Here is a 61913-nt window from a genome sequence, read left to right as displayed (position 1 = left end):
AGAGAGAGGATCTGAAGCGGGCTCTGTGCTGTTAGCCCAGAGCCAGACGTGGGACTCGAACTCACGAACTGTGAGATCATGACCTGAACTGAAGTCCGGCGCTTAACTGAACCACCCAGGCTCCCCCCCAAAATAAAATTTCTTTAAGAAAAGTGAAATAAGGGCGCCTGGGTGGTTCAGTCGGTGAAGCATCCGACTTCAGCTCACGTCGTGATCTCGCGGTCCGTGAGTTCGAGCCCCGCGTCGGGCTCTGGGCTGACGGCTCACAGCCTGGAGCCTGCTTCGGATTCTGCGTCTCCGTCTCTCTCTGACCCTCCCCCGTTCATGCTCTGTCTCTCTCTGTCTCAAAAATAAACATTAAAAAAATTAAAAAAAATAAAAGTGGAATTAAGAAAGCAGTTCCTCAGTCACACACGTATCAAGTGCTCAGTAACCACGCGTAGCTTCTAGTGACCATATTGGACAGCGCCAATATGGAGCATTCCTTTCATGGCAGAAAGCTGGACTGGCAGAGCGGGCTGTGCATAGCGACTATAGGGAACATGGTAGACATTCCATAGGCAGTTGCATTGTAGTAGGAGCTTTTACGTGGGACAAAATGATATTTGCCTTCAGAGACTTTAAGGTTTAGTTACAAATAAATGGAACAGGACAAAATGAGAACAAAGACTGTGTGAGGAACACTAAAGAGTGCCTCAGAGCACTTAGATTTTATTCCCATCATTTGCCACCAATGAATTGGGCGGCCCTCAGTGCCTTCCTGCCGGGCCTCGGTGCTGCAATGTGCAAATGAGAGAGTTAGCATGGTCTCTAAGCCCCCCTCTGACGCTAAAATGTCACCCTCAGGCAAGATCCCAGTGGCTTGCAAGGTTTCGGTCCCCCTGCAAAAGGACCACGATGTAGCTGAGGCTGGTACCTGTTAGCTTACCTCATTCGAGTTTTCCAGGGATGTGAAAACTGCCCCTCTCAACTGCATTTGCACCCTTATTCTTACAATATTTTACTTGGGCTTTCCAAATGGTTTTCTACGGATTTTATTCTATTGTTCCTACTGTTCTCTCCAGTGTTAATAGGCATTCCATACGGGGAAAGAGGGAGGAAGGTTTCTATGCAAATAATTCTTGAAACTTAGCCTGCTCCACCCCACCCCCACATCCACGAGCGACTTCTAAGGCTCTTTAGTTTATTAAAGGATCTGACAGGAAAAGAACCTGCTTTTCCTTCCTTGTATTTCTTATATATGTATTTTTTTTTTTTTTGGCCTCAGCTTTTCCCAAACTAATTTAACCAGAAGACACCTGTCCCCCACAACACTATGAAGAGCTTCTGAAACTACTGCTTGCAACTCTGAGAAACTGTGAAGTATCTGAGCTTTTACCCTACTTGGGAGTAACGAGGTAGCCTGCTGCAGTTTCATAGATGCTGGCAGAAGGTGCAAGACAACTGGGTCAGAGACAAAAGACGAAGGCTTCCCTGAGATGCAGAAACTTGAGAGACCCATGAACAGTTGCTTCCCACAGCAGCCCTGTTCATGTCATAGCACATGTGGAAAGTGACCGTGTGACCGGGCACCACACAGCCACCCGGAGGGCTCAGGGGATTAAGTTAGAGCATATGGGTTGGGCACTCAGCTCTTGACCACTTCACAGGTTGTGCCTTGGTTTCCCCGGCTGCAAATTATGGGCTATGGGCAGCCTGATCGTGAAGATTCCTTCCGGCTCTGGCTTACTGTGACTCGTCCTTGACAGTAGCATTTGGGGAGACGTGGCAGTTCTACAACAGGGCAGTACTCCTAAGCATGCCACATTATACCATTAGAAACCCAAATTACTGCAGTGCCTGGGTGGCCCAGTCGGTTCAGCATCTAATTTAGGCTTATGTCATGATCTCACGGTTGGTGAGTTTGAGCCCCGCGTGGGGCTCTCTGCTGTCAGCACAGAGCTTGCTTCAGATCCTCTGTCTCTCCCTCTCTCTGCCCCTCCCCCCTTCAAAAAGAAAGAAACATTAAAAAAAAAAAAAAGGAACCCAAATTACTCACAAGAACTCAGAGGGACAAAATCCCTAAGATTATGCCTGAGCGATCCCTGGATTACATAACACTAATTCAAGATTGGGGACACAAAAAGCCATGTGAAGTGTCCATTTTGAAGATTATCAGATGGAGACTTAAAATTCTGCACTGGCTTTCCTTTTTCATTCTATAATCTCAAGGGAGCTAAATTTGATGCTAGTCAACCCAGACCTAATTAGGGAGGAAAATCTGTTGCATGGGCATGAATACAAGAACTGCTTCATGAGATGGTACATAGCACTGCTCAGAATGTGGCCACTGTTCTTGTGGAAAATTGAGAATTGACACTATTTTTTAAATACCACCACAGACAGACACGAAAAGATGCTCAACCTCGGGCAATCAGGGGAATGCAAATGAATCAATAACGAGGTATCCTTTTACGCTCGTCAGATTGGCAAAATTAATAAATATTCATAAGAATATGCAGAAATAGAAACTCGGTCATTGCTGGCGGAGATGTAAGTGGGTTACAACCACACTGGAGTGCAATTTGACCACACTTTGTACAGTTAAATATCCGCATAGTCTGTGATGTGGAAATTCCACTTTGAGGTATCTGTCCCGCCATCCACGTGTAAAAGGAGAAGGAGACATGTACAAAGACGTTCATTGTTACGGTGAAAGCAACGTAAACGACGTCTCACTAGGGAAATGGAAACACGGGGCGGTTCATTCCTATAACGTAGTATACATTGTACACTATGCATGGAGTATACTCGTATATAGTATACTAGTATATAGTACTTACCGATGGTCAGGATAAATCACCTGAGCCAACATAGTCTTTCTCCTGTTCTGCTGCTTTGCCTAGCGGCATGAAGTGGCAGCCCCACCTTCTAGTTCAGTGGAACCACCATTGCGTTCCCTGGAAGAAATAGCCCTCGCTTAGATAACGAGTTTCTAAAAGAGCTGAAACCAGAATTGTGGGAATGAGAAGCAAAGCGCAAAATTTTTGCAAGTGGGTCGTTAGGTACGTCTCACCACCACCCCTTAGCTCTTAGCCCCCCGCGTCTGCTTACGGGTGAAACCACACTGTATGTTGCTTACTGGCCCTAGTTCAGAGTGCACAACACATCCTTCAAGGCAGTAACTACCTCAAACTTTCAGGGCACTTTCTCCTAGCTGGTGTCATACTGGGTTTTCAGGAAATGATTTCATTGTTCTATTAGGCCAAACTTCTTCTTTTTCAGCTGTATTAAGGTACAATTGATAAAACTTAAGATATTTAAAATGTACACATGGTGATTTGATATACTCTGTGAGGATTCCCTCTATCTAGTTAATTAAGACCCCTATTACCTTATATATTTCTCTTCTCTTTCCTCTTCTTTTTTGGTGAGAACATTTAAGTTCTACTCACCTGGCAAATTTCAATTAGATGATACAGTGTTATTAAGTATAGTTGCCATGTTTTACATTACATCCTCAGACTTTATTCATCTTATGGCTGAAAGTTTATATCCTTTTACCAACCTCTCCCTAATTCCCCCGCCTCCCAGCTCCTGCCAATAACTTTTCTCTCTCTGTTTCTGTTTCTATGAGTTTGACTTTTTTTTTTTTTTTTTAGAAATTTGAGATTCCATATATAAATGATACCACAAAGTATTTGCTTTCTCTGTCTGGCTTATTTTCTGAAAAAATAATCACTTATTGGACTATGTTCTAAACAAATTGTTGTGACTACTGTTGAGTTGTAATAATGAATATGTAAGCTTCAATTGGGCACATTTTCATTACATATCCTTTAATCAACATTGTATTTACATGGAAGTTAATTTGGAGAACTTTCAGTTAGGCAATCCCTAACACCTCTTGGACCCAACAACATATGCTCATTTTTGAGAAGGAGTTCATCACAGTTTAAAATCATTCAAGTTCACTTCAGATACAGTTCATGTCTCCAATACTTGTGTGTTTAAGCAATGATAGCCCAGTGACTGTGAACACAAAGACACAGGGGCAGCTGGGTGGCTCGGTCAGTTGAGCGTTTGACTTTGGCTCAGGTCATGATCTTGCGGTTCCTGAGTTCAAGCCCCAAATAGGGCTCCCCACTGTCAGCCCTGAGTCTGCTTCAGATCCTCTGTCCCTCTCTCTCTCTGCCCCTCCCCCACTTGCACTCTCTCAAAAGTAAATAAAACATTTTTTAAAAAAAGTTTTAGGAACACAGAAGTTGAGTTTCTTTTGTTTCTGTCATTTGTGATGCCACTCGGAGGTGTTTTTTTTTTTAATGTTTATTTATTCTGAGAGAGAGAGAAAGCTGGGGAGGGATAGAGAAAGAGAGAGGGAGAGAGAATCCCAAGCAGGCTCCTCACTGCCAGAGCAGAGCTCAGCGCAGGGCTCAATCCCAGGAACCGTCAGATCATGACCCAAGTGGAAATCAAGAGTGTGACGCTTAACAGACTGAGTCACCCAGATGCCCCTACTACTTGGAATTTTTAAGTGTATTTAAAATTTATAATACTGAAATAGAATATCAACTGGGAGATACAATGGGGTTGTTTAGTAGGTGGAAATGTTAGCTCATAAATGAAATAACACTTCATTCGTGAACGATTTTACTGAATTTGAAAATCTTTACAATTGACATGCATCCTTTTTTGTGCATTGCTGTTCCTCGTTACTCGATTTTTGTTAAACTAGAATGCTATTATTCCTTACTGCAACAGGCCAATATATATATGTAAGTTTGTTCCCCTTTTTCTCCAAAAAAGTTATTAATGTAATTAAGAAGTATTAACCTATTGTTTTTCTTCTCTCTTTTTTGCACTTTAATTCTAATATTTAGTTTATAATTTATTAATTTTTCTGGTGTGATTATAGATATGAAGTTCAATAAAAGAAATTTTTCACACTCCCTGCATTTGTTTCCTGGCCATTTATGGTTTTTCATTTCATTTAATGATTATTACTGAAAATAATTGTGTCATATAGAAGAGAGAAGCATTGGGGCACCTCGGGGGCTCAGTCAGTTAACGGTCCTACTCTTGATTTTGGCTCAGGTCGTGATCTCACAGTTCCTGGGATCGAGCCCCACATTGGGGTCTGCACTGACAGCAGGGAGCCTGCTTGGCATTCTCTCTCTCTCCCTCTCTCTCTGCCCCTCCCCTGCTCTGCTCTCTCTCTCTCAAAACAAATAAACATTTAAAAAAAATAAAGAGGAGAGAAGTGTTAGGGGAAAATAAAGTGACCTACTCCAGCATATCTGGTGTGAGATACGTTTGTCATCCAATGAAAGGAACTGCTACCTTTCCTCTAGTTGAGACATTGGGCCTCAGGAAGTCTCTTCCAGAACTGTTGGTTCTAGGAAAACACTACTTTAGGTGGGATCTGGGGATCGGGAACTTGCTGCCACAACTGTTGACTCCAGACCCTCACCAGCAAAATGAGTGCCCTGCATGCCACTTTGCTCCCCATCCGGCTCAGTCTGGAATTCAAGCACAACATAATTTTGTCTAATCGGTCATACCTAAATCACATCCAAAACCCTGTCTACAAGGGAATCTGGGAAATGTGGTTTTTAGCTTTCTGGTTTCTGTCGTGTGGGAAGGCACATCCGCACACGTTGGATGTTGATCAAGGCACTACCACCTTCAACGGCCTCACACCCAGCCGATCGGGGCTACCGGCACCCAGGCACTCCCCACTGCCCACCGGCACGCTACCAGCTCCTTCCGCTGTGCCTCGGCACGTAGGCCCTCCTGCGCCTCTCCGCTAACCTCCGTCCTGACACAGAGAAACTACTCTGAATCCTCCCACTTTTCCTTTTCTCTGCTTTCCTTCCCCTTGAATTAGCTGAAGTTCGGCTTCCTACTGATTAAGCCTTCCTGGGTGCATCGCTGGCCTGGAAACCCTCTGTGGTAGGTACTGTTCCTTCCATTTCCGGGTGAAGAGAAGGAGCCAGTAAACTCCTCAGATCCCTGTGCTACCTCAGACCTCGGTTTCAATGCCTGTGGTCAATCTCCTCTGTTTTGGAGCGCCCATCATCTGATGATACCACCTGTTTCACTTTCTGCATCTCAGGGGCCTACGAAATTTCAGAAAATTCTATCCTCTACTTCTCTGACTTCCATTCCATCACAACTCTTGGCCATTACCCTTGGAATGGAACTGGCTACATGGCTCCTTCGCCTTCCGAAGGCCATTGAAGTATTTGTCTTCCTCAAACACTTTGCAACATTTGAAACTGTTTACTTTCCTCCTTCTCTGAGGGAAGCCATGGGTCCCTATGGTACTATAAGCTCTATGGGAGCAGGAATCTCGCTTATCTTGTCTATTGATGTATTTTTAGTGCCTAAACAGTGCGTGGCACATAGTATCCACTGAATAAATATATTTTCCTGGATAATTGCTATGACAAAGCACAATTCTATGTCCTTCTAATCCTTATCCCATTGGCTAAATGTAGGCATTCCCTGAGATTTAGCCCACTGCTACCTATTTGTGCTGGTTTTTTTCCTGAGTGATATACTTCTTCTCATTTCTTTGGTGATCACTCTGTGTCAGTGATGTTTTAACTTTTATATATCCAGCCTCACCTCTGTCCTAAGCTCCAAACTGGAGATCAACAAAGCAAGTTCAATGTTGTTGCTTCTAGGAGAACCAGATGGGGTAAGTCAGAGGCCCTGGGCTCTGGGAGCCCCACTCTAGCATGGGAAGCAGGCATGTAAAATACAAGTATAACACAATGCGATGAATGCTCTTAAAAACCAAAGTGTGAACAGAGTGTTATAGGAACACAGAAGAGAGGGCAAGTAATTCAGCCTAAAGTTGTCAGTGAAAGCAACTGAAAAGTGACATTTAATTTAGGTTTTGAAGATTGAATAGAAAATGTTCAGGCAAACAAGATGTGGAAGATTGTTTTCGTGGAGGAGCCCAAACAGAGGCTCCGAGGAATGGACGAATATGAGAGATACGGTATGTTGCGAGTCCGGGATAAATATCCTCCCACACCTAGAAGTATGTACAAACGTGACCTTTAGATCTTTTTCTCCCAAACCAATGCCTCCACCTGACTTCCTTTTGCCTGTGCACGTTCTCATCCTTCTTCCGATTCCTTCGATTTACAGCCTCTGGGTTATCTTGGATTCTTTATCCCTCATGTCCTGATGAGAGGCCTGTTGATTTTGCTTCAAAATACTGCTCAGTCCCTTTCCTCCCTTCTATTTCTACTTAAACAGTCCTAGCTTTGACCCGCATGACTTCTTCCCTTAACCAGCAAAAGTTTCCTAAGAGTTCTCTCAACCAATACGGTCTCATGGTTCTAACCCACAACTCACTGCAGTCGAATGATTCTTCCTACTGAGATACCTGGCTACAGTATAAATGATGGCCATATGTCGGTTCTCTCCTTCAGGAAGCAGGCTCTGGAGCTCTGGAGCTCCCAGATTTCTGCCTCCTCATTTTCCTACCTGTCTGACTTCTGTTTTTCATTTACTATGCTGGATCCTTCTCTTCTGGGCCCTCCTCAGAGCCCTCTGCTAGGCCTTCTCTTTCCTTCCTCACTCTACACTGCCCACCCCCACCCCACCCCCCAATGATCACATACACTCCTACAACTGACTTGCCATCATGTCCTGATTATTTACAAAACTACAGTTTAGATCTCTCCTCTGAATCCCACTTAGGCATCTCTGTCTGGCTAACATACAGCACTTAAAACTTCTCACATCCAAAACTGAATGATTATCCATCACGAACTTGCACTTTCTCCGCTATGTGCTGTCTCAGTCAGCAGTACTGCCTTCTATCCAGTTGCTTAAGTGGGAAATCTGGGAGTCTTCTTTGAGTCCCCCATATTTTTCAATCCCCATTCATTCGATCCAGAAAAGCTCTCTCCTCTAACTCTGAAACTATGCCTGACGGTTAGTTTTCTGTGTCGACTTGGCCACAGGCTATAGAACCCAGTTATCCCATCAAGCGCTAGTCTAGGTGTCACTGTGGACGTACTTCATAACTGTGGGTTAGCATCTACAGTCAATTGACTTTTGGTCAAGGACATTACCCTCAATAATCTGGGTGAGCCTTATTCAGTTAGTTGGAAGACACTGAGAGCGAATTTGAAGTGTCTCTGAAGAAGAAATTCTGCCTCAAGATGGCAACATCAACTCTGGCCTGAATTTTCACCCTGCTGGCCTTGCCCTATGAATTTTGAACTGGCCGGCTCCCGCAATCACAGGAGTCAATTCCTTAAAATAAATCTGTACCTTGCACGTATTTTTCATGGCTTTTGTTTCTCTGGGGACCCTGACAGATCCACAATGCTCTTGTTTCCACTGCTTCCCCCTCATCACCTCTGGACTCCTGGATAGTCTCAACTCATCTCTCTTACCTGTAGTCTTGCCCGCGCCGATCCATTCGCCACACTGTGACCACCGTGTGCTTGTAGAGACAGAAAGCGGATCGTGTCACTCTCCTGCTTAGTAAACCTTTCAACAGCTGCTTATTGTCTGGCAACCCAAATTCCTTTCCTCGGTTCATGGTTCCTGAGCGCTCACCTGCTCTGCACCTCGATGGCCACCCTGGCCTCAGCTGTTGTACTTTTTCCTTCATGTTAGGACCACACCTAACTTGCCCAGATGCCCGATGCTGTCTGCCGCCTTTGCACATGCTTTTCCGTCCTGTGCTCTTCTTCCTTTGCGCCTCGGCTTAAATATCACTTCTTCATGAGACTTTTCCTGACGGACCAGCTTATATCCCCTTCTGAAACTTTCCTATAAGATCAGGTCACAACACCATTAATCCTATGGTGCGTGAATGTGAAACACCTCCTCCACTCACTGTTTGAGCTTTTGCAAGATAGGATGAGTTTTCTTTGTTTACACTGAGTTTCAGTTCTCCCGTTAAACACACACGCTTCTGAATCTTCTATCCATTTTTATCATCCCGGCACCAAGGTGGTGCACCGAGAATGCCTATTTTCCCCTAACGGGAATTGGCATGGAACACCAAAGGGTCTCGAAAAGTCTGATTCTTCAAGGTTTATGAGGGTGGCTAAAGATAACAAGATGCCAAAGTTGTGGTACCTTAAAGAACAAAGGTTTATTGCCTGCTCACGTTACGTGCCCAACACGGGTAACAGTGTGTCAGGGGAACAGAGCGTGGAGAATCACAGCATCCTGGCTCTTCAACGCTTCAGCCCAGAAAGGACACGTATCTTTCTGCTTTCACCTCAGCGGCCAAAGGAAGTAACAGGGCCGGCCTTCACTCAGAGGAGGCCTGTGCCCGGAGGGAAGGAGGAATCAGGAAAGGTGGTGAACCCTAGAAATGCCTAACACTAGCATTAATACTAACAGCTATCCTTTATGTACGGGGTACTGTGCTAAGCACATGACATTAATCCTCCTAACAGGCCCAAGGTGAATGTTAATATCTCCCTATTTCGGGGAAACTGAGGCTCGGAGAGATTGTGTGATTTGTGCGAGGCTGCAGGTGCTATTGAAGCTGGGATCTGAACCTGTGTCAACTGACTGGCAGTCAGTGCTGGCCCTTCCGCATCACCCACACTACACCCTAGTACATAATGCCCTTTCCACAACTCTCTGCTTTTGCACCGATGAGGCCCTTGGCCTGACAAAAGTGGGAAAAGCGCATCCTTGCCAAACTCTTTGTTTGCCCCTTGTGATCCGTTTCAAACCACAAGCCCCCCTGTGAAACTTCTCCTGACTTCCTCCTGCAGAATTCGTTGCCCAGCCTCAGTTACCCTCCGCTCAAATCCCTAGCAGAGCACGCACTGCATGCATTTGTTTTTATCTGTTAACCTTCTTGTTTCTTCCACTAGACCGTGGCTCCTTGAACTAGGGAGCCAGGCCCCATTTCTCTGTGTAGTTACAGGACAGAGGCAAAATAGCTTAAATGCAGCCAGCATTGATTATGCATACGTGCCAGACACAGGTCTGAGTGCTTTACATGTGCTCCTTCCACTCTCACGCCATGTCTAGGAATGTTCAGTAACTTGCCCAAAGCCTCATGGGTAGTAAACAATGGTGCTGGAATTAGAACTCCCGCAGTCTAACCTCAGAGTCCAAGCGTGCTTAGCCGCTGTGCTGCTGCTTGAAACTTCTTTCAGTTCATACGTTACCCCTTTGCTTCTAAATACTTCCTGTATTTCCTAAAAACAAGAACACTCTCTTATACAATCACAGTACAATGATAAGAAATGGGAAAGTAGCATTGTCCTATTATGTAATCTGCAGACCCTATTCATAGCCCAGTTTCCCAATAATGTCCTTTGTAACAGAAGATGACAGTATTTTCCGGTTCAAGATCCAGTGCAGGACCACATGTTGCGCTTAACTGTCATGTCTTTTTAGTATGCTTTGATTGGAAACAGTGCCTCAGTATTTCTTTGTCCTTTGTGACGTCAATAATGGTGACAAGTACGAGCCTTTTATTTTGTAACGTGTCCATCAGTTTGAGCTTGTCTGATGTTTCCACATTATTAGATGAAGCTTAGTAATTTTGTAAATAGGAACACCACCGAGTGAATTGTGCCCTTCTCAGTGCATCATATGAGGAGGCACGATATCCATTTGTTCCTGTAATTATCTATTATTTTATGCTAATTTTTCTTTTCCCAGTGTCATTTTCTTCTGCATCTCCCGCATCAAATACACGGCTTGACTCATGGCGTATGTTTAAACAACATTAGTTGAATGAATAAATCCTCATTCCTCTAAAAGAAAACTATTTAGCCCAAACTGTGTGAATCATAACCCTGGTTTCCTCCCTTTCTCTTTCCCCACCCATGATAAACACCAAGTCTCACTGATCCTATCTCCCAACTATGCTAGGGATCCTACCATCTCCATTCTCACTGTCACTGCATTGGCTCATTATTCCAACAGCCTGGCCTCCCTGTCCCTAGTCTTGCTCCCTTTAATCCATCTTTGGAAGGTGAGTGAAAGAAAGCACGAGTCATGTACAACGGGCACAAGAATAGGTTTGATTGGGATAACTTACGAGCCTAAGTGTTAGCAAGATGAGCACGCGATCTCATGTTCTGTCATTATCCCACAGTGAAACCTGCCTTCCCATTGGGCCCAGAAACGAATTGGATTTGTCAATGGGGTTTCTGGAGTTGGTGACAGTGGCAAAGAAGACGTTGTAAAATGAAGAGGGTCCTAAATAATAATACAAAGTTCAGCATGAGAACTGGAGGCCTTAGATGGGAGGCGGTGGTTTAGAGCCCTGTGGCTCGCTCCTATAGTTAATGTTGGACAGCTTCACTTGCAGTGAGGTATTCAGCCAGAAACAGCAGGGGCTGGCGGCCACAGTGCACACTGCCTAGTCAGTAAATAACACAAAGTTATGCAGGTATCCAACACAAGCAGAGGTAGGGAATCAAGAATATCTTTAGGAGCGAAACCCCAGCTAACGCATTGGTAATCTCCTCAGGTGAGCCTTAGAAACACCTCTTGGTGGGAGGACAACCCATGTAAGGTGGTGATAAACTGTGCCCCCAAAGCCCCCAGGTAGATCCTGCTAAATGGCACCAGAAGCTGGGCATATATAGCCTGTGCCCAGTGGATCTTTGATTACTGAAGGGTTGCATGGCTATTCTTAGGAAGCAGGTAACCCTGGATCCAAACAGGAGGCAGGGGAGAGAAAGGGAGGCTTACTACACAGAAAAAGTAGTCCCGACAGTGGGTGAGAAGAACACAAATGCTGCTTTGAGTTGGGTCCAAGGTGAATCTCTGTACCCATTTAGCACGGACATCACAGGCCATGGACACATGTGTATAGAAAGCTGAGGCAAAGAGTGGCTGAGTCCCCTTGCCCGGTAGAAGTAATAGCAGAGGCCTTGCTTGATAGTGAGGGGCTGGTAAGATCCCTCATAGCCAAATCAAATTGGGGGTGACATATCTAGGGTTGTGATAGCTGGCGCTGTGATCACTGCCGCAGACAGGTGTAGTCTGTCCATATCTGGACTAGGAAAAGAGAAGTCCTTTGCCCCTCGATCTTCTACTTGCTTCCCAGGGTTGGGCCTGTCCACGCCCAACCAGTTGGGGTCCATGAACTCCCCTCAGGAAAGAACCAGGCCTTATTTTACATCCTGGAGTGAAAAGCTCCAGACAGACCCAGGGCTAACGATTCCCTTACCAAAGGCGATCTCTTGAAATCAAGGAAGATGGCTACAGTGCAAAGGGGACTTATTGCATGAGGATAAGAACCACAGGAGTGTCCTGAGCTTGAAGAGGTATGTGACAAACCCAGTGTCAAAGCTGTCTCCCCAGTGGGAGAGGATACCGGATCCCATTTCAAATTTGTGTTCATCGACATTTCCAGGATCTCTTCAGTAAAAACTTTCCAGCTACTCACTACGGTCAATGCAGGTCTAAAAAAAGGGGGGCGGTTATTATTATGTAGTGTGGTGCCACCACAAGTATGCCACTTCAATCTGTTGTGGCGAGCTTAATTGCCTGACAGCCCCAGTTGCTACCCTTCTGGAGCCACTGCTGTTTGTGCCAAGGTCATGTTTCCTGTAGACAATTTCCAGCCAATAATCGAGCACAGTGGAGGTACTAATGCAGATCCATTCCTACGAGTGGAAGAATCCCCGGAACAGGTGACTTTGGCTCAAGAACTTCCCATCAGCCTGGTTGAAGCTTGTTTGGAACTGTATTACAGTCTAAGATCCTTCCTACCCAACCCTCCTTCCTACCCTCCTTCCTTCCTCTTCTATCTTAAATGTCAGATCTGCATCATGGTCTGAAGTCTCTCTTGACCTTCTCTGGCATGTGGCAAAGGTAGTCTGTCACAGCCTTAAATCCATGAGGGCTATCTGACTGGAGGATGTGAAATGCAACCTTATACCTAGAGAGCATGTTCAAACGATGTAAGGGCAGGAGGCCTATGGGATGTATCTTCCAGCACGAGTCAGTCCTGTCTTCTGCAGTATGACCGAGTTCACCCTGAATTAAATGCTTACGAAGCTGCCAGGGTGTGCAGGCTCTGGGAGTGTCAGTAGCTTCTTTGTAAGGCAAATGAAAGCCCTTCATGGTGGTTTTGTTGCTGTGGTGGGTCTGGACATAGATCTGGTAGGTCATCACGGATTTGACTGATGTCTCACGGGCTCAGTTGACGTACTTCATGCAGATGCTTTGCTTTTCTCGGGATGTGGCCCTTCCTAGGAGACAAATACATATGTGACTTATTGAGCTTGTGGGTGATTTGTATTTTTCATCGGGTACGACTTTACCAGTCTCATCCTGGGTCGCCTAATGGCCTGACTAGAGTGAGGCCATGAGCCACAGCCTGTAAGTCTATGAAAAGGTATATTCCATTCATTGAAGAGAATTCATTGAAAGCAGTGCTTTCCAGGTCCACCCATTGTGCAGAGCAACTAATGCCATGGGTGGTCCACACTTACCGTCACTATAACCGATGGCTTAGTATTTTCCTGAACTTGTTCAGCCATCAGCGAAACACGTCTCCTTGGATGGTACCAAGTCTCAAAATGGAGGCCTCTATGAAGCCAGTAACTCGGGCAAAGCAGATAATGGGGGCATGTCAGTACCTATCGAGTGGGTGGCCACCTATTCTTGAGTTGGTTTAGCCCCCAATCAGATGTATCATTTCCATTTCACATTTTTTTCAGCTTGTTGTACTTTAGCGATCATTGAGCTACTGTCTTTCAGTTCCAAACTATCCTTCCGTCCTCTGCTCTGCTCTGCTCCGTGAGCCTGGGGCTGGGGCCGAGGCCGGGGCCCTGCACACCACATTTCTCTGTTGCCAGTACTGCCTATTAGGTTCGGCCGATAAGAGGCTCTAGAGGGAGACTGGAAGCCCACGGTTCCTGGGTCTTCCCTCTGGCAGGAACGGCTTGCTCCACTAGCAGCAGCTGAATTCCATTTCCAGATTTCCCTCCTCTCTCAGAACTGGTATCATCACGTCTCCTCAGAGACACCAGCGTCAACCAGTTGGCTGGCACTCCCTCCTCAGTGCTCTAGGTCCCAGCCCCATGGGGGTCTTCCGGTGAGTTACCAAGGTACCAGAACCAACCAACAGCACCCATTCCTAGAGGTCTGGGTTTCAATTCTGTGGGCCTTTCCTTTGAGCCTCATCTCCTTCCCCCAGGCCTACAGACCCCGCCTCTGTGTCACCTTAATGGTACTGTTTTGAATTTTCAGTCCTTTAATGTCTGCTTAACCATGCTCTATATTAAATTTTCTGTTAAAAGCACCGCTGTGATTTCTATATTCCCCACTGGACCTTCGCTGATGCCCCTAATCTGATGGAATTTGGTGTAGTGACAGCCCATCACAGGATGGGAATGTTGGAGCTTAGAATCACACTTTTTTTCTTCAGTGAGACAATTTGTCTCCACCAGACCCAATAACTGTCATTCAAAAGGCACGGACCATTCAGTAGTGGAGAGATGACCCATCTATATATATTGGCAGAGTCTTACTGCCAGGGGTATCAGATGTAAGGCCACAGATACTTAAAACTCTATGGAATCAGAATGAGTCGGGGGTGGGGTAGGGGCAGGTACTGTTTTAGTGCTGCCTGTATTGCTTCTGTGGCTTTACTGCATGGGGTCTCCAATGTAATTTGGCTCCCAGTCTGATGGCTTAGTACAGGTTCTGAAATAACATTCCTGGGTGCAGGATGTGCTGTTTCTAATACCCAAAGGGGCCAAACAGGTGATAAGGGCTCCTTTTGCGTTGCTAGTGTTTGCAAGGCCAACAGTTGTTCCTTATTAGGCTGTGGAATAGCTCTTTGGAAAGCCACTCAAGCCCCCAAGCTGCTCACTCAAGTGGCCTGGTCCCGGTCTCTGTCCTCACTTAAGGCCTTGCCACCTGTGAACAGCTGTGCTTAGAGAGCATGCATAGAGAGCTGTGAGGGCCACTGTAAAAAACTCATCAATATAATGGAACGGACCTGCCCAACTCATTACTGATATATTGCAATTTTTAAGTATTACTGGGGAAGTTCAAAATACCTGAGGCAGGACAGTAAAGGTAAACTTCATGCTCTGCCAGGTAAAAGCAAAATAACTTCCCTTCTTCCTAGAGAGATCTGGAGAAGAGTATTCGCAATGTCTGAGGCATCCCGTCCAAAAATAATGAGCCACATATGTAATTTAAAGTTTTCTAGTAGTCCTATTTTAATTTTTATTTATTTATTTTTGAAATGTTTATATATTTATTTTGAGAGAGAGCATGTGCACACAAGTGGGGGAGGGGCAGAGAGAGAGGGAGACGGAGAATCCCAAGCAGGCTTTGCACTGCCAGGGGAGAGTCTGATGTGGGGCTCCAATCCATGAACTGTGAGATCATGACCTGAACTGAAATCGCGAGTTGGACACCCAACCGAGCCACCCAGGCGCCCCTCTAGTAGTCCTATTTTTAAAAATATAAAGAAGGGTGCCTGGGTGGCTCAGTTGGTTAAGAATCGGACTCTTGATTTCGGCTCAGGTCATAATCTCACAGTTGGTGAGTTGGGAGCCCAGAGTCGGGCTCTGTGCTGCCAGTGCGGAGCCTGCTTGGGATTCTCTCTCCTCTCTCTGCCCCTACGCCATTTGCTCTCTCTCTCAAAATAAATAAATAAACTCAAAAAAATAAAAATAAAAAGAGACAGGTATAACTAATGTTAGGGAGATAGTTTAGTTAGCCCAATAGATCCAAAATATTAACAATTCAGTATTTAAATATAAAAAATTAGTAAGATGATTTTCAGACTAAGTCTTCAAAATCCATTGTATATTTTACACTGAACAGAACCTCTCAATTCAGACCAGCAATGTTTCAAGCACTCAACGAAGCTGCCACATGTGGCTAGTGGCCAGAGACCTGGACAGTGCAGCTCTAAGGCCACACACCGATTGCCAGCAATGGCCACACTCAGTTCAGCCACCCGTTGGCATATCAGATGCTTTGAGTGCCACGGTGGCCGCTATTAAGACCACAACGATCTGCAATCAGTGGCCACCGACACTGGATTTCCTCACTGGCTAGAGAGGGCTGGGAAGTGGAAGACAGTGTGGCCTCCCGCTCCCTCCTGGCAATGGAGAAGCCTTGTGTTTTCTTTCTCACCTAGTGATATGTGATACTCTTTCAACTGCACGATCCTGGCAGGCTTTGGGATACGAGAGGCCCTGCCTTCACGCGGAAAGATGGCAGTACTCACACCCACTCCGCGGGTCGGCGCACCAGCATACCCATACCTATTATGCAGGGCGACAAAGGGACCGGTGGCATCTGCAGGGATTGTGCTGAGTCTCTTGGCTGTAAGTGCAACCAATCTTAAATCCTGCCGGGGAAATTCATTTACCGTGCCCTTATCCGGTCCCAAAACAATTATCCTCGGCCTCCAGTGTCTGGTAGGTCCCCGTCTGCTGAATGCTCCCCATACCTCTGCTCCGCGCTACCTGGACCAGGACAGAAATTCAACAATCCCCTTGAAGAGGGCAGAGGATCGGGCCCGGGGCCAAGTTTGCTTTTGAATGAACTCAAATCTGAATTGAAGGGTCCTCGAGCAGTTGGACTAGGAAATCAGTTTCTGGGGTGGCACAGAGGCCTGTGGGAGATGGGGAGTCTTTGAAAGTCTCTTTCAGCAGCATGAAGATGGGACTCACCACTTAGCGTCGTCCTCTGGAGGCTTCTCCAAGGACACGCATGAGAGGCTTTGCAGATTTGCTAGCCAGCCAGTGGGGAAAACGAATGGCCTGCATCTCCAAAAGGAATCCCCCCACCCAGGACCTCCTTGCATCAGCTCTCTACTCCATAGGGTCCTCTTTAATGCCCGATCTCAGATCAGTTACTGTTTGCTGCACGCCTCCCCAGGTTCTCTCTGCAACCTCCTCAGAGTGATGTGGGTTACTTATCAGCTCACTAGCCTCTGCTTTTCTCATCTATGTCCTTATCTAGGGACCCCTTTGATCCAGACCCAGAGCCATCACAAGCGGCCTGAGGGAGCCTCCGAAAAGAGTGCTCTTCTCCTGCCTTTCCACTTCAGGGCCCCTTATCTCATCTCCCCCGCTTTGGATGGGGCCTACTTCAGACCCCAGAGGACTATCCCTGGCAGGAGTAAAATTAGGGAGGTCTTCCTGGGGTAAGACGCCACCAGCTTTTCCAGCACTCCCTGAATTAAAGTCATTTGGTCACCAGTTACCCCCGGTGCCCAGGGTTTTCATATAACCATGCTAGGATAGCAAAGCGCCTCAAAGCCCTGTGACCTCAGCAGGGGTCTCACTTTGCATTTAGCGCCTCAGGAATGTCTCCTCCTTGTGGCTGTGTGAAACTGATTTCTATGAGCATCCGATTCAAGCACAGGGCAGGCACGCTTGCTCTCTCCCCATCGGTCAGACCAGCCAATTCACTCGGCAAAAGGGAATCCTGCGGTAAACCCCAAATGCTGGCCACTCAGTGTCACTTACCGCATGGGTGCAGCTTCTTCACCATGTAAGCGGCACAGGCCTCAAGGGATGACTGTTGGCACAAGTCCATTTGCCTGTCAGTGTACCTCAGGCCCACAACCCACAAGCCCCTGGGTGGTACACTGCACAGTGACAGGTGTCACATCTAGGAGGTCAGATTGCATCTACTATTCTTTTTGTTAAAATAGTATAAGAGGGAGAGAGAGAAACGAGAATGCACAGGGGAGGGGCAGAGAGAGAACCCGAAGCAAGTTCTGCACTGTCAGCACGGAGCGGGACACGGGGCTGGAACCCACGATCCGCGAGATCACGACCTGAGTGGAAACCAGAGTCAGATGCCTCACCAACTATTCTAATGGCATATGGAGCCAAGGGCTCTTTCCCCCCGATTTCTTTCTTCTTCCGGCTCATGGGGCTGGCGGCCTTGGGGGTGCAGAGGGACCAAATGGTTTCAACCCGCCTTGCACGGAGGACTTTCCAGGGCCCGTGAGGCACACGGAACGGCCGTAAGTGAGCACGGCAATACCACGTTCACCAGTGCTTTCTGCTCAGCCAGGCTTCCCACTGCTAGCCCTGGGAAGGTTGTCTCTATCCGGGTATGGCTGAGATGATCCCTTTTGCAGTTTCCAAAAAGCCAGAGCTGGAATAAGTGGCGTTTGCCTCATGCCGGGCACCATCTGTGAAACAGCGGATGAAGGCACACGGCACAACACCACGCAGAAGGAAGAAGTTTTACGAAGGGAAAATTACCAGCCAAAAGAGGCACACGGATGCCCATTTTCTGTTGCAGTGACATGTAAAGGTCACGGCGTTGCTGGCTGCACCTTGGGGCTGTACTCCGGGGGAAGGTTATTTCTTCTCTGGGAGTCTACCTTTTCACAGGGCAAGCCTGATAATGGCTTTGTCCGCAGAGGATCAAATCGGGGCTTAAAACTGCCAGCTGTCAGGGGAGGTGTCTGGGAACACACACCGCTAGCGCCCGTGACCCTGTGGGAAGCTGGATTTGGGCTGTGGGGCAGAGGAGCCTCCTGGAAGTTATTTGGGCCCAGTCCCTCCCGCTAGCTGGTTACAAGGTAACTTGGCAGGGGCTTCCGGAGTCATGGGGCAATCCTGTCTGTCCCACACTTCAAGTGGAAATCTGAACATTTAAGACTCTTCCAAGGCTCCCTAAAGTCCAACCTCTAACGTGGCATCACAAGTGTCCCTGACAATACCTCGTCTCACCTCTCTCTCCCTCAAATTCTGTGTCCTAGCCACACAGAACTCTTGGAAGCTTTCCGAACACAGACTTTCTCATGCCTAGATTAATGCCCACAGCACCCTTATATCTGGCTAACTCCTCCTCCAATCTGTTTTAAGGAAGATTTCACTTCAAAATGCTCAACATCACTCATCATCAGGGAAATACAAATCAAAACCACAATGAGATACCACCTCACCCCTGTCAGAATGGCTAACGTGAACAACTCAGGCAACGACAGATGTGGCGAGGATGCGGAGAAAGAGGATCTCTTTTGCGTTGTTGGTGGGAATGCAAGCTGCTGCAGCCACTCTGGAAAACAGTATGGAGGTTCCTCAGAAAATAAAAATAGAACTACCCTATGACCCAGCAATTACACTACTAGGTATTTATCCAAGGGATACAGGTGTGCTGTTTCGAAGGGACACATGCACCCCCATGTTTATGCAGCACTATCAACAATAGCCAAAGTATGGAAAGAGCCCAAATGTCCATGGATGGATGAATGGAGAAAGAAGATGTAGTATATATACTGGAGGAGTTGTGGGAGGGGGGATGGGCTAAATGGGTCAGGGGCATTAAGGAATCTGCTCCTGAAATCATTGTTGCACTATATGCTAACTTGGATGTAAATTAAAAAAAATAAAAATAAAAAGATTTCACTTCACCTGAGAAGCTCTTTACTAAGGCTCCACACCACCCCAATTTGGGCAGGTCCCCCTATGTGCTCCCACCTCAGGCTGTGCATTTTAGCACTTAATGTACCATATGCTGAAACTGCCCATTCATTCAAGCTCTCCCACTTGACAGTGAGCTTCTTGAAGGTCCGAGAAATTATTCCTGTATCCCCAAGAAGCCTGTGAAATGCCTACTATATAGTAATTACTCAGGAACTATTTAATGAGAACCAGATGAAACCTGGTGGGTGGTTCATTACCACTGACTCTCTGTAGCTTTCTCCATATAAAACATGAATACTTATTAATGCATGTACAACTTTGCTGCTGGGATACCTTAGCAACCATTTATTTAACCCACGGAAAAACTGAACCATGAAGATGAAATGGCTTACTCAGTTATCACAGAGTTAGTCTATGCCCTGATTAAGTGTGGAATCTATCCAGCAATTCCCTTTTCCACAGAATAACTGCCTATGTCCATTTCTATCATGTACACATACTCTGTTCTTTGATTCAGTATCTTACAGGTTTTGATTTCCAGGGAAATCTGACAAAGATGCCCTGAGTATTTACCAAAGTGACTTTATACCTGAAGAAGTAACACTGGAATTTTTTTCCTCTCCACATAAGCCATCCAAGTTCCAAACTACACTGAATGATCATCACACGCCCCAATTCCCAGGATTCTGTGTAATCATATTCTGTTGACACCCAGTCTTCCTCCCAATTTTCAACCTATCCCTGAAATCCAGTGTATGGTATACACAAATTGGTGGGAAAACCTTCAAGCACTAAATTTTGAAGCTTACGCTTTAATCATTTAGCAGGTGCAACTTGCAAAGTTTTAATGCCTCTCCCATGAACAAAATTCCTTAGCATAAAAAAAAGGATTTCCCCATTTCTTCATGGCAAGTTCTCAGAAAGAAATGGCAGAGAAAATTTCTAAATAGCCCCAAATAAAATTTTTAAACAGTCCGAAACAAACATACAGTGGAAAAGATGTTCAAGATTTAAATACTGGTACCTGTTAAGCCTTCTGAGCAATTAAGACTAGCATCTGCTAATGGCGATTTCAAAATAACTGGTTACTGGAGGCATGAGGGACAAATGGACTCAACAGGGATCAAGTCAATATACTGACTCTAAAGGGCACTGTACTGCTACCCACCAGGAGCTCTAAGATCATGACCAGATGAGAGAAATGCCTGAGTGAGCCAAGTTGAGTCTCAAGGCTGATGCCATAAACAGGCTATTCATAAGGTAGCACTGAAAACCACGGTGAAACCAGAAAAATCCCAATGAAATCACTCATGGATTGTTTATGCCTACACCACATCTAATGTACTGTGTTCCACTCTTATGGCCCTGGAAGAGCCCAGAACTGGGCAGCACAGGTAGCAGAGAACCAGAGAGGCAGAAAACCAAGATTTTTCAGAGGGGAGCGGGGGGTGAGGGGGAGAGGCAGGACATCACTGTAGGCACTGTCCTGCATTATTAAATCATTTTTGGATTTGACTATCACCTCTCCATTTCTACCCTATTTTCTAGGCTGTGCCAGTTTTTTGAAGTGACCATAATAGCCAATTCAGGCACATTCTACCTACAAACCTGTCATTTATTATGGAGATACTGACATCCAAAATTTTGCTTTCTTTCTTAAACGACATAGACACATTTAGTATTTCCCAAATGGAAGGATATATTTATGCGTGCACAGACAGGAGTATGTGTTTAATATGGTTTGGTGGTACCCTATGTAATTAATGTGTTGAAATCTTTAACTGGGAATATGGAGAACCGTTTTCCAATAGCCATGCTTCTGCCTTTTAAGGGCACATAAAACATTATTTGCAAGGCATATATGCTTTGCATGATAAATAACTCCCCCCGCCCCGACAGTGCTAAGTTTTGTTATATTTAGAAATTTAAGACCAGGAGCAAACATCTGTCAGACTAATTTTTTGCTTTTTCATAAGTGCAACTTTTTAATAAAAATTTACATCTAGATAAACAATCTTCAGATTTTTGAAACTTTAATAAGATTTTAAAAACATCAGGACTTAGAACTGAAAAACATACACGTTTAGCACACAAATATTGTAATACGAATCAACTCCAACTCCATTTGAAAACATGTGAATCAAATTACAGTTATAGAAGTTAGTTAATTCACATTTAAGCAAGTTAGCGCCTTGCTGAATTCAGCCTTTGTAAAAAAAGAGACTTAGTGCATATTGTAATGGCACAATGTGCTTTTGTACCATTTTGATTTTTTTTCCACCTTATTGAACAAGATCAAGTTCTTGAATGTTGGTAGAGAACAGCTAACTTCCTATGACATGTGAAACTTCCAGTGGTAACAGTTACATTTTGTAACAACACTTTCTATAGATTTCTTTTCCTATCTTAAAATTTTAAAAGCAATCATTTGTAAGGATTGCATCAACATCAATTTAGCAGAGGAAGATCAAACTTTATTGAAACTGCTTGCATACAAAATATATTGCACTATAACCAAACAAATGTCAACATAAAATCCAATCTGTTGTCGCTAATATGTACAGAGAATATTGCCCAAGAGCAGTTACATTACAAGGTCATTCTACCTTGGTTAATTATCTACAGTATTTTAAACCAAACAGCTTACAGATGATGTGTGCAAGGTACCAATTTCTGTTTTCAAATACTATACATTCCCAGAATAAATAACTAAAAATCAACATTAATGTTTGGCAATACTTTTAAAAGACTTTTTAATATTCTTGAACTCATGTGCAGTTTGTTGCCATTTTATATGCTTATTTGTATGCAAGGAAAAGTAACTGTAAAATGAAAATTCAAAGAAACAAACTCACAAAAGACATCAGAGGCAGAACTTCGGTTTGCACGGCTCTGTACAGATTCAGTGGTACCCCTACTTGGGAGTTATTTTTTAAGAAAAATATAACATCTTAAGAGTGAAGGTCCTTCACGTATTTTTCCTCAGTAAATTTCATTCATAAAAATGACTCAAAAACAACCAAAACCCAACACATCAAAAAACAAAAGAAAAAAAAAAAACTAAAGAAAAGTATTTGTTAACCAATTCTAGTCGGCTTTCCAAATCCTCTTATACATTAGACCTAATATCTCAAAGTTTACAAACATTTAACCTGCTTCCAATGTTTCTTAGACAAAGTACCTGTACTTCACAGGATTATTATGCACACATGAAAATGACCTTCCTATCTCCCCCAAATAAGCTTGAAATTAAAATATGAAAAACTTCACAAAACTTGGGGAGGACAAAATAAAAAAGGCTAAGGTAAAATTGGTCATCAGGCCAAAGAGCAGGCATATCCTACTACCTTTCGACCAGGAAGATTTGTTCCTAGCTGAAAACATTTTAGCCTCTCAAATGAAAAGATAGTTATTTCTTCTCCTGTCTATACAGAAAAATTACACATCCCTCTCAATAACACTATTTGTCAAACTTCAGTGCAACAAAACAAAAACAGAAACAAGTTCTATTCTTTATACTGCCTAACCTGATGTTTCTGTAAGGAAAAAAATATGGAAAGCATGCATTCTTCTATAAAGTACTAATGTTTGACAGGGTTTGCTACATCTTTAACATTTAGTGTTTCCAACTTATCTTCCCTGAACTCTGCATCCAAATATAATATTCCTACCTGCCAAGATATAAAAAAGGCACAGATCATACAACTTTTTTTTTTTTTTTTTTTTTTTTTTTGCTAATGAAAATGACAAACGTCACATCACACACATCTCAGGGTCCACTAAAATACTGGAAAAGTGGACCAAACATAAACTGACACAGGACATGAAATGACATAGTATTTCATGGACTTCTATAGGAGATTGAAAACGGAAGTGATTACCAAAAAAGCTATTTATTCTGAAAAACTGAAATGTACTGGCGAGTTCTCACCCAATGCAGGAAAATGGTCCAAATTAACAAAAAAATATCACTGCTCAGTACTTTAAAAAATAAACCAAACTAAAATCCTGCCCTGAAGTGCTGAAGTATACTTAAAAGCAACGTTTCAAAATTTCAAGGTATCTTTTTGTGCAAATCTGGAAATTGTTGCTTATGGCCAATACCAAAAAAAAAAAAAAAATAAGATTCTTAACAGAATTTGTGTTCATTTCATGCCCTGTGCCATCTTGCCTACTATTTGTCTTTGGCCTAACAAAGTTTTCTAATATGGAATAAGAGTTATGGAAATGGTATAGGAAATGTAACTTCAGAATGATGCAGTTTAGGGTACTCCATTCACAAGCGGTTGCTGACCATCCACGTTGTCTGGCTTTTCCTTCTTCTGGTTACGGTCTTTACCCGTGCGCAGCCGATTACCTTCACTGGAGGTATTCTGTAATGTTTTAGTGTGGACACTCCTTTCATTATTGCAGTCAACTCTGATCTAAAACAAGTTATAGTTGTTATATACACAGACCATATCCTATTGTAATCTGTAATTGGCCTGACAAGAAATTTAAGCCTGAAGTGTAAGTTCCACGTGTTAAAAGGGGAAATGTGGGTGAGAACAGAAGTGCAAGAAATTAAGGTCAGGTAGGAGCTTTATTTAGTTTATGATTTTAAAACACTCTTCTTCTTTAACTGGAACACACTGGTCATCTCACTGCGTCCAAAGTTAGACAAAAACTCACAATCCTACCGTGTCTTCTTCTAAGCAGAAGAAAACAGTGAGAAAGAAATAATTAAAATGAATTACTATTACCAATTACAATAATACATACTTATAATACCAGAGTTCAAAAGAATGGGTTTGTGGAACCCAAGAGGGACACAAATTGATGCCTTCCTATTTCACCTTTACCAAGGACAGAACTCGACGAAGGTGGTAACTAGCCTTGGTTTTCACCTTACTTATCTACCATGGGTCTGATCAACTTTCTCTACTGAGGCTCCCACTGTCTTACAGTAGAAAAATCTGTGTTGGTTTCTTATAGCTTGTTCAGTAAGGTAGGGCAGATGATCGTACAATTTGAACTCTGTCTGAAGAATAGTAACGGTACAGGGAAATCTGATAACACTAACGCGTGGAAGGACTGGACTCCCAAGATGCGTGTAAAGAGGAAGGTAATTTAGAAATGATATTCTAAGATTTATATAACAGTTTAAGTAGCAACACGGAACACTTAAAACACTGCTAACAGAATTCCAGATGCTGTATAAAAAGAAAATAATATTGACCAATGGGCTTAAAATACTAGAAATATCGATCTGTTTCAAGTGCAAATGCTACATATGTCAGAATGGCTTGCCGTAATTTCAAAGTGCATTTAACTGTTGGTTACGGTGTGTATTTTTTTAATGTTTATTTATGAGAGAGAAAGAGAGAGCGCATGCACGCGAGCGAGCGAGCACACGCGCACACTCGAGCATTGGGGAGGGGCAGAGAGAGGAAGACAGAGCATCCCAAGCAGGCTCTGTGCTGACAGCAGAGAGCCCAACTCCGGGCTCGAACCCACAAACCGTGAGATCATGACCCGAGCCGAAGTCAGACGCTTAACCGACTGAGACACCCAGGCGTCCCTCAGTGTGTATTTTGAAGTGTTTGGTTGTCAAGGGTTTACTTTGATTTGGATCTATTCCCCTACACAAAAATGCAACCTTTTTATTTGATGCTCTGTTTTACTCTGAAGTATAATTATGAATATGCACCCTTTTTAACTAGTATGATCAGATTGCCAACTTCATCCAACATGTCACTTTAAGTGGGTAATGACAAGACTGGCACATAAATGCCTTACATCTTTGTAAAGCCCATGTATGTACACTATTCCAGCAACCTCTTTATCTAGGCCTAAGGTCTTTTCTACGCTGCTCCTTAAGTACTTGCCAATAGTTAACACCTACTTAGGTATTATTCTGTCATGAAGTTTCTGCTGTTAAAAAGCATCTCACTAATTTTGGGTGTTGGTCCCAAACCAATCCGTAGTCAATAAGGAACCGTAACTACTTGGATTAAGAATTAAGAGTTAAAGTGGGCATCTGAGTGGCTCAGTTGAGCATCCGACTCTCAGTTTCGGCTCAGGTCATGATCCCACGGTTCGTTGAGTTTGTGCCTGACATCAGGTTCTGTGCTGACAGTGCAGAGCCTGCTTGGGGTTTTCTCTCTCCCTCTCTCTCTGCCCTTACCCTGCTGGGTGCTGTCTCAGTCTCTCTCAAAATAAATAAACAAACTTAAAAAAAAAAAGATGAATTAGGAGTTAAAGAAGTAGAGGAGAATATGGGTTCTGGAAATCAGACACCAGGGTTCAAATATCACTCCACTGTACGCTAACTATGGGACCTCTTGGCAAAGGACTGAATCTTTCTAAGCTTCAAGTTTACTCGCCTATAGGATAGACAAATGAAACTACCTCAGGGGGCTGCTGTAAGATTAAAGGAGATAACATGCACACAAAGCACTCAGGAACGGTGCCAGACAAGCTCGGGTAATTTTAAAAATTTAACAATAGGTTCAGTGTAGGTGATGGCCCACTGAGGTGGGATTCTCAGGATAGAGGCTGGCTATGAACAAGCAGCTGACAGATTCAGCATGTACTAGCTGAACATGATCAGTACTGTCTGTCACGATTATTACCTAGGAGAGAGACACCTTCTTTTCCTCACTTTCTAGAGAGGACCCCCCTAGCCCTGCACCTCAGGGGAGGAGGGATCCACAGGGCTTGCTCAGGTTTCTCTCTCATTACATTCCAGGATGTTCCTTTGCTCAGGGGAATTGGGAGGAACCACCAATGTGGTAATGTGGTCCTAATGGGCTCTCAAAGTCTTCACAAATGCTTAAGACTGCATATTCTCTAGAGACATCTTCTTTGAACACTTGTCACAAAGATCTAAGATTGCCCACAGTTGTGATGTTGAAAGGAAAATACTTCACGTGTACCAGTACTGCAACTTTTGAACATGTTTAAAAATCAAGCAAAACCAACTTCTACATGTCAAACTGCAGCAATTCAAATAATTTAGAGGTAAAGAGACGCACAGCTTTACCTGGAGGGATCCATCTCCTGTTCTTCCTTTAGCCTCTCTTGGATTACGCGGGCGATTATCGGTTCGGGAGTGATCGTCGTTTCCTATAGGGTCATTTTCAAAAGGATCAACAGTTACTGACTTTGGCATGCTTATTGGAAGTTCTTTATCCCTATGTTCTCAACTTATTCAGACCCCGGAATCGAAAATATATAATCAACAACCTAGTGATTCCAGCCACACAATGCTTAGAAATCTAGCATGCTACCCAGGAGACGATATTTCAAAGGCATTACAATTCTGCATCCACTGTGTTATTGGTCAGCCTGTGCTAACGATCAGATGTTATGTGTAGAATCCCCAAAGAAGCTGAACTAGTTACCAGTGTTTGTTCATATATTTATTCCACACAAGCCATAGGAAGGCTGTCTAATGTTCTGTCGATCACTGCTGAGCCTTTCGTCAGGTGACCAGTACAAAACAGGAGAAATGGGGTTTCAGTAACATGTCCTTGAATCAGCAAGATTTCTCACAGAACTTCAGACAGTTGTGACAATTCACCTTTATTTATTAAGAAATGAAAACTGAGGAGTCTGGGTGGCTCTATCAGTTGAGCGTCTGACTTGGTTTCAGCTCAGGTCATGATCTTGTAGTTCGTGGGTTGAGCTCCGCATCAGGCTCTATGCTGACAGCGTGGAGCCTGCTTGGGATCCTTTCTCCCTCTTTCTCTCTGCCCCACCCTGGCCGCGTCTCCCTCTCAAAATAAATAAATGAAAAAAAATTACAAGACAGGAAATGGAAACCTCTGTACCTTTGAAGCCACCTCCGCGTCCTCTTCCTCCCTGTCCTCTTCCTCCACCACCACGCCGTCGACCGTCTCCTCTGCGCAGAAAGTTCTCCCTCTCTTCCTCTGTTGGAGCTAATGACCAATCACTGAGTTCATCTCTGTGGTCAGATTCTGTTTCAGAAGCATTTGATGCTTCAGAATTAGTTCCTATCGAGAGTTAAAAGTTATATACCGTTGTCCGACTTAAAAAAAAAAGTTAGGTTAACAGAAGCTTCCAGAGACGTTTCAGGGGTAATCCAATACTCTTCCCAAATTTATAAGCCCAAAGAGTATTATCACCTTCCATTTTGTAAAACAAATTATCTTAAATTCAAAATGAAGGGTTTCACAATGTTTGACGTAATTTTGGTTTTAAACATTTTTGGTTCTCGTTAAGAAGAATAAAAGGTATTTTATTAACCATCTAAGTTCAAACCTGAGTATGCCACATCATTAAACAGCTGTGCTCCTTTAAACATCTGCGCTCTCTGGAGGAAAAGTTGTCTACAACAGTTAAATGCAATACCTTGATAAACAAAACCTCTATAAAGAGAGTTCCTTTTAACAAGGTTTGGCCCAGGGACAGAGGGGAATGCATACATTTTGCTCACCTCTGAGAGGGTGGCAAAGACCACCATGGCAACTGTCTCAGGGAAGGGTCTTTTGTGGAATCAGGGATTGAACTTAGCTCAAGGGGGATGTGCTCACCTGGTCCACAACCTTCCCTCCCACTCCCACTGGAATAATTTATCATTAATAAAGGCATTATTAAGATAAACTCATTATGCATGAGGGGTGGGTTAATGATATAGGGGATGGGAGTGGGGGAAAAGAGCTCCACGGTGAGGTGGGACTCCAACAGCAAAAAGAACACACTGTTGGGAGAGGGGTTAGGGGTTAGGTTCAAGGTTGGCCTTAGGAGTAGGTGTCTCTCTCCCCCACTCCAGAATATCAACTCTACTACCTCTCTCTCTTCCTCTGTTGGAGCTAATGACCAATTATAGCTTCACCATTATAGCTTCTTTCCTGTGGATCTTGAAGGCTTTTCCATCTTAAAGAGTTCCTTTTTGAAATGCAAATATTTGTGAGATGGATTATACCTTATACCATTATTAGCAAGTTACATAGTAGATACACAGTTGAGCAAGAAAGACAGTAGGCACTGGCAGGTGGGGGCAGTGTTGTTCAGTGAAAGGTACTGGGAGAGAAGAAAGAAGCACTGACAGAAGAGCTGGGAAGGCAAAGAGAAACTTTGCCTGCTTCTTGACTGTGCCTAGGGCTGACTTTGGCCATGACACTCAAAATCACCTTATGAGCCATAGGATGCAGAGCCCTGATTTACACAGTCCATCCAGCAAGTATGACCAGCACATGCCTGACAAAAAATGAGCCACAGTACACAAATGAAAAAAATTTTGGCTATACAGTAATAAAATCAGGAAAGGCCTTAAGAAAGTCATCAACACACAAGGGCTTAAAGCAGATTTATCCCCGGTCAGAACGTGGACAGAACTCACACCTGCCCTGTAAACTGTGTGTGGTATCATCAGTTTTTAAGTCTAGGTCTCTTGCAACACAATTTGACCCACTGTGAATTGGAAACCATGTAGTGAGAAACCGTTATAATGGGGTTCTAATGAATATTAGAGATTAGCAGCTATTAAGTCTAGGAACAGATAAAGTTACTGAGTAAAATGCTTAGTTTGTACCTGAAGTATATCCAGGACCGCGTCTGCCGTGCCCCCTATTTCTGTAAGGTCTACTACCTCGACCCATTCCTTGACCATCATCAGTCACATAGCCTTTTTCCTTATCTGTACGATTTGGTGGTGGTCTAGAACTAGCTCCAATCTGTCGCAACTGCTCATCAATTTGTAATCTCTCCAAACGCAACTGGTCTACTTCCTATTTAAAATATACAAGATAACAGTAAAAATAATTTGACATTTTACTTAATAATACCTTTCTCCTTTTCATCAGATAAAAAAATATACTGGAAATATTTCAATTTCAGCTCTAAATTTATAGTAAACACTGTTACACAGAATTATCAGGAAATTGAATGGTCTCCTTACAAAGAAAAATTACTATAGATAACAGATTATTGATGACCATGATTAGAGATACAACAAAAATACTCAGCATTAAAATTCTACTGAATAGAATTTGACGTTGTTTGATTTGGCGCTATAATCCAATAGAATCTCTTAAGGCACAGATACGCTAGTTTGGGGACTTCTTGATGACAGGATATCGAATAAAGCAACTCTAAATAAAATACAGGCAAATGACAGTTAAGGCTTACCCAGCTAACCTTAAGAATCACACACTGTAAATAATCTTAATTGAAATATATTTGCCAGTTAATATCTTAATTTATGAAGCACTGAGTTTGAGCTATCGTCTGCTTTCCAAGAAAATATCCTATGGTACGTCTTTGGATGCAATTGTACAATTAAGGAAAAGTTATTTCCAATGAACTGAAAAATGCTCACATGCCTTATATGGTGGGCGGGGGGACGACTATTTAAGAGCTGACCAAACAAGTTAGGTCTTAACATCATGCCTTGAAACCTCTTAAAGACTGCAGCTCTGCTAGAACAAGTACAATGAACAGTATTGATGTTGATCAAAATATACACCCGGGGTCCACTGACAGACCATTACACACAGTGCTTCGGATATGCTGGGTTCTGTCATATCCAGATAAAGTCCCAATTCTAACCCTTGTCCTTCAATCTACCCATACACATCTCCTTTACTGGCTTTAGGGAACTGGATCCATAACTCTAGTGGTACCGGGTGTCTGAGTAAAGCACAGGCCATCACAGGGACTGTCTACGTGGACAGTCACTGGATAAGCCCCTGTGTTAAGCTAAGTTCTTAATCTTGCTTGTGGAAGCTTCTGGAAAGGAAAGGGCAGATAGTTTGATCTGTGCTCTGAACCAGAATTTCTGTTTTACGAAGGACCTGAGCAAAGGAGAGACTGCGTGAGTGGCTTACTCCAAGAGTATAGTTATAGCTCATGGAATGGGTGGGTGTATCTTGCAAAACAGAATGGTGGTCCAGGTTATCCCACTGGGGCAAAGCAGTCACCTTTTGGTGAGAGATGCCAGGCCCAATCAAGGGAAGATCTGGTGATGGAAAGAATGGCAACAGGACAGCTGCTGATAACCAAAGATATTCAATTGTGAAGAGTAAGTAAAAAGATCTAAAAAAGAACATTAGTCAAAAGAACAAGGGATTGATTACAATGCAACCCTAACTCTCCAGGTCATTGGAATTCTGTAAGCTAAGAATATGAAGAAACACATACAACAGATTACAAATAAAACACACTTTAAAACAAAAACAAAGAAGCAAACCAACGGGGTACCCTACCCATGCAAACCTTGCTGGATGAAACCTTCCCATTTTCAATTAGTAACTGACCACCAGAAGGAGGAATGCAATGCCTAGCTATTGCACTTTTTCCTTCCTTATTTGCATCCAAGTCAAAACTGTTTCTTTCTTTCAAGAAATCAGCAAAAATGTTAAGATAGCATCATAAATAAAATAGGAAGTTAGATTATTTGTAAAATACTATTTAGTACCAGTCACTTGTAATTTTGATGTATATGGATATAAAGAAGAAATTAGAACAGTGACATGGGTAAGACTACATTTCATTGAACTATAGAACATTCAGGCCAAAAGAAATTTTAAAAACCATCAGGTATAGGGAGAAGTGACTTGCCTAAAGTCACATAAGCTAGTTCATGGCAGAAGACAGACTAGAAGCAAATCACTACACTGCCAATTAAAGTGCTCTTTCCACTATACCTTGTGGCCTCCTACTTCCTGATTTCCAGTTGGCAATCTAGGAGGCATAACTGTACAAACACTAACTACAACGAGCATCTACAAGACACAAATTGTTTACATTCTGTATAATGGAGCATAGAGAAAAATACAAGGGGTAAACGTTTAAACATAGGACTTCATAAAACACTGGGATTTCCTTGATAAATGACATAAAAGGGACAAACAAAGCCAAGTGTTACAGACACAAAATTTGGCCTGGAAAAAAGTCACAAAGGCTAGAAAGGATCAACTGAATGAAAAGGCTATGTACAGGAGTATCTAAATTGAGTGTAAGGGTTAAACAGAAGAATAATGGGAAATAAGGGAATTCATTGAGAACTGGGATACCGGTCCTTAGATTTATGATGACAGAAAACTGACTTTTGTTTTCAGAAAGAATATAATATAATAAGCAAAACAAAGCGAGTATTTTCTGTATTACCTTTTACAGGTCATTCATCGTAATGTATAGGCTAGAATGAACCTTCACTGATGAAAGATAGACTGTGGAGTTTTTATATGTTAGCACAAAAGGATCACAAGTTAAAATTCTTCTTGTTCTCACCTTTAAATAGTTCAGGTGATAATCCAGAAGAACAGTGGCATTAGCAATGCTGTCCTTTGTTCCCACAAAAACAAATGGTACCATACCCTGAAAAATAAATGGCAACAATGATCCTATAATATTAATAATGGATTAACCTGAAAAAATGCAAATAATGACTAAATTCCTAGCACAGGGCCTGACAAACAGTAGGCACGCAAATGTTTGTTGAAAATATAAAGCAACATCTAGAAACAAAAGTAGTTGGTACATTTTACACATCTACTGTAATGATCAATCAATATGGCAACCTCTTGAGTGCAACAGATTATTGTGTTTTAAAGACTACTATTAAATGTTGGCAAAATCACAAATTATGTAATTCCAAAGTATACAAGCTCTGACAGAAGATGCATAAACAAAACAAATACTTTAAAATAAAATAAAATAAAATAAAATAATTAATATACTACAGGTTTTATCTAGATCAAATTCTTTAAAGAGAAATTCTAAGTTAAATACTAGGGCACAGAAGTAAAAACTAAATCAATTTTGCTAACCAAGTCAAGAGTACAAACAAAACACAAACAAAAAGAATTAGAATAAATCAAAAGGAACTAATTATTCTGTGCGGGATGGGGAGGGGCAGAGGCAGATTGATGAGCACAAAATTTAGCATTTCAATACATTTTAATACTGTACTCTAAAAATAGTAAAAGGTAGAATCATATGGAAAATTTGATCTTTTCTCAATGGTACTATTTTCATATAGAGATATGTTTTTAAAAAGGAGTATATTAAAATTTTATACTTCTAGCCCATCAGTACAAATGAGAAAAAAATTTTTTCTAGTCACAAGTTATAGGTGTCGTGCAAACTAATACCTGGCAATTATGACATTCAAAGTTTGACGATACTTCATTTTATTACTGAACAAATACATATGATTGCTGATATTCACACATGACTATAGTAAACCATACGGTGGCTTTGACGAGGATATAATTTTCTAGGCAAAGTTTCTAAGTATGAAAAGCCAAGACGCTGTCTCTTTAGTAAGTATCACTCTTTGAAAAAGAGCATTCATTTGATAGGTGTGACTGCTTTTGCTTGCCTGCTCAGTAGACAGCATCTTAAATGTATGTGAGGCTGGAACAGGTTTTTTTCTTTTCCCTTCCACATGAACCTGGCTGTTGACGGGGAACAAAACTGAACAATTAGGAAATACTGCTTGTAGAATGACCTTCATTTGGTAGGCAAGGCACCGCTTCCTAGTAGCAATGATCACCTAAGAGTCAGGTGCCACAGAAGACCCATGGGCTTCATATGGGTTTTTGTTTGCATTGAGTAACACATAGACTACTGAAATAATCAGGACTATGAATCAGATCTCCTTTCCTCAAAAACACCTTTGACTGTTTTTTTTCCCCAACTGATGTCGTTACAGAAGCAGTTAAATCTTATTATTTTCCAAAATGTCATATAATGAAATGCTACACTCTTCCCTCTGGATCATGTATGACCAAAATAAACCTTAAAACCTTATGTCACAGATTTAGTCTGATCAACTTTGCAGCAAATAATTTTACAACGTTTTCCCTTTTCCCAATGTCTAAACTGTTGTACCCAAGTGCCACTCTAATTTGAGCACATCACTAGTGGACCAGAATAGTAAATTAAAACAAAGATGGGCAAGATCACAATGGTGGCCTTCAATATAGACACCCGGAGAAAGGGACTCCCTGACTGGTGTAAGAACTGGGCTCCCCAGCAGAGAGGAATATCCGATCCACTTGTGGTTATATGTCCCTTTATAAAATGGCATTTTTGCTTTTAATCTCTGGTAAGTCATAACATTTTCCCCATAAACAGGTCTCTCTGGCCACTTAGGGAGCCCTGTCCTCAAGGAACTCATGATGTGGCCAAAGAGATTCACCAGTCAATGTCTATGTAGTATGCGCTGCGAGAGGGATGAGCACACTGGAACACAGAAGGGGGCAAGGCTCTGGAGGGAGGGGACCTGTGGCAAGTACACAAAAGAAAGCTGCACAAGGAAAAAGGTCAAAGCAAGGTGGCGAGTTGGAAGGGGAAAGAGCGCTCTGGCAGAGGAAACAAGTGCATAGAGAGAGAGAACAGTGTTCAGAGAACTCTACTTCAGTATGGCCCAAGCCGCTCTGGAGGGCAAAAGGGAGGAACGATCAGAGGTGACAGTGGACAGGTGGGCGTCAAAGCAAGGCCTTACAAGCAACAGGAAGGAATTTGAGCTCTCACCCCAGGGCAATGGATGAACATACCCCCAAACACTCTTCCACCATCCCCCAACCCTGATGATCATTTGTAGTCTCTCTTAACAAGGGGCATAAACATTGAAATATAAAATTAAAATGTATTTTTCAAGGAATGTTTTCCTACCTGCCAAGCCTTGAGTTCAGGTTTCTGGGATTCCCCTGCTACAATTGATGAAACCACTAACACCTAAAGCAGTATAAGGAATGCAAGTGATGTCATTAACTATAACAAATGATACACAGAAGCCTGAACGCAGGACTTTCACTGTAGGACTTCTAAACCCATTTCTAAACAGTTAGGTTAGTTCAAATATTGAAAACCAGTTTCTAAAATATGGCTCTAAGTAGTAACTAATGCATCTAACAGAAGGTACATTTTGAGCTACCACAACCTGTAAAATCTCAAGAGATACAGCATGAAAAAATGAAAGACCACCCTCAAAAGAAAAATGTGATCACTAAATGTAACCCCATATTTTATGTTTATAGCATCACATTTGTCACTGTGAATAAACTGAGAAGTAGGTAACACTTTGGTTTGTAATCTCTCATATAAGCTGGCAATCGGATTTCAAAAACAAAACAAAAAACAAAAAACAGAAAACAAAAAAAAAAAAAACCAGGCGTAGCCTTATAAGCCTAACCAGAGAAAACACCTAAAACACCAATTGTGACATCTGGGTCAAAGAAATTACTTTGAGTATAATTCAAAGTGATAATTATTTCTTACCCTCTGGACTTTTGTACTGTTAGGTTGAGAAAAATGAGTGCTGTTTTCCTTTATATCTATATGTTTTTTTTCTTCTGAGGGAGTAGGTCCAACCCTTGAGTTACTGGAAGGTAGGGAATTTGGTGGCATAATTTCCTTGGTAAAAAACACAAAAGGAAAAAATGACCAATTTAAAAGACTGTATTTAGCTCCATTTTTGTATCAATGACCATGTTTTACAAATATAAATTATCATAAACATTTTTGGCAGAAAAAATTACAGAATGCAAGTATTATGCAGTAAAACGCCCAAAAGATTTAGCATCAGCTAAAAGAACCTTTCACAAAAGAAGATTCGACAATATGTGAAAATTATGGCAATCTGGGGGGATTTCAAACAGTACTGTTGCACAGAAGAGTATGTCCTTGCCTCCCCCAACCCACACAAGTACTTTTACCAAAAAGCATATATTCATGAAGATAAAAGTGAAGATTATAACATTTAAAGACTGGAAAGAGGGGCGCCTGGGTGGCGCAGTCGGTTAAGCGTCCGACTTCAGCCAGGTCATGATCTCGCGGCCCGTGAGTTTGAGCCCCGCGTCAGGCTCTGGGCTGATGGCTCAGAGCCTGGAGCCTGTTTCCGATTCTGTGTCTCCCTCTCTCTCTGCCCCTCCCCCGTTCATGCTCCGTCTCTCTCTGTCCCAAAAATAAATAAATGTTGAAAAAAAATTAAAAAAAAAAAAAAAAAAAGACTGGAAAGAGATGCTACGCCCAGATAAAAATTTAAAGCGCACAAAATAAACACACATACACACAAACTCAAAAAGCCAAAGGATGAAACCCAGAAAACCTAACCAGTGACCCGGCTTGGTCTCTGTCGGCAACATTAAGTAATATTTGAAAAGTGCCTCATATTCTTTTTTTTTTTTTCATATTTTATGACCATCCATTTTAAAGATTAAGAAGATTTCAAGGGATTCAAGTAACTAGTCCCAAGTCACTGTCCAACTATGACAATGACTGGCATGGTTAATTGTCAGAATTCTTACATTCCCAGTATGTGCATATTACAGAGGCCTCAAATTTACATGTTGAATAAAACATTAAGAAACTTTTATCAGACAGCGCTCCTAGGTGGCTCAGTCGGTTAAGCATCCTGCTTTTGGCTCAGGTCATAGTCTTGTGGTTTGTGAGATCGAGTCCCCGAGTCGATCTCCGTACTGACAGCGAGAAGCCTGCTTGGGATTCTCTCTCTCACTCTCACTCTCTCTCTACCCCTCCCCTGCTCATTCTCCCTCTCTCTCTCAAAGTAAATGCACTTAAAAAGAAACCTTTTATCAGACAGACTAGAAACACATGCACTACAACATACCTCTTCTTGGGGAACACTTTTCTCATTTTCAGCCTCAATTCTCACCCTCACGACTCCTGACTTGTCCACAATTTCCTGAATCAGTTTTCCATTTTTTCCTATTACTTTGCCTAAATGAAGAAGTGAATAATTCATGTTTGGTTTTAAAATCGATCTCAAACCAGTAAGCACTCTCCACTGTAAACTATCACATTATATATAAAACTGTAAGATTTCAGGGCGCCTGGGTGGCTCAGTCAGTTGAACATCCAACTCTGGATTTCGGTTCAGGTCACGATCTCCCGGCTCGTGGGTCCAAGCCCCATGTTGGCTCTCTCTAAATAAATAAACTTAAAAAAAGTGTAAGATTTCAAAACCAAACCAAAACAGAAACTCTTTTCAAAAAGAGTCCAACTGGTTTGTTTCGTTAACTTGTCACTGTTTAAACTATTTTGGTAAAGCGTCAGAGGTATTTACATCTCATGAACTGATGGGGTAATTTTGAATCTTTAAGGAAGTTCAAAGATAGGGTCTTATTTTGCATAAAAGGGTATACTTGAAACTTGCTACAGTGGCATGTATCACTCTGCAAAATTCTGTGAAAGGAATTAAGGGGAAGGACACATACTAGAAAATACATTTGCTTATTCATTCAACAATTTCAGTTCTATCTGTACCTGATTTAAATCTGCTTTTCTGCCCATGGTAAATATTTTTAGAATTTCATATGGCACATTTATAAAAGATACTCCAAGTCTCAAAGTGATTTAAGCAGCTATACAAACACCTAAAAGAAGTGCACATTCTTGAGGCCAATGTGTTAACATGATATTACTTCTGTGCATCGCTCATAGATTTTATCAGTATATTAAAAGGTGAGGTACAATTTCTTAATCTTTTATTAGTCACAGAATGAAAGATTAGGAAGTCACACTTTAAGATAACTCAAAATCACAATGAGAAAACTTAAACCAGTTTGAGATTAACGATTGTTCAATAACATCTGTTAAAACTCCAAAGACGTCAAATATCAGTAATTAACAGGCACTCTTCCCCTCCTTTGTACAACTGAATCAATCATAGCCTTAACCGGGAAATGACTGCTTTCATAGCCATCAGCATGCATTAGTGTAAAGCAAGACACTACAAATGAAAGAAGTACTGGTTTTAGAATTTGACATGTGAATTACCTGGGATTCTAAGAGCCAGCCCTCCCAAGGCACCTAAGGCACCCCTACACTGGCCAGGTCCATCACGTGCTTGGTCTACCACCTTAGCAAAGGCAGGAATAGGGGAAAAACTGGAAGCCCAAATTTGCTTGGAGTTAATCCTAGATATCAGAACCTAGGGAAAAGGCCTCACAATAGGATCTTGTGGTTCATCTAATCAGCATAACCTTGGCCCTCTAGCCATATCTTGCAGCCTCACTCACCCTCATAACCTCTTTTGACTGGTCAGTGGTCAGGGAACAAAACTGACACTAAATCAGGATTCCTGACATAGGTAGGTCCTTTCATCAATTATTTCTGCTTCTTTTCTCTTCAAATGAAAGAGGTGGGTGGGGGGGAGAGAGAAGTTGTATGGAGTCATCCCACGGTTCATTTTTAATCTAGAAAATTTGGATTTTCGTGAATGAATGCTGATTTTAATAAATATCTAAACGAGTTAGGAAAGAAAAATGAGTTTGTCACATGTTGCTATTAATATCTTAACCATCCTGAGTATTGTGTGTTAACTATAGCTAACAAAATAATTAAACGAATTCACTGTCAAAGTGGGGTGAAAAACAAGCAAATTTTCAGAAAAGAATTGACAATCTGTGTACATAGTAGAGTTTGTGAAAAATAGAGATCATAAATCATATACAGTGTGACTCCAAGAAAACTCATTCAATACTAATTAGACATCTCCCTAAAGATCTGCCTTGCCAAATCTTTTACAAAAATGCTTTCTGAAAACTCTCAACATTCCCAGTATTGTAGTAGACAATCTCTAAAACAGAACTGTCTTATTGTACTCACTAGAAACTAAACAAAACCCAGGCTGATCATACTTCAGCAGGCTTTCTTTCTGTTGAAAGGTCAGTTCTGGGAGCCTCTTCTCTTTACGTAAGACCACAGGTAGAACCCACTTTTAATAGCAGATAATGCAATTCTGCATCACACAGTTATTTCCAAATACCAACTGACAGCTTACTACAATTCTGCTCTACTGAACTGGATGGAATTGTTCTCAATGAGAGGTAATATTTACAGAGTTCCCTACTACGTGCAGACCTTATAAGGTAATGTATATCTACCTCTAGCTTTCTTCCTACAACTTCCTGTTTACTTATCAAAGCAACCCTGTGAGGTGGACACTATTATGACATTTTTAGAGGTAAGGAAAATAAGAGTCAAGGGGGCTGAATTAGTTATAAGGTTAAATAGGTACCAAAAAGTGAAGGAGGGACCGAAATCTAAATCCAACACCCGAGAACTTTCCCCTACAGGCATCATGCCATTGCCCAAATGAACTTCAATGAATCTGACACCGAATTTTTTGTTTGGTAATTATTGAAAAAGCAGTCTATTGGCTATATTTTATAAGAATTCCTAAATTTAAGAGAACTTTTCTAATTACAAAATGTATGCAATTGCTTGAAAAATTGTAAACAAAAGGAAAAGAAGTATCATTAAAAACCCTACTTATTCTTAGGAAATCAGGACAGTGCTATCCATAAAACTGGTGTCCAACTTATCTCGATAACATCACATTCTTTAGCTGTCTGTCCAACACAGTTGAATTAATAATTCTGCATTAATTTTACCAGTCTTTATCCTTTAACAAATTTTCTTCAGGAGAATATTATTTCCAGTGTTTTTAATGGCATAGGAAGATGTTTATAATTCTATGCTGACAAAAAATAAAAGCAGGCTAAGCAGGACTGAAACTATGAGAACAAAATGCATAGGAAATCCTTATTTTCTTCTTTTTTAAACTTTCCAAAGACCTGGCATTACTTTTTGTAATCAGTTGTGATATCAAGTTCAGAAAATAAAAAATGTATAGGCAGTATGTCCCAATTTTATGTATAAATTAAAAACGTAGGTAGTGCTCTTGATAAAAACTGCACCTTATTTTGATTATGTTCTGCTAAAGACATCTGCAGCATTTGAGAGCACTGGTGAAGAGTTTCTGGTATTTGCTGGTACTTGTGATGGTGACAGTAATGAAACAATAGCACTCAAACTCAAAATGGAGAATTACTGTTAATGTTGCAAAAAGCCCCGGAGACCTTCGGAGTTACTTTTAGCTTTGCAACTTACTAGATTTAAGTAACCTACATTCATATCTTCAACTCAGAGATAATTAAGAATGCCATCATTTCATAGCCCATCAGAGATCAAATACCAATCTCCTCCAAATTGTAAAGTCCTCAAATATCATTTGTTTTAAGGAAATATATTTAATTTTAAGATATAGAAGATACACACCGAAGAGGCTGTGCAAAATTTATCCTTCCAGGCACTAGTAGGTTTGAACTAGCAAAGCAGTATCTTTTGTACACCTTCTCAGTTTTGAGCATATTTATCAAATATTTTCTGTACACTGTAACAACAGATCATACTTCAAAGATACAGCTTCAATTAAATGACTCTCCAAGTGGGTGAACATGGAATTCTATCGGTATAACTAAATCGTTTAACTGTTGCTTTTGTAGTGTATGTCAACGTAATTTCTGACTCACCAACTAAGTTCCTTGGAACCTGTATTACATCTTCAGCAAATTCCAGAAAGCTTCTAGCCTTTTTCACTGCATCCTGATCCTAACAGCAAAGGGGAACAGATTTAAGACAAAAGATGAGCCACATGAAATATTGTTTATTTTAGAAAAAAGCTACTTAGTAAAATTTTACCTCTCCATAAATGTGAAATGTGCAGGTATCTTCATCTAAATCGATAGCAGTGACCCCGGGTACCTTTCTAGCTTGCTGAATATTAGCACCATGAGTACCAATAGCCAGACCCATCAAATCTTCTCGTACGATAAACTGCTCATGAAACCTCGAGGCAAGTTGCCTTGAACTCTGAAGAGAAATGCACATTTGATTAATATGCTTTATCAACTATTAAGACAACTGTATTCAGGCCAGCCATGTAAATTATCTTGACTCTACGTATCAGGGGCCTATAAATTACTTTCAGTTGTAAACTTTCAAGGTTTGAGAACCACCCCGCCCTCCCCGCAACAGCATAAATACTTTTTGGGTTACTGAAGGTCAATGCCATCTGAGAGATTTTTGTTAATAGCAAAGGGCTTGTTGACAAGTTTCCAAGGTAACTTTTGAAAACCTTTTGCAGGGCTGCCTTAGTTAACCAATGACATCAACCATGTTATACTTAAGAAGCAGATCAAATGTTCCCAAATAAAAACCAGCTCACTGGATCTGACAGACTCAATGTTATTTAAGTAAAAAAAGATGTTTTAACATCTTTTCAGAAAATTGTATTCACTTCATTTTTATTGAAGGATATCAGTACATATACATATTTTTTTGTTCTTTTTTTTCCCTGGAAACTGCACCATTTCTGTAACTTATCATTAAATACTGTGGTCTAGATATCCCTCTGATGAAGCGATGACATTAAAACAATACTCTCCTACCCCCACCTCCCCAACCTGAGGAAAAGAATCATAAAAAATTGTATCAAATGATTGTAGAATGTCAAAGATTTACAACTTATCTTGCAATATGCACGTGCAACCTAAAAAGAGATCAGAGTCTGTAAGACCTTGTGATCTGGATCCACAAGTATGATGAATTCTTTCAAATCTTCAGTCATGACTGAACTTAGTTACACGGAGACCCCAAACTTGTGGATAATTGCTCTCTTTAAACAGCATTATCAAAATTTAATGTTTAGTTCTAGCATGCCATTAATGAAAACCAAACATATTAGTGGCTCATGTTGAAAAATGGAAATTTCGTATCTGAATATGTGGATCTCTTTAATATTAGTAGTGAGGAAAGATAGGCATGCACACGAATTTCTCAGGATTCAACGTACCTGCTAACTTGAATGTATGAGTGTAACTACTGTAAACAATTTTAAAAGTATAATATCCATTTTGTAGATTAAAGTAACAAAATGTATCAAATATTCCTAGGGCTTTTCAAGAAGTCTTGTTTCTGAGTCCTGGTTCATTCACCTGGTTCATTCTTTTCACTGATAATTTTCTGATAAATGGTAAGCCAAAGGTATCGTAACAGATCATTTAAGAAGAATTAGATGTTTAAGAAGAGGCAGGAGTATGTTTTCCATAATACTCACAATGAAAATAAGGAGGCTTTTCTTGCCTAAAAGTTATGAGAGAATTGCTAAAGAAACCACAAATGGGTGAACACAGGGACATTAATAAAGAATGAGAGTAAAAACCAATTAAACAGACCTCCATGGCCGTAAGGACAACAAAGTAGCAAGAGGAGACAGGAATGTCTCCTCTCCTGTAAGAGTTCAGCAATCACACATCAAGTGGGAAGGTGGCAAGTTTCACAGGCTATTTACAAGAATACAGCCTTAACTACCTTCTCTCTTAAAATGCAATTTGGAACTCTTTTTCTTTATTGTTTTAACTGCATGGTGTTTTCCCTCTAATGAAATGAATAATGATGAGCAACTCTGGAATCTGACAATACCTCGAATTGGGACATTAAAATCCATTTAGTTTCTATGGTAATGAATGGAAATACTAGATAGTTATCAATGAAAATAAATGTATGGTGATGGAAATTACTGGAGGATTAATAAAAGTAGATAAAATGCACCTGAAGAGACGCAATAGTAAGTTAGGGAAATAGCCTCTGGCAGGAATCTGAAGACAGGAGTTTTAAAGAGTGACAACCAATTAGAATGAAGAAGTTCTATACCCTTTTAAACAGAGATAAACATACATAATGAAAGGAATATGATTAGATATTTAAATACTCTCTAGTACTTATATGATAACATGTTATATGGAAGAAGCATTGCCTCATTTTATTAGCAGCTTTGATGAACTTCTAGACAAAGTGAGTTGACCAGAAGTTCCTTAATATACATCAACGGCTACTTAACTCTGAAGCCTCAGGCATGAAAAACTTTAGTATGATTAGGCTTTGTAATTTAATTTTTCCAAATATAAAATATAGGGAATTGCTAAGAAACAGTAAATAAAGGACAACCTGCCCATATTCAAGTTTTATGACTCCACAGTTATCATTTCTAGATAGCCTTACAAGCAGCGCTAGGGAAAGCCACATACCTCTAGCTGCTTACTGGCTTCTTCATTCCTCAGTATCAGAGACAGCTTAGTGCGCAGACTCCGAAAGTGCATGTCAATTAGCATGTGTGCTCGTTTTGAGGTGACTTCATTGATAGACTAACGGATATAAATCAATACCATTATTATCAAAGCAAATACTCCAAATGAAATATACCAAAATAGCCAAGTCAAAAACACTCACCAAAATGACAAGTTGATAATTCTCTGGATCGTAAGTTACAGAAAAGGCACCGACTGCCTTTTTAAAGTCCTTATGTGCCGATTCTTTGGCACACCTAGAAATAAAAATATCCACCGTGAAGCTAAGATGTAGGATTAGCAACTACTGGCATAAATACGAGCAGAGATCTGCACCTAGTACAACTGTGAAATCATGGTAAACATAATGCATGCAAAATATGCTATATCCATTTAGAAGTTTAGTCCCTTTGTCGTACATCTCTGAAATACTTAGTCCACTCCAATAATTGAAATTAAAGAGAAAGGTTCCTTTGCTGTACATCTCTGTAATACTCAGCGCAATCAAGCATTTGAGATTAGAGAAAGGAAAACACCAGTTATGCTCTTAAGAGATTAATTGTGGTCTTAGATTACCAAAGGTGACATTATTTAGGGGAGGTACTCTCCTCTGCCAAGCTTTCTTATTTCAGTTATGTAGGATTAGTCAGTAATTTTCTTGAGTTAACTGTGGAAAACTTTTGAGGATAGCTGCAGGGTACCCAATTTTGTTTGCTTGCTTCTTTTCTGTAAGAAAAACTGCTGACCAACTTACAGGCGAGAAGGAAATGTATATGAATCGGAAAGCACAAAAATTTACACACAAATGCAAGCCATTTTTTCCCCAAGTTCACTGAATTTAAAACTTGAATTCTATTGTTTTAAACTTTATATTCTTTTAAATTAATTGCATATCACCTGTAAAGCCTCAGCATTTCTTGCATACCAACTTACATTTGTCGTAAGTCTTCTGGCACGTCCAGTTTGATTTTATGAAAAGTATCTTTTGTGGCAGGTTTGTTGGGATTAACTGATCGCAGACGTTCGATTGTGACAATTTCATTGTATGTAGCATCACATGCTGCATATTCTATTACATAAAACTGAGAGAAATAGATAAAGTCATGCTTGGTCATAAGGTTTGAAGTAAGAACAATAGGCTATACCTAATTCAGTTATCTTTAAGCTCTCTAGAGGGAAAAAATTGATCAACTAACACACATGAAACATACTGAACATGTGGAGAAAACATTTTAATGAAATGACAAGTTACATATTACTTTAAAATAGAAATCCACACTGAAATAGAATACATGAGTTGAGAAAAGGAAAATAGTATAAAAAATTTTAAATATGCATTTTCCTACCTCACCCTTTATCATCCTCACTTTAGCTAACCACCAACAGCAAGGCTCTTTTTCATTTGCTCTGGAATAAACCTACACAAAAATTACAACATAGATTATTTCATAATTAACATCATTCAGAAATCTACAGATTATCAGACAATGAAAAAAAATTATTAAAATGAGCCAGGTGTCTTTCAAACCCGTATGTTTTATGCCTCAAAGTAGACTGCAACCTTACATCTAGACATAGATACATAATCAGAAACTACTTGATTAACTGGGAAAGCCCTGTACAAAACGCCTTCCTATTTTCTTTGTTCTATGGCAGTAATCATCAGTTCTCTGCATATGAATACTCAAGAAAAGCTGGCTGTTCATAAACCTGGGCATGCTTTCCTTGGATACTTTGTGAGCTACAAAAACGTATTTAAAAATGTACAAACTTGTTTTTGTTTTAGTCTAATAAGTACCTAAGTGATTGGAAGTTATTGGCCCTGGCCTGCTGCCAGCTGCATGGTCACTAAATGAGTGAGGCCTCTGACCACTCAGCCCGCTAAGGATACCACCCTGGCAGTCATGTCTCCTGAGGCCTAAGCAAACAGAACCTGGGTCACTCTCTGGTCTCCTGTCCCCTCCCTCTCCCTCAACTCCAAAAATTGGACAACTCCATGCTGGCAATCCTCTGGATACCATTTTCCTGCTCTCACATACCGGATAGCTCTTCTAACCCATCTCTCTAGTGATCTCAAAGTTCACTTACAATGTGCAGCATGAAAGCTTTGGTGATGACACTAGCAAATCTAGGTTAACAGGAAAAGAGACAGCACAGTATACATGAAAAGAGATAAAGACAAATACTCAGAGGCAGAAGGAACAAACAGGGAGGACGAGGGGGATAGGAAGGAGAGGACAGGTGAGGAGAGGTATAGAGCCTAAGGCTAATGAGTAACTCGAGGCTCCAACTCGTCTCCCTTTTGCAACTGAATTTAACAGTGACACAATGCAGTGACAAGTTAACTCAACCTACCTTTCTCTTTTGCCCCCATCACTTCTTCACAGTTCTGCTCTAGCCAGAGGAATAACCTCAGTTAATTGTTATATAATGCAGTGAGGTCATCCTGAGAGCAGCACCTCATTGGTCCCCACGAGCCATGTGACTAAGTTGGGGGGAAAAGTTCCCTTAATCCATCACTATTTCAAGCATTCCTTATATACACACACCAAAAGACCCAGTGCTCTTGTGTCCTTTTTACAACCTAAGTTAATGGTTATACAATATAGTCAGGTATGTATCACTGTTGGGCAACATGATGAGGCTACAGTATCTCATTGGTCACCACCTGTCATATGACTCAGTTGGAAAAAAAAAAAGTCTCCTTTGTCCCTCTAAACTTTATTAGAGCACTTCTGACACAGAGAGACCAAATGTCCTAGCCTTCAGGAAGCTTGTAATCTCCTGGGGAAGTGGACAGCTAAAGGTCCTCAGGTACTGATGGTGTTCGTGTTTCCTACTAGGACACCTCACAAAACCAAGCTCAGCTCCTTATACCTGGTAGGTACTGAGTACATTTTTGGCAAATAAATAGTACTTGATTGTATTTCCACTTTAGAAGGAGAAAAGAACACGGGCCTAGACATCCAGAGACCTTCCCTGAATATTCTGTAAATTAAAATTACTGCCCCATATCACCTTCCATCCTCTTAATTTTTTTCTCTAGAACTTAATCTGCCATAATTATTAGCTACTCTGACTAGAATGCAACCTCAAAGGCAGGAGACTCTTCAGTTTTCGTGTACCACCTGTACCTGGCACAGGAAATAAGAATTCAAGGACCTAGTACACTTTACCTTACCTGTATATAAATGTCTATTTAGCCGCTGCCTTCATACCACAAATATTCACGAAGTTGCAAGTATTAACAAGGCATTGTAGAGAACGAAGAGAAGCAGCTTAAAATGGTGTGAGAGGGAGGAAGGAAACAACACAGACTAACTACAACATAAAGCAGACTCCAAGTGCTGTAAGTCCCAAAAGCATTTTCAGTGGCTAGAGAAATTATAAACACAATGTTTTTGTTAACGTGGTGTATCTCCAGAGTACATTTTAGTCAAAGACATGAATGGCACATGAACACGTGGTTCACAGCATGCTCAGTGAAAAGATTTTTTCCCTATATGTGTTTATACTAAAACTCATAGATGGGCTTTTAATAATACACTGGGAGGATTCGCTGCTACTTAAAGAAATTCTAGAATGCTGCTCTACTACAAGGCATGACTTTTTTTCCTCTGTAATACTAATTTTCCTAATCCATTTTGCTTAAAATGGAGACAAAGTTGTCAGCTAACAATGTATTATTTTAATAAAGATTCAGAGATTGAAGGAAGGGGCAAAAGAAGTACTAGCAGGCAAAGGAAATTAGTGGTGACTTCTACAGATGCGCCCCGAATGCTGCTCAAGCAGCCAGTTAAGCATCACATAGTGTTTCAACTCGGCTGTCAAAAGCACATGTCCATTGCAGCTGTAATTTTCAAGGTAGTTTTAAACAGTGTTAAAGAGAAGGGGTGCAAAAGGCTCCGGCAAATTAAATGCTCCCACTCCTCAAAGGCAGGGGAAACTTACCTCAACTTCGTCACTTTCATTTATATCTTTATTATAACCTACGGGTGGTGGGAATCTCACATCATGGAATGGAATCTGCCTCTCTGGCTGCCAGCTGCAAATAAGCAAACACATAATTATTTTACACGCTTTCTGGTTTAATGGAAACAATGACCACCACACTGCCATCAACTCTTGGCCAAACGTGAACCTCTGTTTTTCTAGTGTAAAGAAGCAAATGCTTTTAAAATAGTCAGTATTCTGCTGAGTAGGGCCTAATGGCAACGTAGAGACATTTCAACAAAGTCTGCATGCAGCACAGCAGCCTCGTAGTTCTACTTGGAATACTCCTCTAAACACAACAGATCAACATTACAATTTTCCAAACAAGTCTTTCTTCCAGTAATTTCAACCTCTAAGAGTGCTAAATGCAAGGCCACAACAGCAATTTCTTTTGATGCTTAAATTAAATGTTAGTATATGTAAGTGTTAGTAACATCATCACCATATTTCTACTTGCAAAGGAATTTTAACCACATTCTAAGGACCACAGGAACTGGTCCTAAATGCCCTCTAATTCCCAAGCAAAATGGGGCAGTCAGCACATTAGCAATTCACAACTCACTTTTCCCCCTTTAAATTTTAGATCCCACGAGGTGGTCAATTCTTGCCATGGATAGCTGGCTGCTGATCAGCATGGCCTGGTAAGGTCTGCTAAACCACAGAAACCCGATGAAGACAGCCTACAGGAGTTTGGTAAGTTGCCTATGTCTTTAAATTTAAGATGATATGGAACAATTTTGAAAAACACCAGGTTATTCTTTTATATCCAAAATGATATAAAATATTAAAAGACAAACTGCAGAAACACTGGAGGGATTCAACTGCTGCAGTCATTTCTGGTTTTTTTTGTTGTTGTTAAACTTTCTTAGTAAAATCCTACTGAGAAAAGTGCTAATTTAAAAAAAAAAAAGAGCCATATAGAAGATAGGAGGGTAGGTAATTAAGTTAGAATTTATGGAAATCTGATTAGGTCTATATTAGACTGAACCCTTTCTCTGAATTATACACATTTGAAAATTATGACACTTTAGAAAACGCTGTCTTTACTTCAGAAAAGCCTTTTTATATATACTGAAAATTAATGACTTTTAACATGTCACAAATTCTTTGCTAAGTGTGTTTTCAAAAACATATAATACAAAATATAGTTTTCTTGGTTCCAAAGAAGGAAGAATTATCTTAAATCCTAAATGTACCGAGATAAAAATTCAAATTCTTTATCCAAAAACGTGAAATATGGAAAGTAAAAACATAACATCTAAAATAAGCTGGTATTATGGCAATACGACTTTCTTTATGATTGAAAGGAAAGAAAGAGTAGATATAGTGTGAAGTTCTATAAAACATTAGTTTTTCTTAAACAGAAAAACAAAAAGGAAACACCCAAGGATGGGCAGGGACTACTTTGGTAGGGACCTATCAAACCCTAGTGATGTGCTCAAACCCAGCGGTGAATCTCAAACATATTCCACGAACACAAAGAATACAGCTGATTTATTTCAAATCCCCAGAATGACAGTTTGAAGAAAAACTTTTATGCAGCTATATAGTATAGAAGAAAATAAGGAGGTCCAAATGTAATTTTAGATTTATAATACAAATCTGATTAAAAACAAAAGAGAACTGATCTAATAAGACAGTGCATTAACCAGACACATTCTTGAATGCAGAGAGGAAACGAGTGTTTGCTTAACACTTAGATTAAAGACTACAGGAGAAATTAAAAGAGTGGCAAATAAAGATAACTCTTCCTTTATGGGAAACAGTGTTTGTCTAGTGATTGGAGCAAGCAGATAAGAGTATAATTACAAAAAAATTACTCTCATGTTATCAAAGATTCTTCTGTTAAAAGTGTGATGCTGCTGTCTAGTGTATAACCATGCAAATCCATGGATACTTGAAGCAGCAGAGGCAAATTCTGGAGCTTTTGGCTCTATGCCTTCAGAAAAAGTTACTCTGTTATTCAAATTTATATTCTGGACTGAGGTTAGTGTCTAGAGCTGAGAATAGGGTTCAATATTCTAAATCCTTTTATCCCTGTCCCCCTAAATGTGTTGCAGGCATCTGAGACTACTACTACTTTGTCCTGTTGGTAGCTCAAAGAATCTGCTAACGATAAAATTGCAGTATGTCTGGGTCAGATACTACATTTTAACAGATTTACCGATATAACTCACATATCAAATTATCCATCCACTTAAGTGTATGTACAATTCAACGGTTTTCAGTATATTCACGTGTGTGCAACCATTACCAGTCAATATTACAATATTTTCTTCACGTCAAAAGGTAATCCCATGCCCTTTAGTTAGGACTCCCCATCCCCTCCAGCCCTAAGCAACCACTCATCTTTTTCTCTATGGATCTACAAACTGCTTTTGAGAAGCTATCAACTCTCTTGGCACACAGAAGCCAAAATGTTGTAATTGTGGACCATTCTTCAGAGTTCAACATAATCCTAAAATCATGACCACATCTACACTCTGGCTACAGAGTTCATATGTACTTTAGAATCTTGAATGGCTACTTTGAAAATACCCTTTATTAGTATTAAAAAAAACTCAGTCAAGAGACTTGTCTCTTCCTATAAAATGCCAACATCTATACCACAGGTACCTTCGTATAGCTAATGTTCCTAGGCCCCTAAGTATTTCTGTTTACTCTTCTAGCAGAAAAGATTGGTCACTGATATTATTGATTATAAATACATGATGAAACAGATATAAGTTCATGAGTAAACATGATTATTCCTCATAACATATACTAGACAATTAGACCATCGATTTTACATTTAACATTATAAAACCCTCATCAATTTTACCAATACCCATGAATCCATTTTCATGTTGTAACAATCACAAATATTTCTATCCAAACTCAAAGTTACTAATACAGAAGAATCTGGTTTTTTTCCTTACATTCAAGGGGACTGGGATGTAGGGATCAAGGTTAAACAAAAGGGATCTTTGAGGTTAACAGCAGGAACACTCATTCCATTGGTTTTAATATTGAGTTGTTCAGGATCTTCCTGGTGAGTAACATGAAGATCCATTCCTGAAAAACACTCAAACTAGACTCAAATTTTTTAAAATGAGGAGCAAAAAGAATAATTAGTATGAAATATTAAGGAACCTGAACCTTAAAATAAGACACTTACTTGTTTTCAAATGCAACTGTTATTGAATCCTCATGAACATCCTTTACAAAAGCCTGTAAGAAAGACACCAGTTACATTAACTTGTAAGCTTAAAGATCATTTGTTTTTAGTTAAATTTTATAGAGATACCAAACATTTTCTGTTTAAGAATAAAATGGAGCTTCAAATGAAAGCTTCAGTTTGTGAGGATGACTCATTCATGGATCACATCTATTAGCTGGCCACCTACTATGTGCTAGGTCCTAGGAATATGGATTAGTTAAAACAAAACATGAAAACAAAACTGCTTGTTCCAGAGGTCAGCATCTAAGGAGTGAAGTAATTGGAAATTACAATGCAGGTATTGAGTACGTACCTCGAGGTGCACTTTAGGCTAAAATTATTGAAAACTAAGAAATTTGATCCAGCACCACATGCCAGCCAGTAAAGATCTCTTGTAACCTATCTTCTTCTCTTTAATACAATTTTAGGAGACTACAATAGTAAATGACTAAGTATAATCTCAAATCTAGGTATATACAAGCACAGTAAATTTTCCTGAACGGCAATATGCTGCTAATGCCACTAAAAAGTCCAATTACCAGAGTTTAATTAAATTCTCAATCTCATAGGCACTTGGAGGAAAAAACAGTAATATAAAGTAGAGGTTTAAATCTTTTAAATCTGATGACGCAATTGCTAGTAATCTGCAGAAAGACATAACAAAAGTAATAGCTAACTAATTACCAAGAATTCTTTAATCAGCATGCCTGTTCTTTAATTCTATAAAATGACATAACTAAAGTAATAGCTAACTAATTATCAAGAATTCTTTAAGCAGCATGCTGTCCGTAATTCTATAAAATTAAGTTTTTAATAGGTGCAGGAAAGGTTGTTTTTGTTTTGACAATTAGAGGAGTAGGATAAAGCATAAAGAAACCCACAGGGGCTTTATATCTTAATTCATTTTATAATGGCTTGAGAGATTTAAGCTTCTTACTCAAATTTGTCCTGTACACGTTTCTCTCCTTCCATGCTTTCTCCCTGCTTGTGGGATTATGGCCAAACTCCTTTTTTGGCTGTAAAAGGCCCTGCGTGACCTGGCCCCACCCCTCACCTCTCCAAGCTTCATCTTTCACATCCCTGGAGGCTGCGGATCCAGCAGTGCGAAACTACTTGGGCTTCTCAGTAAATGCTGTTCCTTCTTACCCACTGTCCTTCCCCTCTTTTCATCTAGCTACCTCTGTTAGTCTCTTAGGTCTTGGTTCAGGTGCCACCGCTTATGCGCAAACCCAGACTAGGTTACATTCCGTCCTTGCATTCTTACAGCATATCCTATGCTCACCCCTACTATAAACTCCCCCCACTATATTACTATTGCTCGTCTCCCCACTAACGGTAAGCTTCCTAAGGTCTTACTTTATTTACTCTCAGACTTCAGAGGACCTACTAAGAACTCAATGAAATGGATCATTGCTCAAGGTGTTCCTATCCTACCCATAGAGAAAAGATTGTGTGTGTGTGTGTGTGTGTGTGTGTTGTGTTCATCAGGGAAGACAAAGTAAAGGTGAGTTTTCTTATCAAACTTGGAAGACTGAGGAAGACTCCGCAACACAAAAGGGAGCGGAAGATGGAAGAAGCATGCCAGGCCTAAGGGAAAATAGGAACAAAGACTCTGAGCTGGAGAAACAGCGTGGGGTGTGATAGAAAGAAATCCTCTGTGGACATGGAAGCAAACACAACTTAATAGGGAAAAAGAATAGCGTTTTCAACAAATGCTGCCAGGACAACTGGATATCCATGTGCAGAAGAGTAAGTTTTTGACTCTTAGACCACATACAAAAAACTAAAAATGTATGAGACCAAAATGTAAGACCTAAAACTATAAACAAACAAGTGATCCAAGGCAAATGTCTTGCTAAAAGTCTTCCAAGGCTTGAAGCTAAAGGCTTAATCAAAAACTTACACTTCTCCAGATACAAAATTAAAATGTATCAGTCAAGTATCAATTAGTTGCTCTTAGGAAAAACAATGGCAGGTGAAGCAGGGCCCTAAAAAACTTTTATATGGAAGCTACATAAACAGAGACACCAGTCTTCTGCAATTATGTTGAAAAGAATAAAAGCAAAGCTATGCTAAAAAAAAGTTCCCTTATAAGATCAAGAGGGACTATAAAATGGAATCCAAGTGTTCTGCTATACCCAACATGGCTAAGTTATTATTTCTAAATTCAGCATGCACATATATTTCTATAGATGCTGATTTAAAGGTGGGGAGGAATCCATATTTTCTTCCCATCATGTTTCCTCAGCTGTATTTAAATCATGAGCACTTTCTACAGCATCTTATGAAAACTCTAGTTTAATACTAACCACAATGTTTTAGTTTAGAATGGGAATAGCAGACCCCCTCCCCATCCACTTTTGAGGGGAGGGAACCCATCAAAGACTAAAATCAAGATTCCTATTATGAGGTGATCCCTTATTCACCAAGAAGGGGCATGATTTGTTTTCATTTACAAAAAATGTTTTTTTTTTTTATTTGTGACAGAATGCGCAAGGGAGCACGAGCACACATGAGCTGGGGGAGAGGGGCAAAGGGACAGTAAGAGATTCTTAAACAGGCTCGATGCTCCATGCGGAGCCCGATATGGGGCTCAATTCTATGACCCTGGGATCATAAGCTGAGCCGAAAGTAGGAGTAGGACGCTCCAGGCACCTGGGTGGCTCAGTCCGTTAAGCCTATGACTACTGATTTCGTTTCAGGTCATGATCCTGTGGTTCGTGGGATCAAGCCCCGATTCCGGCTCTGCGCAGACAGCACGGGGCCCGCTTGGGATTCCTCTTTCCCTCTCTCTGCTCCTCTCCTGCTCGCTCATTCTCTCAAATAAATAAACTTAAAAAAAGAAAAAAAGACTCAGACATTCAACTGACTGAGCCACCCAGGTGTCCTGCTTCTGTTTTCATTCTTGTCTCAAGTTTTATGTTTGCATGTCGCCGCAGCAATTAACATTAGTTCCTTACTGTATACTATGCAGAAAATGTTAAGTCCTTTAGTCAGTCAAGAGAACCTTGTTACAGCTGAATGAAAAACTGTTCTCACTTAATTAGGCATCTTTCCAATACCATTGCTCTATTCTAAAACTATGCTGTCTACCATAGCAGCCACAGGCCATATGTGACTATTTATATTTAAATTAATTACAATTAAATAAAATAAAAAAATCAGTCTCCCAGTCATACTTGCCACATTTCAAATGCTCAATTGCCACACATGCCTTAGTGTCTGTTGTAGTGAGCGGCACAGGTAGAGATCAGTTCCGACATCGCAGAAAATTCCACTGGATGGCACTGATTTAAAAGCATTTTACAAATGTTGGGGACTGTTTTCAAATCCACCTTACTGACTCTAAAGGTCAGTCTCATTGCTTTATTGCTGTTATTTTTATTTTTCTCTTTGCCAAAAAGTTATTGCACAGTTTAATCATACTCATTCACCACATGTGCCTAATACCTAAAAATCAAACGTTCCCTCAAAGCAGGAAGATCTGCAACTGTTGTGACTATTAACAACCAAAGGCTTTCAAAGGCTTTGAAAGCAATTCTGGATGTAGAGTGTCAGAAATGATTTGAATAATCATCACAGCCTACTAGCCCTTGGCTTTCTAGTTAATGAGGCTTATTTGTATGTGGATGTTTGTAGGACTATTCCAAAATCAGTCATTTTTAGTCATTGTTTGCATATTAAGTAAATACAGAAGGCACAGAATACCTTCTTGTTGCTGCTGTAACAAGCTGAATAGAAGAAACTATTGGTTGCATCTGGCCTGCTCTCACACCCAGGAGAAACATCTCCTTGACTTCTGAGGCCTTTTACTAACCTGTTCACGTCCAACCAGGGTCCCATCTTCCTGTGGCTCAACATTCTCCAGTAACCGTTCTTTTGGCCACCCTTCCCTTACCCCAACACTCATACACCCTCGTTCCGTGGACACGTCCAGGGCATTACCACCCTACCCACCACCAACCTGGAAAACTAGTAATCCCCACCTATCTACACCAAACAAAGTTGGTATCAGGGGAGAAGATAGGTTCAGGGGGATCCCTGAGGTTACAAAGACGACAGACGGAAGGGGTTTGAATAGAATGCACAAAGGGAGCTGCACTGTACTGAGAGCCAGGGCTCTTACGGGACTCAGGAAACTTAGTGGTTAAGAGTTTTGCCGTGGGGGCGCCTGGGTGGCTCAGTCGGTTAAGCGTCCGACTTCGGCCCGGGTCACGATCTCGCGGTCCGTGAGTTCGAGCCCCGCGTCAGGCTCTGTGCTGACTGCTCAGAGCCTGGAGCCTGTTTCAGATTCTGTGTCTCCCTCTCTCTCTGCCCCTCCCCCGTTCATGCTCTGTCTCTCTCTGTCTCAAAAATAAATAAACGTTAAAAAAAAAATTAAAAAAAAAAAAAAAGTTTTGCCATGAAGGGGGCGCGCCTGGGTGGCTCAGTGGGTTGAGCATCCGACTTCGGCTCAGGTCATGATCTCACAGTCACAGCTCATGAGTTCGAGCCCTGCATCGGGCTCTATGCTGACAGCTTGGAGCCTGGAGCCTGCTTCGGATTCTGTGTCTCCCTCTCTCTCTCTGTCCCTCCTGTGTGTTCTCTCTCTCTCTCTCTCTCAAAATTAAATAAAACATTAAAAAAAAAGTTTTGCTGTGAAGGAGACCTAGGCTCCAAATTTTGGTTCTACCAGATAAGCTTTGAAAGTCTCCAAGTAGTCTCTGTGCCTCAGACTCCTCAACTGCTAGTAACAAATGGATACAGGGGAACTGGATCTGCCTTATAAGGGTGTTGTAATGAAATCACACATGTCTAGTGCCTACCACAATGCCTGCCTGGCACACAGCTGGCACTAAATAAATGAGAGGTAAAGCAGAGAGGGGTGTATTTTATGAAAGATGCAGAACCATAGGGGCGCCTGGGTAGCTCAGTTGGTTAAACGTCCAACTTCTGCTCCGGTCATGATCTCACGGTTTGTGGGTTCAAGCCCCACGTCGGGCTCTGTGCTGACACCTCGGAGCCTGGAGCTTGCTTTGGATTCTGTGTCTCCCTCTCTCTCTGCCCCTCCCCTGCTCGTGCTCTCTCTCTCTCAAAAATAAATAAATAAATAAATAAATAAAACGTTAAAAAAAAAAAAGATGCAGAACCATAAATACTCTTGCAGTTCAGAAAGTTACATCTCAACAAAAGCACACTAAAGAAAAAAGATTTAAAAATTGGGATACAAAAAGAAAAGACTATTTCCTCAAAGATACTAAATACTGAAAGGTTATTTAGACTCTGAGAAGAAAAGATGTAATGAAAACCTTTAGGGTTTGAGAAAGATGCTAAAGTGCAGTGCTAAAGACAGATACAGGCTCCTCATCAGGAGAAGAAACAAGAAATCAAAAAGTCATTATGGGATCCCCAACTTAACTGGCAACTAGATCAAAGAAGCAGTAGCAGAAATCATACTTACCAAAGTGTGCAATGACAATTCAAACATTACACTACCAGGACTGATGAAGCTAAGAAGTCCATCCCTATTTGGGTGAACTCTTACCCTCCAACTCACACGTCTTCGCTTGGTAAACTCACTAGTCACTAGTCAGAAGAGTGGTTATCATAGAGACAACCTGTATGTACTTCAGTGTTAGCCCCTGATCCCCACAGAACACAGCTACTACACCATCACTGAAGACAACACATGTAGTGCAATGGTAATTCTTGTTAGAGAAAATGTAGAGCACGACAAAATGTCCCTCCTAAAGAAAGCCCACAGGACCAGAGCATAGGGATATAGAATTCAAACCCAAGGCTTCACATACAGAGTGGGGTTATCATTTGTCACCCTTTGAATGTGGCCCTAACAACACAAAGGAATGAATGGAAAGGGAAAAGCACAATTAACCTCATCAACAACCCTTCTCCAACCACAGTACATGTCCAGGATTACTTGACTTTACTTGGGCACTTAACACAAATTCTGAGAAAAATGCATTCTTCCTGATTCATCTTGACTCTAAGATAGCACACAGGTAGAGAGAATAGTATTAACTTTCCTGTGTGCGTATGTATTCAAACTTTTTAATGCTTCAGTTCTTATATGCTCCATATGACAAAAGCAATTTCATAGTGAGGTCAAAGATTTCCAACTTTCTCTTTCCTTAGTAGGAATTCACAGGAAGAATTACATAGTAAAATATCAAGATGCAAGAGGTAATTTAATAAAAAGCTGATACAGAAGCTGCATATGTCATGGCATCTTTGTATGAACAGTAAAAAGTGGTAACATCACCTTGCAACTCTTACAATGGTACTAAGGAGGTGTTACGCTAACAAGATACAATCGGAAGGTTATAATGAAATTTTAAAAAGGGCAGGAAATCAAGTCCAGTTTATTTCTTCAAGTTAAATTTCATCATTTCAGAAATGATGCTATCTGATCTCAAATCACGAATCTGAGAACCCTTACTAGCTATGAGTCTCAGTAGTAAACCACTTACCTAATCTCTTTGTACATCTCTGTCCTCATCTACAAAATGGGAATAACAATAGCACCTCAGGATTGTGGGAGAGGATTAAATGAATTATTCACAGATGTAAAGTGTCTAGAATAGTGCCTGGCACCTAGAAAGCTCTCAGTACCTCTCAACAGTCATGATCATGATCACAGCCATCTCAGAAAACACATTCCCACAGTGGACAGGAACCAGAAACCCAACTATTATGCCACTGAGCTTTGTATTTAAGTAATAATTTGGAGGTTTCTAGAATGTGTGAGCATGAAGTTGGAAAATGCACACTTCGAAAGGGGAAAAATGGTGCTTCCACAAAGACATCAAACCCTAAAAAGGCTAGACTTGGGGAAGAAAAAAAAATGTGGTTGACCTGAATAACCCACTTCCTTGAAGTATAGAACACCTATAATGCAAAGTTAGATGTAGAGACTTCAGAATAAACATGAATAATGCCTTCTGCAAGTTTATTTGTAGTAAAACATGATTTCTAGCAGGCTATGTATGTAGCTAACATGACATGTTGTACCACTAATGTCTTCATTAAAAATACCTCTTCCTGATTGTACATTTTGTCATAAGATAGCTGCTAGTTCAACAATATTACTTACCACATTAAAGTCTGTCCTCAGATACCAAACTTAAAAACATAAGATGTATTAAATTAAAATCTAAAAATAAGAATACAATTTAGCATATTCACACCGTATTACAATATTGAATCAGATGTCACTATAGTTTCAGAAAACTATCTTATGTTTCAAACACATGATTTATCCATCTTTAGTAATATTCATACTAGTATCCAAAACCTAAGAACTTTAGGATATACTAGTACATTCATATCAGAATGACATACGTTCTATATTCTCAATACATTAGAACTCTCATTCCCCCCCAAAGAAACCCTTAACACCAAAACAAAACAAAAGCCACCACTACACTATTTTAGGTAGATGCCCCTAGAATAAAGAACCTATTTCAAAATTATTTGTTTAGGAGATACTTTGGAAAGATTTTGTGACATTTGTTCATGTGTCCTCATGTCTTAAATAACATAAGACTCTAAGTTGTACATGAGACTTTTTCCAAGTCAAAGGAATAAGTAAGCATAAAAGTAGTGGCTCTGACAACTACTAAATGTAACTTTCAAGTTTTTAAGAATAAACACTAGAGGGAAAAATAGAAATGAACTCTCCAATCTTAGAGTTTTGGTTTCATGATTCTGTTAATTGTGAATCTTGAACTTTAGTTGTTTTGCAGAGAAAAGAATCCAAATATTTGCAGCTATACTCTATCCAGTTTATATTGTAAACTTGGACCATGTGCTCAGAAGATGGAGAATCATCACTTGCAATATGGTGGTTGTGTTAGGCAAATAGAAGTGTGAATTCACTTACACTGAAGTTGTTGGAGTTGTTCAGTTTTTAAAGGCTTTTCTTGATGAACCAGGTTCCTATCTTTTCCATAAATGTAATGTTTCTCCGTAATAGTTCATTTTTTATTGGTGTTTTATTTCCCATCTTTTCTGTCCATCTCACTGGACAAGCAACTCGATTTACTTTTTGCTTTACAATTCTTGACAATATTTTGAGTCCTATGAAAAGTTAAACCTCTTCATTATAGAAACTATTTTTGTACCAGCACAGACCATTTGAAGTTTTCTTAAAAATAAACTTTAAGTAAATGTAATAGCAATTTCTCTACACGTATTTGATGTTTCACATTTCCTTCAAGAAACTAAGGGACAATCCATTCTTTTTATTTACCTTCATATTAAGCAAATTCATTAAAAAAATACACACACACACAACTAAAACGGAGGATTAAGAGCAAAGATAGAGGGCATTTCTTATTATAGTCCAATCAGCTTGCAAGCAAAATCACCGCAGCAAATGATAGGTTGCTGGAAGGGAACAATAAATCCTTCAAGACCAGGATGTGCTACTTGCCTTCTCATAGCAGGCAAACTCCACTGAAAGACGGTAAGAGTGGTGCCCAATCTAATATCAGAGATCTATTAGAACACTGCCCAACCATTAACCCCTGGCTTATATTGACTACAGTCAGCACCACAAATCTAGTGAGCAAAACTACCCATCTAGGAACCAGAATGATTCCACACTAACTAGCAGAAATTATTATGGATCACTAAAATAAATGCAAACCAACATTTTGACTACAGAGTCAACATAAACAATTTTATATTGGTGAGACTAACAATATAAATGTTGGGTTTTTCCTTTCATAGCTACAGGTTTTATCTTTTGGCTAAAAGTGTTTCCATACTTTATGCACTTATGAAATACATTGATCTCAAATATCTCCACAGAATTGGTAAATACACACGTATGAAGTCACTTGTTAATTTTCCCATAGCCAATTGAGTCTTCTCTGAAATGTTTCAGTTATGCTATAATAAATTTAAGAAATGTGTTGGTCAATGACAATAGCTAATTTCCACACTTCCTTCCATATGTACCTTCTATTGCCAAAATACTAAAGTGGAATTTTACTTACAGGAGTTATAGAGAAACATTCAAGAGAAAACAAGAATTTATAGATCTACAGTGTAGATCTACTAGATCTACAGTGACTACTACCAACAGATGCTCTACTGATACGTTAAGAATGTTTTAAATCCTCCTTTTGAAAATGTAAGATATTAGATCTGCAATGATGTAACTTAAAAGAGAAAACCCCACATTACTACTATGCATGCCTATTTAAAACCTCAACAATACTGTCCACTGCAACATTACACATTGAGAAAAGATAGTCAAGTATTTGGAGCACAAAGCAATTATTTCTATTCGCGATTTGAAATTCTCTAGTAATAATGTACTCTCAGTTAATTTCCTGAAGTTTCATGGCATATATTCAGGCCTTTCGAGGGTTAAAAATTGTTTCCTTAAGTAGCAGAGTTGCTAATAATGTTTTCAGACGCTGAAGCATCTGTATTCCTGAATCTGGCCGCATTTATAACAAGGGAGGGGGCCGCCAATATTCAAGATTACAAACTTCTCTAATGCATTACTCGGATATGTCAGGGTCTTCCTGAAACTTTTGGATCTCAAAAATCTCTTCTGAAATCCACAAAGCGAGGTCACTAAAAATCAGTTGCCATTGTGATTCGGTACCGACTACAGCTTCTTACTCCTCTTTCTTCACACCCCTTGCCCAGAACAGTGGAGCTCTCCGAAGTCCCAACGCTGGACCACCGGAAAAGAGAAGCCAAAAGAGATCTCAAACCCTCTGTGAGACGCAGGAGGCGGCTCGACGGAAGCGCCCCCAGCTACTCAGCAACTACCCACACGTCAGGCCCGGATCCCACGGTGAGAGGATATTTAGGAAAGGGAAATAAGCCGTCGCCGTCACTTCGCGCGGATACCGGCCCTTCCCGCCGGGATCTTGTACCTGCCGCCGGCCCTGGCCCATCCCCAGCTCTCCCTCGGCCCCCGAGAGGACACGCTCTTCTCCTTGCCCGCTCTCATTCCGATAGGCGCCGGGGCCTCTTATAGGAGAGGCAGCGGGGCTCGAGGGGCTTCCTACAGGCCCCAAGTCCGGTTCTTCTCTCCCAAACATCCCAACGAGCGCACCGTGACCCCCGGGCGCCGCGCTCGGGAAGAGGGCCCCAGGCCTGCCTCCCGCCGAGGCCGAGAAGAAAAGGGAGGGAAAGAAGGACGAAGATGGGGCCTGCCCTGGAGCCAAGTACCTTGTAGAAAGCGCCATTGGAGCCCCGCACTTCCACCACCAGCTCCTCCATCTTCTCGAAAGCCCTGCTCGCGCCGGGAGCCCGCCCCCGAGAGGTGGGCTGCGGGCGCAAGAGGCCCAGCCGCCGCCGCCGCCGCCGCGCTCCCGCACGCCCCCCGGCAGCGGCGCCGCCGTCACCGCCGCCACCCGCGCTCGCCGTCGGCTCACCGCCCGCTCGGAGGCGGCCCCTCACCGGAAGTGAAACCGAAACGGAGCCGAGCGCCTGACTGAGGCCGAAAGCTCCGGCCGCTCCGCGTGTAAACAGTGAAACAGCGTCACGTGACCGACACCGCCCCTCCCCCCGCGGGCTTGGCCCCCCCTCGGCCCCGCCCTCTTTCTCCCCGCGGGCCCAGGAGCGCGCGCATGCGCGCTGCTTGGAAACCGGCTGGGGGCCGGGCCACACGTACTGCGCGCGGGCTAGGCGTGCGCGGGCTCGTTGGAGGCGGGAAGGCGGGAAGGGCGGTGACAGGTCGCACCGCGGGCTGAGGTCGCGCCGCTTCGTGGCGCCTGGCGAGGGCCAGAGCGCCTATTCCTGTAGAGGGTCAGGTGGAGGCGTGGGAAAGATCCTCCTGTAGTGATCAAGTGTATTCACTTATTCGAAGTCTGGGCTGGCTTAGGTTGGAGGCTTTTTTTTTTTTTTTTTAAGTGGGGCACATCTAATTGAGCTGGAGGTGGAGTACGGGTCAAGCCTAAAGGTGAAGAATTAGATCGAAGACGACTTTGAACTAGTTACAGTGGCAACCACGGTGACGCAGGCTTGTGTGGCCCTTAGAGGCAGAAGGTGAGAATAACGCCGCCCCCTCCCCCAAGAGATTTTGGTTTGTCCTATGGATACATCCTGTGTCCTCTGAGACACAGCGGATTGTGTCAGGACCTCTGCAAATGTTAGTCCTCCCTCAGACCCGGCACTGACCCAAGTGCTTCCCTTCCGTCAATTCACTTTCATACTTTTACTTGACATACGTTTAAAAAAGAAAAAAAAAAAAGAATGTCTTAAGCACTTGTTAATTCCTTTACAGTTTATTTTCCTATTATTTTGCCCCTACTGTATACCCACCCTGTACAGGGCGTCGGGGTGGGCGTTTGTACAGCAGTCAGGTGACCTGTCTACCAGGGACAGCGCACCTGTTTCCTTGCAGCTCTCCCCTTTTACCCGCCCCCCCCACAGTACAACAAACCCCAGCTTTTTCTCATTCCTGTTTCTGCACTGTCCTTGTATCCACTTTGACCTAGGTTTCTTTTGGAAGGCTTTTATCCAACTGAGACGTTTATTGAGCCCCTACCACATACCGGGCATTGTGATAAGTACTAGTGAGAAATTGGTGAAGAGAAAAAAAAAAAAAAGATTGCCAGCATTTAACTGGGAATCCAGAGGCATAGGTGGACATAACTAAATTATCAGAAAAGTAAATGTCGAGTTGCAACTGTGATAAGGGCTATGAAGAACTAGATACCCCTAGAATAGTGGGACAGGACCCAGTCTGGGGTGGGGGAGGGGTGGTCAAGGCTGGGAAATGACTCCAGCTAGAATGTGACCAGAGAGAGTTAACTGGCAGCCCTGAGCTGGTGGAGGTGGCGTGAACGGCCCCCAGGCAGATGCCCCAGAATTAGAGGCATGCTTGGGCCTCCGGTTCCCTTCCCACCCCACTCCTAGTCAGAGCAGCAGTGTCACTGGGGTGGAGCTCCAGTTTTACAGCAGCGGATCAAGGGCCACATTCCTTGAGGCCACAGTACACAGGAGTGACCCATTGGAATAGTCACAAGATGTGAAGACCGCAGGACGGCTGGACGGGGGCAGAGCATATGATCTTTCACCCTGATGTAGTGAAAGGGGACAGATTGATTAGAATGGTCATACCCTGCACGTGTAGGGTGTTATTCAGTTCACCCAGGAGTTTCAAATGCTACCGGCTCTTCACAACCTCTACAAGCCATGCTAAACCTGGTGCTGTTCCCTGAACCTATGATTCACTCTCATGCCTCCATGTCTCTACTCACACACTTCTGCTTTCCCAGAACCACCCTTCTCCTTAGGGTTATCAGATGGATTCCTATTAGCCAGTTATTTTACCTCAGGTGCAGGGAATTCAGTTAACTTTGCTCCTCAATTCGCAGCACATTATCATCATCAGTCCCTGCCAGGCCCCTGTCCCATTTACATTATTTTATATTATTATTTTCCCTCATCTTAATACCCACTTTCATTCTTCCTCTAGATACCAACTGC

General features: G+C 41.4%; 1 protein-coding gene across 16 annotated transcripts; it reads right to left on the bottom strand.

The window, feature by feature from the left end:
• Positions 1–9122: 9122 nt before the first annotated feature.
• FMR1 (fragile X messenger ribonucleoprotein 1) lies at positions 9123–59930 on the bottom strand. 16 transcript variants are annotated; one of them, XM_047843477.1, is made up of 17 exons: positions 59649–59927; positions 49413–49465; positions 46214–46307; positions 43609–43680; positions 43196–43344; positions 42426–42519; positions 42224–42340; positions 39837–40007; positions 39668–39746; positions 35959–36068; positions 34608–34742; positions 34002–34064; positions 31611–31697; positions 28912–29107; positions 27188–27370; positions 26398–26480; positions 9123–13199 (listed from the first exon to the last, which is right to left on the bottom strand). In XM_047843477.1, exons 1-17 carry the CDS (start codon positions 59697–59699, stop codon positions 13161–13163), a joined length of 1776 nt encoding a protein of 591 aa, XP_047699433.1. In that variant the 5' UTR covers positions 59700–59927; the 3' UTR covers positions 9123–13160. The 16 variants fall into 16 exon arrangements, with proteins under 16 accessions (XP_047699433.1, XP_047699441.1, XP_047699426.1 ...); XM_047843470.1 differs by lacking the exon at positions 9123–13199 and adding an exon at positions 21390–23797 and having other exon boundaries at positions 59649–59926; XM_047843471.1 differs by lacking the exon at positions 9123–13199 and adding an exon at positions 21390–23797 and having other exon boundaries at positions 27188–27334; positions 59649–59926.
• Between the last annotated feature and the right edge of the window lie 1983 nt (positions 59931–61913).

Source organism: Prionailurus viverrinus, chromosome X, assembly GCF_022837055.1.
Source record: "Prionailurus viverrinus isolate Anna chromosome X, UM_Priviv_1.0, whole genome shotgun sequence".
NCBI classification, from domain to species: domain Eukaryota; kingdom Metazoa; phylum Chordata; class Mammalia; order Carnivora; family Felidae; genus Prionailurus; species Prionailurus viverrinus.
The sequence above is the reverse complement of the archived record's forward strand: the minus strand, read 5'-3'. Positions and strand labels throughout refer to the sequence as shown.

Excerpts from the sequence above, each read along its gene's own strand:
- FMR1 (XM_047843470.1), bottom strand. The coding sequence starts at position 59,699 with ATGGAGGAGCTGGTGGTGGAAGTGCGGGGCTCCAATGGCGCTTTCTAC. Across the intron at positions 43,345-43,608 it reads TGAGGATGATAAAGGGTGAG|TTTTATGTAATAGAATATGC; the intron begins GTAGGAAAATGC and ends TATTTCTCTCAG. Across the intron at positions 36,069-39,667 it reads GGTTCCAAGGAACTTAGTTG|GCAAAGTAATAGGAAAAAAT; the intron begins GTGAGTCAGAAA and ends TTCTTCATTTAG.